The 60,948-nt window shown below is 36.9% G+C and overlaps 7 protein-coding genes, 1 long non-coding RNA gene and 2 pseudogenes across 11 annotated transcripts in view; 8 read left to right on the forward strand and 2 right to left on the reverse strand.

The window, feature by feature from the left end:
• Nucleotides 1–240, reverse strand: part of LOC137744111 (uncharacterized) — a 1,475-nt gene extending 1,235 nt beyond the window's left edge. Inside the window, exon 1 of the mRNA XM_068483979.2 lies at nucleotides 83–240. Coding sequence (XP_068340080.2) covers nucleotides 83–117 — 35 coding nt within the window. The 5' untranslated portion in view covers nucleotides 118–240. The remainder of the gene's footprint in view (nucleotides 1–82) is intronic.
• Nucleotides 241–6,978: 6,738 nt separating this feature from the next.
• On the forward strand, nucleotides 6,979–11,495 carry LOC137744821 (LIMR family protein At5g01460). Its single transcript, XM_068484626.2, has 14 exons — nucleotides 6,979–7,862; nucleotides 7,983–8,068; nucleotides 8,253–8,365; nucleotides 8,468–8,578; nucleotides 8,977–9,075; nucleotides 9,166–9,288; nucleotides 9,408–9,470; nucleotides 9,551–9,615; nucleotides 10,069–10,178; nucleotides 10,267–10,381; nucleotides 10,493–10,558; nucleotides 10,679–10,789; nucleotides 10,881–10,947; nucleotides 11,043–11,495. The coding sequence occupies exons 1-14, from the start codon at nucleotides 7,513–7,515 to the stop codon at nucleotides 11,088–11,090; spliced, it is 1,527 nt and encodes a 508-aa protein (XP_068340727.1). The 5' UTR covers nucleotides 6,979–7,512; the 3' UTR covers nucleotides 11,091–11,495.
• A 9,332-nt stretch (nucleotides 11,496–20,827) lies between these two features.
• On the reverse strand, nucleotides 20,828–22,762 carry LOC148692244 (uncharacterized). The gene is made up of 2 exons (XR_015954387.1): nucleotides 22,581–22,762; nucleotides 20,828–21,108 (listed from the first exon to the last, which is right to left on the reverse strand). It is a non-coding gene; the product is annotated as an uncharacterized LOC148692244 (long non-coding RNA).
• A 3,303-nt stretch (nucleotides 22,763–26,065) lies between these two features.
• On the forward strand, nucleotides 26,066–30,855 carry LOC137744698 (vacuolar cation/proton exchanger 3). Its single transcript, XM_068484466.2, has 12 exons — nucleotides 26,066–26,900; nucleotides 27,632–27,699; nucleotides 27,882–27,910; nucleotides 28,233–28,429; nucleotides 28,733–28,951; nucleotides 29,255–29,383; nucleotides 29,470–29,586; nucleotides 29,729–29,782; nucleotides 29,879–29,995; nucleotides 30,094–30,184; nucleotides 30,292–30,360; nucleotides 30,452–30,855. The coding sequence occupies exons 1-11, from the start codon at nucleotides 26,628–26,630 to the stop codon at nucleotides 30,351–30,353; spliced, it is 1,356 nt and encodes a 451-aa protein (XP_068340567.2). The 5' UTR covers nucleotides 26,066–26,627; the 3' UTR covers nucleotides 30,354–30,360; nucleotides 30,452–30,855.
• Nucleotides 30,856–33,957: 3,102 nt separating this feature from the next.
• Nucleotides 33,958–37,837, forward strand: LOC137745668 (putative envelope ADP,ATP carrier protein, chloroplastic). Of its 2 annotated transcripts, XM_068485664.2 has the most exons (10): nucleotides 33,958–34,543; nucleotides 34,932–34,988; nucleotides 35,286–35,348; nucleotides 35,462–35,518; nucleotides 35,610–35,693; nucleotides 35,932–36,000; nucleotides 36,081–36,193; nucleotides 36,291–36,460; nucleotides 37,137–37,215; nucleotides 37,336–37,837. In XM_068485664.2, the coding sequence occupies exons 1-10, from the start codon at nucleotides 34,193–34,195 to the stop codon at nucleotides 37,433–37,435; spliced, it is 1,143 nt and encodes a 380-aa protein (XP_068341765.2). In that variant the 5' UTR covers nucleotides 33,958–34,192; the 3' UTR covers nucleotides 37,436–37,837. The 2 variants fall into 2 exon arrangements, with proteins under 2 accessions (XP_068341765.2, XP_088538115.1); XM_088681989.1 differs by lacking the exon at nucleotides 37,137–37,215.
• A 4,811-nt stretch (nucleotides 37,838–42,648) lies between these two features.
• Nucleotides 42,649–45,506, forward strand: LOC137745980 (E3 ubiquitin-protein ligase AIRP2). 2 transcript variants are annotated; one of them, XM_068486017.2, is made up of 5 exons: nucleotides 42,649–42,993; nucleotides 43,915–44,065; nucleotides 44,168–44,234; nucleotides 44,348–44,582; nucleotides 44,969–45,506. In XM_068486017.2, exons 1-5 carry the CDS (start codon nucleotides 42,929–42,931, stop codon nucleotides 45,174–45,176), a joined length of 726 nt encoding a protein of 241 aa, XP_068342118.2. In that variant the 5' UTR covers nucleotides 42,649–42,928; the 3' UTR covers nucleotides 45,177–45,506. The 2 variants fall into 2 exon arrangements, with proteins under 2 accessions (XP_068342118.2, XP_088536869.1); XM_088680743.1 differs by lacking the exon at nucleotides 42,649–42,993 and adding an exon at nucleotides 43,546–43,664.
• Nucleotides 45,507–46,727: 1,221 nt separating this feature from the next.
• LOC137744747 (chlorophyll a-b binding protein CP29.1, chloroplastic) lies at nucleotides 46,728–48,383 on the forward strand. The gene is made up of 2 exons (XM_068484538.2): nucleotides 46,728–47,318; nucleotides 47,829–48,383. The coding sequence occupies exons 1-2, from the start codon at nucleotides 46,809–46,811 to the stop codon at nucleotides 48,186–48,188; spliced, it is 870 nt and encodes a 289-aa protein (XP_068340639.2). The 5' UTR covers nucleotides 46,728–46,808; the 3' UTR covers nucleotides 48,189–48,383.
• Nucleotides 48,384–49,640: 1,257 nt separating this feature from the next.
• LOC137744156 (uncharacterized) lies at nucleotides 49,641–51,650 on the forward strand (annotated as a pseudogene). Its single transcript, XR_015953997.1, has 5 exons — nucleotides 49,641–49,894; nucleotides 50,014–50,231; nucleotides 50,316–50,388; nucleotides 50,470–50,635; nucleotides 51,186–51,650. The product of XR_015953997.1 is annotated as an uncharacterized LOC137744156 (transcript).
• A 1,813-nt stretch (nucleotides 51,651–53,463) lies between these two features.
• LOC137746063 (protein yippee-like) lies at nucleotides 53,464–56,186 on the forward strand. Its single transcript, XM_068486120.2, has 6 exons — nucleotides 53,464–53,601; nucleotides 53,818–53,958; nucleotides 55,136–55,179; nucleotides 55,606–55,714; nucleotides 55,823–55,878; nucleotides 55,950–56,186. The coding sequence occupies exons 2-6, from the start codon at nucleotides 53,863–53,865 to the stop codon at nucleotides 56,014–56,016; spliced, it is 372 nt and encodes a 123-aa protein (XP_068342221.2). The 5' UTR covers nucleotides 53,464–53,601; nucleotides 53,818–53,862; the 3' UTR covers nucleotides 56,017–56,186.
• A 995-nt stretch (nucleotides 56,187–57,181) lies between these two features.
• LOC137744269 (uncharacterized) lies at nucleotides 57,182–59,880 on the forward strand (annotated as a pseudogene).
• The last annotated feature ends 1,068 nt before the right edge of the window (nucleotides 59,881–60,948 follow it).

Below are 60,948 nucleotides of genomic sequence, written 5' to 3' on the forward strand. Positions count from 1 at the left end.
TATAATTCCGGCATGCAAACATTTGCATAATCTTCGTCTCGTACTATAACTATATAACAAATTAGCTCAGTGAGAATAAAACCTGACAGATTGCTCGCCAGAGCTCTGAGTCTCCATTGTTCGAAATTTGTTGAGAAATGGAAATTTTCAGAAAAACCATTCATCTTGTAAAGAAAACAGTTTATGACAAGGATGTTATTGTCCATACAGTACGAAATTGTCATGTTGTAATAATTGAGTGCCAAAATCTGTGGCCCAAAGTTTATGAAATTTTATCCGAAGAGAAGAAAAAATGGGACAAGCAATTTATGAAAAAATTCTTAGGAAGAGACTTTGGTGTATGAACTTTGGGCTGGTTTGGTATTGCTGTGCTTTGAAAAAAAGCTGCTTCTGCTGTACTGTGATAATAAACAGCTGTGAAATAAAGCAGCAGAGTGTTTGGTAAACTTTTTTGTAAAAGTGTTTTTGAAAAAAAAAAAAACAGTATTATAGTGTTTGGTAAACTTTTATGTAAAACAGATGTGAAAAAAAAACTAGTTTTTCAAAGCTGGGTTTTGCAGCTTCTTGTTTTTGGCTTTTTTTCACCCAAAACTGTGAAAAAAAGCTGAAGCTGAATGTTTACCAAACACAAAAACAGCTCCCAACTTTTTTTGATACCAGCTTTTTTCAGAATCACCTCAGTACCAAACCAAGCCTTAATCATACGTTACAGCCGAACTCGTCTCAAATTATAAGAAGAAGCGACATATATGATGTCCTCAATGCAAAATATAGGCTGCATGCTATGTTGGAAATTTTATGTAATCATATAAAAATACTGGTTATTCTCTAGACAATATTGACGTGTGAAGAAAATCTTATTTTCATTGAGTTTTATCACAAATGTTTTTTGAAATTGACCCACCATATTAAGATTGGTTCTTGAAATTAAAAATCGATCAATGTAGTCCTTGAAATGAGTGTCGCAAATCAATATGGTTATTCCGTCATAATTTTGTCAAAATTTATGTTATCTCATGAATTATTTGTGATAAAACTGTTTCTTATTCGATCTAAAACGGTACTTCTAAAGGCCTCAAGCGTTATTGTATAGAATTATCAAAGTGAAATGATTTAAGCAACATTTTTTCACTTAATGTACACTCCTCTTTTCATCTAGTCATTGTAGTGAACAAAATCAAAGATGAATTGAAGACTATAACTAAGAAAAGTGTGTATAAAGTAGAAAATGGTGCGTTGAAATCACTGCCCTCATCGAAATACGAAAAACATATTTGGGAATTCAAGACCTGAGACCTTGTTCAAAATGCCAACATTTGGAAATGCATAACAGATTTATCAAAAGAATATAGAGCATTGTGAATTGGATTACCATTTCATCGCTTTCAACAAAACATGAAGTTTTCGAGAGAGACAGATCCGTCCGATTACGTATAAGCTGTATCCAGAGAGTTTCAATATAAAATTGAAAGAAATGCATATAATGGAGAGGTTGACACCAACAAGATCCTCTACGGATCCCTTTGGTGAGGATCTTAGATATATGTGAATCGTGTCCGCTTATCGTACATCGTGTAGTTAGTTTTTGTCAAGTACTGTTTATGTTTATTTTTAAATAAAAATATTTAAAATGATTTCTGATCGCACGATGTATGATGAATAAATACGATTTATGAATCTCCAGGATCCTCACAAACAGAATCTGACGAAGATTTGGACTCAGGTTGACACCTAAATCCAACAAGGAAAACTAAAATAATAAGGGGATGGTAGAAGCATATAAAAATCACATGTTCTTCGTATCCTGCCAATATAAATATAATAAGATTTAGTATACTAGTAATGGAGAAATAACTCATAATGTTGGATTATAAAACTATATTTCGGAGAGGGACAAAGTTTTTTATTTATTTCATAAAAGGGACAAAACTTATTCATGTAACGGTTGTTGTTACGGTTTTTTTAATTGTCTTTACATTTATAATTTAGCTTTATGTTTGAAGATGAATTTCTATCTTTTTATTTTTTTAGTGATGTTATACACACACCAATGTTTTATTATCTCTTCACCCACCTTATATTTACACCCGTCATAAAAAATAAAAAAAAACCCACATAAACTCTATCCCCACCCACCATTATTTCCAAAATAACCCTTGCTTTAAAAAATATTATAATCTAAAGACAATTATCATTAAACAAAATTGTTCCAAAACACCAAATACGATCCGGGTTCTAATTGTGGAGGTGGAGAGGTTTATGATATTTCATAAACTTTTTCCCTTTTTATTATTGGGAGTTTTAACGAAAAACTTGCGGTACTGTTCACTTTAACGAAAAATCACATTTTTACACTAAAAAGTCAATAATGATACTATTCACTTTACCCTTTATTTTGTCCTTATCGTTAAAACTCAAAGTTTTCAAGTCATTTTCTTTAGTTTTCCTTTTATTTTATAGTAAATCTCATAAGGCTCAGAACATAATTAGCTTGGTCCACAACAGGATTAACTGCATTTTATATGTTTTGGATCTATTTACTTGCTTTTGAAGAACATTTAAACGTTTACTTTCAAACTTACAGTGACAAAAAAAGCAGTTCGTTATATTAATTTATAGAAGTTCCAAACTCTCCCACCTGCGATGCTCAACATTTCTGTCTCAGTAGGAATTATTAGAACTGTAACTGAAATGCCAAATTTGTTTATGAACTGTAACAGCAATATACTCTTCTCGGCAAAAGATTGGTAAGCTTCCTAGTCGACAATTCCAACTGATTCTGAACAATGTTAGAGCCGTTGTTGCCCACGATCTTGTTCTACGACATGCTCGTCTCCTCTGCTAAATATCATAAACCTCTCCACCTCCACAATTAGAACCCCGATCGTACGTATTTGGTGTTTTGGAACAATTTTGTTTAATGATAATTGTTCTTTAAATTATAATTATTTTTTAAAAGCAAGGGTTATTTTGAAAATAATGGCGGGTGGGGATAGAGTTTATGTGGTTCTTTTTTTTTTGGAAGTGTTGCCTTTCTACTTCCACTCCGATATCTTATTTCTTCACCCACTCCAAATTAAATATTTTGTTTATAAATTTATCCTCTTGCAAAATGACTTTGAAGGACCTAAAAAAAAAAGGATTTTGACAAAGTAAGACCTAAAAAAATTCAATTTCAATATATATAAAAAAAAAAAGGAGGAAGAACACTATTAGAATCAAGCCCAGATCGTCCCCTACATCCCTTCCATTCTTTTTCCTCTTCTTCTTCCATATCCATCGGGACAACCACTGCTTTAGTATTGGTGATCCTCGCTCCACTTCTTTCATGTGAAGATAAAACTCACGGCTAAAACACTCACTACGAACCCACGAACCAGTTATTTGCAGGCCAGTCTTTTGCAGATCCGGGAAGAGGCGACCCGTGCCACTCCTACATATGCGCAACTCGACTGGAACGTGTCGCCTGTTCCATACACCGTGCACGCGACATCTTCTCTCGTCCAAATCTAACCCACGACAACCTTCTCCAACTGGGATACAAAATGAGATCTCAAGTTTTCCATTGGTATCACCAAAAAAATTTCCATTGATAAGGAGTACTAGGCCCAATTCATGATTTTTTCCACAAATCATGAGCAGATTAAACAAACAAAAAAATAAATAATTGTTATTTTATCTTTTATTTATTGTTAGGAATTTAAAATATTAAGATTATTTTAGGAATAAAGGTGGGTGTAGAGATAATATCTCATTGTTTTTACTTTTAATATTGGGTGACAAAATAAGTGGGGTGGGAAGATAAGAAAATGAGGTAAGCTTAATAGCACTCTTTTTCTTTTGTTATGATAGATGTAAATATAAGGTAGGTGGAGTGATAAGACATTGAGGTGGACTTAGTAACTCTCTATTTTGTTGTCTCTCTTTTTCTCTTCCTCCTCTTTTTTATTCGGTACTTCTCGTTTTTTTTTCCTCTTCTTTCTCCCTCTCTCTCTCTCTCTCTCTCTCTCTCTCTGCTCTTTCTCATCCATCTCTCTCTCCTACTTCTTCATAATTCTGTCTCCCCTCTTCTTCTTCGTATTGTTCCCTAGATTTTTTAGTATATTTTTTTCTTTTAAGAGAACGATTGAGAATTTTTGTTTTTTGTTTTTTTGGTTTTTTATTCTAGTATCTTCTGGAAGTATTTTATTTTGAGATTTTGATGATTTGGATGCATAGATTTTGAAACTAATCTTGCAAAAATGCTGGAATTTTGAAACTAATCTTGTAAAAATGCATGAATTTTGAAACTAATCTTACAAAATTGCTGAAATTTTGAGACTAATCTTACAGAATTGTTGAATTTTTGAAATTAATTTTTCAGAAGTACAAGAATTTTAAAACTGAACTTGGAGAAGCACATCAAATTTTGAAACTGATCTTGTAGAAATGCATGAATTGTGAAGCTAATCTTGCAGAAGTGCATGATTTCTGAAACTAATATTGTAGAAATTAGATTTTACAAATAAAAAATTATTATTTTTTCTTTCTTCCCTCCTCTTTTTTTTTTGGTACTTCTCTTCTATTTTTTCTCCCCCTCCTTCCTATCTCTCTTTCCCCCTCTCTCTCTCCTCTTTCTTGTCCATCTTTCTCTTTCCTCTTTCTCGTCCTTCTCTCTCTCTCCTACTTCTTCTTCATACTTCTCTCCTCTCTTCTTCTTCGTATTGTTCTCTAGATTTTTTTGTATTTTTTTCTTTTAAGGGAACAATTGAGATTTTTTTTTATTTTTGGTTTTTTATTACAATATCTTCTTTTTATTTTGAGATTTTGATGATTTGGATACATACATTCTGAAATTGATCAGAAATGCTGGAGTTTTGAAAGTAATCTTGCAGAAGAGCAAGAATTAAAAACCTGATCTTGGAGAAGTACAAAAAATTTTGAAACTAATATTGTAGAAATGCATGACTTGTGAAGTTGATCTTGCAGAAGTGCATGATTTCTAAAACTAATCTTTCATGAATTAGTTTTTATGAATAACAAATCCGTTTGAATTTTTTATAGATGGTGTAGTTTTGAAAAAGTCTATTAAGAGAATGGCTGGAATTTTAAAATTTTGGTTTGCTAATTTTTGGGCTAGGTTTGTTGGGGCTTGAGATTTTAGCTTTCCTTAAAATAATTCAAAATTAATAGAGATCTATAAAATGTACTTTCGAGTTTTGTCTCTGTAGATAAAACTCCCTACTATTTTTCACCTGGAAGGGGAATCCAACAACCCCACAAAAGGGGAAATTTATCAAGAATGTTAAATGAATTTGTCCACTGAATTTTAGTAATTATTTCACTTTAATCTCAAACTTTTTTCGTCCTCAAATTATGTCTTAAGACTAAGCCAGTTTTTGGGGCGATAAAAAATAATTTCAGATCAAATTGACCAATTTGGGTTTGGTTGGTTTTGTATGTTTCTTCGCATTAATGCTTACACTCCTAGGCACCGTATTTTTTTTTTGTTCTTATCTTTTTTTTGTTGTAACATTCATTAAGTACAAAAAAAGTTACACGACAATCCAAAGAAAAGTAAAATAACCTAAAATATAATTGGAGAATTCAAATGCACAAAAGCCAGCCCAATAAGCAAATAAACAAAAATTAAAACCTTAATCTCTATCTTCCAAACGCAGAGAGCTGTCACGAACGTCTTTCTAGTAGCCACCAAAGTAACAACACTAGATAAATGACTGAATGGTTAATTTGACAAAATACACAACCAGATTTCATCACTGAAAACGCATGACTAAGAAATAGTCACATGATCCAAATCCCTTTCACCAATTCCTGCAAATATATACAACAATAGTAACACATGGATAAAAGGTGAGGCTAAAGGGGTATGTAAACTACTCTTACTTTGGCCAAAGCCACAGAACACTTGGCCTCGAGGGGATTCCGGAAGGCCGGTCTATGGAGGGGAAGTGAGCAAGGGAGATGGATTTCGCATCCATTTTTTATTTGGAGCACGCAAATCAGAGCACATGATGGGGGTGGAGATGGATTATGAGGAAGTGATGTAGAAGGAAAATGTGGGGGGAGATGGAGGTTTGAGTTTGCAAAGGCACGCCTAGAAGAGAGGGAGGGTGGAAAAAGAGTGATGAACGTTGAGGAAGGGGCATGAATCCTAAATTTGAGACGAGCTCAGAGGAAATATTAAGACCAAGAAGAGAGGAGAGATCTTTTCTCATACAAATTATTTATATTCAAATTGGGCGAACATGGGAAGAAAAAAGTTGGTTCTGGTCTAGTAGGTGAGTTATCGAGAATTCAAGATGTACTACAAAATATGGTCAATTGCTATTGTATCAACTTTTGAGATGACAATCGTTGTTTGACATTAATAACCAAATTATCAAAAGTTAGAATCGTCTTGGGATGAAATAAATTAGAAGGACAAAATGAAAGCGTCGAAAGAATTTAAGGAGCAAATATGAAATTAACCCTAAACTAAAACAAAGTAAAGATGGTCCCTTCTTTTTTGTTTAAACACTCTCTTGCGTTTAGTGAAGACGTCACACATTTGAGAGTATTTTGCTCACCATCATAAGCGATGTTGTATCATTTATCTCCTTTAGATAAGTTTGAATTTGAGATTCGTGTAGTAGATAAATGCAAATCTCAAAATTCAAACTCATCTAACGGTGATAAATAAGGTGACGAACATTATTACTATTTGAGGATGGTGAGCAAAAAGTGCTGATGTTATCAAGATGCCCTGTAAAATATGGTCATACGCTATTCTATCAACTTTTGTAACGATAATCCTTGTTCGATATTACCAATTGTATTATCAAAGTTAGAATCAGCGACAAAGATCTATGAAACTCGAACGCATAAGTTCACATCCCTCAACGGCTATGCTTTTTGGTCATATGCTATTCTGTCAACTTTTACAATGAGATCAAATTCGGGATGAAATAAAGTAGAAGGAAAAAAAATGAAGGAGTTGAAGGAGTTTAGGGAGCAAATATGAATTAACCCTAAATTAAAACAAAATAAAGATGGTCCCACATTTTTTGTTTAAACACTCTCGCGTTAAGTGAAGACGTCACACGCTTTCCTCGCCGCGGAGCTTTCGAGCGATTATTTACATGTCTCGAACCGGCCTCTCGCCTCGAAGGGCGACAGCCTGTTTGTTTGTTGTTTGCCACGGACGCCCCTCCTCATTTTACAGTAAAACCCCCGAACGCCCTTCCTCGCCACCCTTCCCACACCGTAACTAACGACCTCTTCAAGGACAGAACCGTAATTCTGACTCCAACGTCAAAACGGACCTAACCTACTCTCCTTCCCCAACAAACCACCTCCCCGGAACCGACCCTCACCCTTTCCCCTCTCTGCTTCCTTTCGAACTAGCGACAGAGATCTGCGATCAATCGAACGCGCAATTTCAAATCCCTAACCCTAATTCCTGATTCCCCTTCTCGATCTCTCCGATTCGATTCGTTTCGGATCGAGAGCAGCTGAAACGACGCCGCCGCGATGGGCGATTTCAACCTCGCGCTCGTCATAGTCGCTATTATCCTCTGCATCATCGTCTTCGTCTTCAATGTCTACCTGCTCGTCAATTACCAGCACCCCGACGACAAGAACCAGGCCTACTTCCCCAAATTCGTCGTCGTTTTGGGGCTCTCCGTCGCCGCTATTTCAATACTCATGCTGCCGGCCGACGTGGCCAACCGCCAGGCGTGTCGCCACGCGATTTATAATGGCGCGTGCAATCTCACTCTTCCGATGAAGGATCTGTGGCTCGCAATCTATATCCTTGACGCCGTGCTCGTGTTCTTCATCATCCCCTTCGCTATGTTCTACTACGAAGGAGACCAGGACAAGTAGGTACTTCTAGGGTTTTTCGTCAAAGTTATCATTTTTCGTTAATGCGGGTTAGATGTTTGTGTGTGAATAGCTTGACATTGTTGATTTGTGAATCGGGTTTGTGTTTTTGTGTTCAGGAGTGTTGGAAAACGGATTGGAAGCGCGTTGTTGTGGGTTGCGGTGACCGCCGTTGTCTGCGCTCTCGTGCTCGGAATCTTATACGGTTAGTTCCCTTCACTTGTTGTTTTCATCTGAACGTTTTATCTTTGCATTGAAAGAATTGTTCTTTTTTCGACAACTGTGCTTTACGAATTTAAGCATTTGTTTGGTTACATTTTGATTTTTGTTGTACATGTTTTGTTAGAACACTCTGTGTATCATGTGTTTACTCTTTGATTGTTTATCAGGGCTAGTTGGGAAGGTGGACTTTACTGTTAGGCACCTCTCTTCTTCCACAACTTCCTTTCCCAGTTCATTTCAATTTTCTAGCAGTAATGAATGCATAAACGGCGCAAAGGCGGTATGAGCTTGTCACATGTGTTTGATTGGGCTATTATTGAATCAACTCTGTCCTCTTACTCATATTGGGTTTCTTTCTGTCCTGCTTCTCTTGTCCTTACAGTGCTCTGCATATCTTGCAAGTGATACGTCAGAGAAAACATGGACAATGCGTACTACCTTTCCAGAATATGTCGTTGCTCTTGCTACCATTGTTGGATCCGTGCTTTTTACTGTAAGTTCATTACCGGAAATCTTCACATATTTGTGTTGTTATTGAATATGCATGTGATAACTGGGGAGTCTTTACCCTTTATTAGATAAATGAATGTAAATGATGAGAAGAGATCAGCTTCTTTTGTTTTAATCTTGAGAACTATGTGTTGGATAACTTGGCTATGGTCCAGGGGAGCAACATGACCCACCCCAAACAGGAGTTGATTGCCTTTTCCTTTGCAAGATACTACATATGGATATAGTATATGCATATTATGTATGTCTCTGTGTGAAATATGTTAAATTTTTATGCGTGTGTGTATAGTCAACAAAGATATTATACAGACATCGTATTTTCCCATCCTTCTTTTATTTAGTATAAAATATAATTAATCTCCAATGTTCTATATCATCCAGATATTCGGTGGTATTGGCATTGCTTGTCTACCGCTGGGACTCATATTTTCTTTCATTCGGCGTCCAAAGGCTGTTATTACTCGGTCACAGTATATCAAGGTACCACTTTATTTTCTATCAAGTGTAAAGGTTAAGATGATGAAGATCATTGTGATTGCTTATGGGGTAGTTTCTCTTGTTATAATCTAGGAAGCTACTGAACTGGGCAAGAAAGCAAAAGAGTTGAAGAAAGCAGCTGATGCGCTTCATCAAGAAGAAAGAGGCGGCTCTAAGGGTAGAAAATGGCGTAAAAATGTAAAGGCAGTAGAGAAGGTATAATTAAATTTTGCAAGTGAATTCTTATTGCACAGTTAGGCATCAGCGGTTTTTTTTTCAGTTTTGTTTGATGACTTAACCATCTCATCAAAAGTTTTGCTTGCTTAACCTTGCAGGAGTTGCTTCAATTAGAAGAAGATGTAAAACTTTTAGAAGAGGTGTATCCTCAAGGAGAGAAAGTAAGGGGCATTCACATGTGACTTGTTGTACGTTCCATATATAAGCTCTCTTCTATTCTAATCTTCCTGCCTCATTTCAGGCTGAGACTACTTGGGCTATGACAGTTCTTGGGTACTTGGCAAAACTTGTGTTGGGAATCTTAGGGTGAGTGCTGATGTTGTCCATTTAATTATTGTAAACTCTATATGCTCAATGATTTAAATAGCTCTTGCTTCCTGAGAAGATTGAGATGGGATGGATATTTTAGTGCAGAAAGTCTCAGAAAAGGAAGAGGAAAGATTATGTTTGTGGAAGAGAAATTTAAGCATTTTGTTGTAACTTATAAGTATAATATATGCATTTCACTACGATTTATTTTTGTTGGTGCTCACTGTAGGCAGTGATGTACCCATATAGCTTGATTATGCGGTAACATTTATATAGCTTGGGCGATGAGGAATACTTTATTCTCTTTAAGGCTATGACGTGGTATCATTCATGATTTTTGTCATAGCATATACTACCATAGCTCTTGTTTTCTTGTGTGTCACGCTTTCTTTAATGACTCTGTGATGATTTATTCAGACTGAAACCTTGTGTTGTGCCTTTGTTTTTCAGATTGATTGTTTCAGTAGCTTGGATTGCTCATATCGTCATATATCTATTGATTAGCCCTCCTCTTTCTCCTTTCTTGAACGAAGTTTTCATCAAGCTGGATGATGTTTGGGGTACTTTCAGAATACATTTTTCTTGCTCTATGTTTTATAGTTTTTTTCTGAATGAATATGAGTTTGATCTGCTTATGTTCTTCATCAGGTCTTTTAGGCACTGTTGCGTTTGCATTCTTCTGCTTTTACCTTCTGCTTGCAGTCATTGCTGGGGCGATGATGCTTGGGCTGAAATTAGTTTTCATCACAATTCATCCGATGAAGTAATGATGTTTCTGTTTCTGGCCCTACTTATTCAATAATGTTTGTTTACACCTCCATTGTTTTATCACCAGAAGGCTTGGTTGCTCATAAATTTAATTTACTCATTTCAGGTGGGGTGCTACTCTAATGAATTCATTTTTATTTAATGTGGGACTTATACTACTTAGCTCCATCAGGTTTGTATCTTTGTGTTCCTCATTTACCTATTAGATGAAGACTGCATGTTCATGGTTCCGTAAGTTTTTGAAGATTTCTAGAATTACAATTGTAATTATTGTTGGTTTCCACTGTTTCAGTGTAATTCAGTTCTGCTCCACGGCGTTTGCATACTATGCTCAAGCAACCGCAGCACAAGAAATATTTGGTCACACCTTGGAATCTCTTCGTGGAATTAGATATCTGTACAAGTGAGTTGTTCTCTTTGATAGGATTCATTCTAATTAGACATGCATGTATGTTCTACTGATATGGTTATACACTTTGGTATTTGCATTACAGGTACAATGTGTTCCAAATTGCATTTATTGTCCTGGCAGGACTGACGTTTGTGTACTATGCTGCTTTTGTACGTTTTCTAACTGTATATTCTTTTTTTTCTTCGGTTTATTAGTCTTTTCCACGGGCTTCCAAGAGTAAAGTATTTTCGGTTTAAAATTTCAGGGATGGAGAAGAAAAAAACCTAGCGGCAGGTTCCAACTTTCCTCGTAATTTACGTTTTCTCTGGAACAGCATGCACTCACTTGTAGCTGTTGGAATTCCCGGTTCTATAATCTCTTTTCGGAGTGGCTTTAACGTTCGGATGCGTATGCCTAGGTTTGATCTACTGTTGAAAGGTTTTGGAGGATTAGGCGAATATCATCTGAGTTTGCGTTGCGTTAGTGCAGGGGGGGTGGCAAGTTCAGTGTTCCGCTGCTGCCACCCCCGTTTGCTTTTCCCCCTTTTGTATGTAATATTCCTTTATTTGACTTCTTGTGTTACAAATTGGTTTGGTCTTGTAATCGTGTTAATCCTTTGCACCCGTGGAAACTGGATCTCTGGAACCGCCCTTGATGTAACATAACCGTTGGGAACGGATGATTGTATGAGTAACCATTTTAGTTTCATATTTGTTCACATTACGAGTAGCAATTTCAGACACCACACTCAACATGAGTCAAAATGACTTACATTCACGGCTTTTAGTCGTTTTTGCAAATTCGTACGTAAATCTTCATTCAATCTATTTATTTTTTAAAAGTATTCAAGCTTTAAGACGGACATGTTCTCGGGCACTTATTTTCCAGATAAAGAAAATAAAGTACAATGTTTAATTTGTATGACAATTAGGACAATTAGACACATCAAATGTTCTGATTATCAAGAAATAGACCAGCCAGAGTTTTACACATAAATATTTTACAAAATATACATTTGTTGCTCAATAAATCGTTAATTTGCTTCCAAATGCCTTATAAAGTTTTCCGTAATGCTCACAGAAAATATTTCGAGAAAATAAAAAATTTGCATTTTTGACAAAAAAAAAAAAAAAGTGAGTTAACACTCAAGGTTTTCAGTCGGTTTTACAAATTCGTATATAAATCACCATTTAATTGCTTTATTTTCACATTCATCTCACTGTGAAGTTTTGAAAATTAAGGTGAGACTTTCATCGAGATTCTTGAGTGTAGAACCCCATTTGACAATGTTCTAGCCTCATTACTTATATTTGTTGCTTAATAAACTATAAAACTGCTTTCGAAGTCCTTAAAAAAGTCCAACTTAATGCGCAGGAAAAATATTTTGTGAAAATAAAAATTTGCATTTTTGTCAAAAAACATAAGTGTTAGGTGGGCTCGACGCATGCAAAACGAGGCGAACTCAACTCACACATAATAAGGCGAATCATGGCACGCAAAACAAGACAGGCTTCGCTCACATAAAATGGGGCAGGTTTCTGGCATGCAAAACGAGTCGAGCTTTGTGCACAAAAAACGAGGCGGGCTGTGCACGCCAAAACAATGCGAGCTCCGTGGACCCCAAAAGAAGCGGGCTTCTGGCACGTAAAAGGATACAGACACCTTATATGCAGAACGAGGCGAACTAGGCACACAAGACAAGGCGGGATTTGTGCACGTAGAACGAGGCGAACTTTTGGGTGCTCAAAAAACGAGTCGGGCTCCTCACATAGAAAAATATATTTTGAAGAACATGAATATGATTGTTGTTGAAGTGGTAAGAGAAATAAAAGAAAAATTAACAAAAATGTACAAACATGATTCAAATTCTTGAGGGGTGACTTTCTGGCTGCCACAAAATCATGCTTGACTTTCTGGCACTTGCAAGAATTTGAATTATTTTTGTACATTTTGGTTAATTTTTTTTATTTTATTTCTCTTACCACTACCACAAACTATCATATTCATGTTCTTCAAAATATATTTTTCCTAAATTTAAAGATATTTGAACCTTTTTTTTTTTTTTTGTTAATTTTTCTTTTATCTAAGTCTAAACTACATATTAATAGAACACTATTTGTCAACCAAAAGAGGTGAAAGACTATTTAACAAAACAAAATCTTGCTATTTTTTGTTTAAGCCCCACGTACAAATGATTTAAACATCTCTAGTTTAAAAAATAAAAAATAAAAAAATACACTATTTTAACGTCTCTATATTTTTCACTTATTTTTTTTACTTTTTGGCTTAAATATTTTACTAACCTCAATAAATCGTTAACTTGCTTCAAAATGCATTATAAAGTTTTCTTCATTGCTCACGGAAACATAAATCACTATTCAATCTATTTATTTTCACCTTTACCTCATTGTGAAGTTTGGAAAATTAAGGTGAGACTTTCCGTAGAGATTCTTGAGTGTAGAACCCCATTTGACAATGTTCTTGGCCTCACTACTGTAGTTTTCACCTATTTTTTTAGTTTTTGGCTCAAATATTCTACTAAACATACATTTGTTGCTCAACAAATTGTAAAACTGCTTCCGAATTCCTTAAAAATGTTTAGCTTAATGCTTAGGAAAAATATTTTATGAAAAAAAAAAAGTTTGCATTTTTGTCAAAAAACATAGGTGTTAGGTGGGCTCAACGCACGCAAAATGAAGCGAACCATGGCACACAAAACAAGGCGAACTCTGCTCACATAAAATAGGACGGGCTTTTGGCAAGCAAAACGAGGTGAGCTTGCGCATGGAAATGAGGCGGGATACGTTGCACAAATCAAGGCAAGCTTTGCGCACAAAAAACGAGGCAGGCTCTATGCATGCCAAAACGACGCAGGCTCCGTAGATCCAAAAAGGGGTGGGCTTCTAGCATGTAAAACAATACAGACACCTCACATACAGAACGAGGCAAACCCAAGCACACAAGACGAAGCGAACTCCGCTCACATAAAATAGGATGGGATTTTGGTAAGCAAAACGAGCAAGCTCGCACATAGAAATGAGGTGGGATACGTCGCACAAATTGAGGCAAACTTTATGCATGAAAAACGAGGTGGGCTCCGTGCATGCCAAAACGACGCGGGCTCCGTAGATCCAAAAAGGGGTGGGCTTCTGGCATGGAAAACGATGCAGACACCTCACATACAGAATGAGGCAAACCCAAGCACACAAGACAAGGCGGGCACTGCGTACGCAGAACGAGGCAAACTTTCGGATGCTTAGAAAATGAGTCGGGCTTCACCCATAGAAAAATATATTTTGAAGAACATGAATATGATAGTTTGTTGAAGTGGTAAGAGAAATAACATAAAAATTAATAAAAATGTACAAACATGATTCAAATTCTTGAGAGTGCGAGTCACATGTGACTTTCTGGCACCTGTAAGAATTTGAATTATTTTTGTACATTTTTGTTAATTTTTCTTTTATTTCTCTCACCATTACCGCAAGCTATTATAATTCATGTTGAAACACTTGTAATCAACGATTTAAAACCTAAATTTAAAGATATTTAAACTTTTTTTTTTGTTAATTTTTCTTTTATCTAAATCTAAACTACATATTAATAGAACCCTCTTTGTCAACCAAAAGAGGGTGAAAGAGTATTTAACGAAACAAAATCTTGCTATTTTTTGTTTAAGCCCCACGTACAGATGATTTTAACATCTCTAATTTAAAAAATTAAAAATATACACTATTTTAACGTCTCTATATTTTTCACTTATGTTTTTACTTTTCGGATTAAATATTCTACTAAATGTACACTTGTTACTCAGTAAATCGTAAATCGCTAGTTTCGTAGCGATTTTTCCTTTTTAATTTTTTTTATAGTCTTTTATTTATTTTTGCTAATGTTTCTCTTACCATAACAACAAATTATCATACTCATGTTCTTCAAAATATATTTTTCCGTGAAAAATCTATTATAATTCATATTTAAACATTGGAATCAACAATTTAAAACCTAAATTTCAAGATATTTGAATTTAATAGTGGTTACTCAAATAAAGTAACGTATGAAGAAAAACTCAATGGAAAAAGCAAAAAAGCAGAAAATAAAGAAATAAATTGGAATAGGGAATGAGCAGTACCATGCTACCAATCCTCGCCTAGTAGTACTTAAATAATTGTTCAATCTATTTATTTACACCTTCGCCTCACCATGAAGTTTTGAAAATTAAGGTAAGACTTTCCGTTGGGATTCTTGAGGGTAGAAACCCATTTGACAATGTTTGGAGCCTCACAAGTATATTTTAAATATTTCGCAAAAATATTTAGTTTTTGGCTTAAATATTCTACTAAATAGAAATTTATTGATCAATAAATCATAAATTCGCTTCTAAATGCCTTATAAAGTTTTCCGTAATGCTCACAAAAAATATTTCGCAAAAATAAAAAATTTGCATTTTTGACAAAAAAAAAAAAAAAAAAGGTTTTTAGTCGGTTTTGTAAATTCGTACATAAATTATTGTTCAATCTATTTATTTTCACCTTCGCCTCATCGTGAAGTTTTGAAAATTAAGGTAAGACATTCTGTTGATATGCTTGAGAGTGGAACCCCATTTTAACAATGACTTGGGCCTCACAATAATATTTTTCACCTATTTATTTAGTTTTATGATTAAAGTTTACACTAAATATACATTTATTGTTCAATAAACTGTAACACCATTTCGTATTTCCTTATAAAGTTTTCCTTAATGCTCATGGAAAATATATCGCGAAAATAAAACATTTGAAATTTTCACAAAAAACGTGGGTGACCCCCGGTTTTTATTTAGTTTTGCAAATGCGTACATAAATCATCATTCAATCTATTTATTTTCACATTCGCCTCACCGTGAGGTTTTGAAAATTAAGGTAAGATTTTCCAATTATATTTGTCACATCCCAACCCTCAGCTCCAACTATATTGTCCGCTTTGGCATTCCCTGCCCGAAGACAGAGCTACCGCACGGTTTTGTTTCTGTGGACCGGTACTCAGCCGTAGCCAGCGCCTGCTCTCCCCTCAGGGAGTCCACAAAAGGCCTAGTTGAAACTTAAGGTTGGCAATGGATATATAAGGCCCAAGGCACTCGCCCTCACGGGCGATGTGGGATCTTACAATCCACCCCCCTTAGGGAGCCCGACGTCCTCGTCGGCACACCACGACCGTGAGTCAGGCTCTGATACCAAATTGTCACATCCCAACCCTCAGCTCCAACTATATTGTCCGCTTTGGCATTCCCTGCCCGAAGACAGAGCTACCGCACGGTTTTGTTTCTGTGGACCGGTACTCAGCCGTAGCCAGCGCCTGCTCTCCCCTCAGGGAGTCCACAAAAGGCCTAGTTGAAACTTAAGGTTGGCAATGGATATATAAGGCCCAAGGCACTCGCCCTCACGGGCGATGTGGGATCTTACAATATTCTTGAGGGTGGAACCTCATTTTAACAACCCCATTTTAGCGGCTAATCCCCGAAACAATCATTAGCTTCATACCGATGGAAGAAGATGAGAATTCAAGACAGCGAGAGTTGCAGAGCGAGTGATGGAAGAAGACTAGATTCAATCTACCTAGAGCCGCTGGCTAGAGCCGTCTAGAGATGCCTAGGCGGCCGCCTAACTCCCACCGATTTTTGTAAACAAATTGCCCCAAATCGCATCAGACGTCTATCGTCTAGCGCCTAGGCTGCCGCCTAGAGTATTTTTAGAATACAAGAATTCATTAATATTCATGTGGAGTCTATATTGTGAATCTCCATCCTCAATTTATCGTATTTTATACTATCGGATTTATGAAATTATCATTGTACCCTTGAGTTGACTTTTGTTGACCGTCTCGTCGAAACGCGTAGTCTTAATTTAATTTATTTATTTGTTTCGTACTCATCGTCACGAATGCATAGGCACGAACGGATTCGAATTCGAAGGTATAACGAAGATTCTACGTTCGAACGTCGAACGTTTTTGGATATTTTGTGTTTCGTCTTATGCATTCTTAAATTGCGAACCAAGGGGACCTACTTGGGATTCTTGTCCTCTTAGCCTTACTTTATCCAGATACCCTCGCCTACTTTTCAGATTTTTCCTATTTCCCTTTTAACTATCCATGTGCCCTCTCTCTGCGATCTCCCTCTCATCTCTCTCTGAGTTCACTCTCACAACAACAACAACCCCAAGACTCAAGGCTTGGATGTTGGACCTCGAAACCCCAGGCCAAACTCGATACTTCAACCGTGACAGTCCCGAAGAACTCCGACTCCGACGACTTTCGTGACTTTTCTGACGTGGGTAAGTTCCTAGAAACCTTTGGGATGTGTTTTAAGGTTAGATCGAGGCTTGTTGTAAATTGTTTAAGCTTGTTAAACGCAGAAATAGCCCGGAGTGAGTTTTCCCCAGTTTTTCGGTGAACACTACCACTTTCTAGGCGTTTTTCGGCCAATCCACGACGAGTTAGCTATCATGTAAGGTACCATTCTCTTCATCTCGTTGAGAACTACAACTTTCATTTCTGTATCACTTGATTTGGTTGAAGATTGAAGAAGTTATGAACGTTTGAAGGTTTGCCCAGAAACCAGATCGACGCGACCCGATAACCCTAAAACCTGGATCCAAACCTAACTGCTACCCGGCCCAAACCTTTAGGCCATGCTACCAGCCCAACTCAGAGACCCAGCCCACTATCCCAAACCCAAGCCCAGAAACCAAGCCTAACCCAGATTTCAGTCAGCGCGTTGGCCTGCGTGTGGAGCACACGAGCCTCCACCGAAGGTGCTGTGCTCTGTCGCCGTCCACGGCAGCAACGATGACTTTTCCGACCAACTTTCCAGCGACCCAACTCGGCGGGTGACGACGCGTGGGGGTACCCAATGTTCCCCCTTTCGATGTCCTGAATCCGTTTATAATGTCCGTTTCCTGAAATTCAATCGTTTTAGTATAGTTTTATAAATTTTTCGTTCCCTTTATGTGCTTAGGTACGTTTGTTAATGGCATCCCCATCCTCCCTAGTTTGCACACCTCTTCGACTGCAGAATATCTGTGAGTGGACCCTTTCCAAAATGCATGATTTTACTATTAGAAATGTATACATGAAAATCATGATTTTATGATTACGTTTTCAAAAACGTTGATGAGTAAATTGGATTTATGATTATTGAAATATCATGCTTTATCAGATTTAATACTTTGGAAGATTTATGATTATATACTATGAATATGATTTAAGACATGATGTTTGAGCTATTGAGCTCTATTGAGATATATACATATATATTGGAAATATTAAGTTCATGTTTTTATTGTGCTTATTCAGTGGTTACTCATACTATGTGCCTATGAGCGAATGATATCTATATATGACTTCGGTCGGGTGCTGTAGGGGACTACGGGCGAATGATATTTATATATGACTTTGGTCAGGTGATGTAGGGGCCTATGGGCGAATAAAGATATATATATGGCTTCGATCGGGTGATGTAGGGGCCTACGGGCGAATGGAGGCCTTCGGGCGATTCTAATGCCACTACTAAGCACACTATATGGCATGCTAGGGTTTTCGGAAAACCTATTACCTATTATACTATTAAGTTTTCATAAACTTTGGGGACTAGTACATTGATGAATAACTGTTTTAGTATTACTTATATATCAACTTGGTCCACTCATGTTTTGTTTTGCACCCCCTCAGGACCTAGGAACGAGGCATTCCCATACCAGTGACTTTGTGTCCTGCTCTCCGCTTGGACATTCTTGTAGCATTTTTTGTTACACATTTCGCTTGTATTCTGAATTAGTAGTGTGCTCTGAATATGTCATGCATTATCACTATTATTTTGTTGGCAGTTGAACTTATTATATTATTTTGTTAAGGTTGTATTTGAATATTACATTGCGTAGTTATGCGCGAAATTTATGTGCATGTTTCACATGTTCTTGGCTCAATATATGCATTCATAAAATGGCTTGCGTCACCTCGGATGTTGGCCATCACGTGGCCATCCCATTGTCCTTCGAACATCAGGATCGGGGCGTATGACATCCCACATCGCCCAGGGGAGTGATCCTTTTATGTATATTCCCATCCCTACCTAGCACGAGGCCTTTTGGGAGCTCACTGGTTTCGGGTTCCGTAGGAACTCCGAAGTTAAGCGAGAAGGGGGCTAGAGCAATCCCATGATGGGTGACCCACTGGGAAGTTGCTCGTGAGTTCCCAAAAACAAAATCGTGAGGGAATGGTAAGCCCAAAGCGGACAATATCGTGCTACGGTGGTGGAGCGGTCTCGGGAAGTGATCTGCCCCGGGCCGGGATGTGACAATTTGGTATTAGAGCCTAACCCTGGTCATGGTGTGCCGACGAGGACGTCGGGCCCCTAAGGGGGGTGGATTGTGACATCCCACATCACCCAGGGGAGTGATCCTTATATGTATATTTTCATCCCTACCTAGCACGAGGCCTTTTAGGAGCTCACTGGCTTCGGGTTTCGTAGGAACTCCGAAGTTAAGTGAGAAGGGGGCTAGAGCAATCCCATGATGGGTGACCCACTGGGAAGTTGCTCGTGAGTTCCCAAAAACAAAACCGTGAGGGAATGGTAAGCCCAAAGCGGACAATATCGTGCTACGGTGGTGGAGCGGTCTCGGGAAGTGATCTGCCCCAGGCCGGGATGTGACAATTTGGTATTAGAGCCTAACCCTGGTCATGGTGTGCCGACGAGGACGTCGGGCCCCTAAGGGGGGTGGATTGTGACATCCCACATCACCCAGGGGAGTGATCCTTATATGTATATTCTCATCCCTACCTAGCACGAGGCCTTTTAGGAGCTCACTGGCTTCGGGTTTCGTAAGAACTCCGAAGTTAAGTGAGAAGGGGGCTAGAGCAATCCCATGATGAGTGACCCACTGGGAAGTTGCTCATGAGTTCCCAAAAACAAAATCGTGAGGGAATGGTAAGCCCAAAGCGGACAATATTGTGGTACGGTGGTGGAGCGGGCCCGGGAAGTGATCCGCCCCGGGCCGGGATGTGACAGGACGTGTCATATATGAATCTATTAAATTCATAGACTCCATGGGAGTTTATAATTCCATTAGAATTCATCAAATTGTCAATTGAATACATCCCCTTTTGTGATATTCTCGCCTTTTGTAAGGAGAGGTATTTGGTTGACTTTCATAATTTTCGGATTTGAATGTGAACGTCTTGTTGTTTATCGTTGTACACGAAAAAAAAAAAAAATCCTCTTTGTACAAACACCTAAAAATGTGTACAGATTATTGTTAGAAAAACATGAATATGAGAAGATTGATAACTATTCGACAAAATGTGTACAGATTATTGTAAAAAGATATTAGACTTAATAACATTAGTAAATTTTTTCGATTAAATTTGACATAGATACATTCTCAAATCAATGAAAAAAGAATGTACCCATATAAGTTTAAAAATGGATTAAATTTTTCTAATGGATTTTATATTAAAAAGTAGGGTACTTTCTATATAAAAAATTTGTACATTTTATATTAAAAAAAAGTACATTTTATATTTAAAAAAAAGTACATTTTACTTATAACAAATTGGTATATTTAAGAATGGGTACATTTAAGATTAAAAAAAATTGAAAATTATATGAATGGGTGCATTTAAGATTAAAAAATTGAGAATCTTTTTATAAAAAAGTAATGGGTACAAACTTATTCTAATTTAATATTTTTTATTTATTTTGGAAATGTTTGAATTGAAAATTATTTAGGAGCTTAATAGAGGTGTAAGTATTAAAACCCTAAATCAATTACTAATTTTTATTTTAAAAAATATGTAATAAACATGTAAATTCATTATCACATTAATACTAGGACTCCAATCAAAATTTGAAAACTAATAAGGTCTCAATCAATGAACATTAGTAATTAGGAATCGGATAATTTTTCCCTTTTCATATTGTTTCTTTTCTGTTCTTATTTGTTAAATTTATGTTTTTTTTTTTAAATTTATCTCTTTCCCATTTGAAATCACTTAATGAAATGAAATTTCCGACACATGTTAAAGTGTAATTTTACGCTTTCGATTCGAGTTTAGAAACAACATTTATAGTCATATGTATCTTTTGTCCAGTGAATAAACAAAAGTGTATATAACATTATGCGATTACACCTTTCGCTGCTCCAAAAGCCACCTCTGCCCTTGATAGAGATAGAGAGGAAAGTTCGTGGAAATTGCAGTTCCTACACCCCATGTACATGACATTACATTCCAAAACAACATTTCCGTCGTTATTAATCCGGAAGTGTGATATAAATCTTATGCATGTCCCAGCTGAGCTCCTGTACAAAACAAATCATGCAATTATAGAGAGAATGACGTGATAAAGATGTGTACGGACGTGCCCACAAAGATGGAGGAAACTTCGTGGAAAGCTCAGTCCTAGGGTTCCACAGACATGGATCGTGTGGAGGGCAAATATACTATTTTTGGATATTCTAACAAAGACATAATGAGAGCAAGACATGTTTTTGGACTGTGTGGAGTGATCGATGGTAAATAATATGTGATAAAGCTCCAATATGCGATGAGAGGCCCAAATATTTTCTAAGCTTTATTCTCTAGATTTTTTTTTTTTTCATTTTCTCTCCTAGGTTATAAAGAAAAAGAAAAAAAGTTTGAAGAAAAACGAAACCGAATTCGGTTTCTACTTTACAGATTGCAAAAACATAACCAAACCAAATAGTAATATTGGTTTGATTTTCGATTTAAAAAAAAAAAAAAAAATCGAACCGAATGAATCCATACTCACCCTTATTCTTAACGGAAAAGACCAAACTAGATTTTTCCACATTTATTACAATATATATTAATTTGGCCTCAAAATTTTTACCAAATTACTTGATCATGGAAGCACAAGACTATAAATAAAGAGAGGAGAAAAGATGATCGAAGAGGTAGACAAAATGCATGGATCGTGTGGAGGGCAAATATACTATTGGGAATTATTTGGATACTCTGGCAAAGACATAATGAGAGCAAGACATGTTTTTGGACTGTGTGGAGTGATCGATGATAAATGATATGTGATAAAGCTCCAGTATGTGATGAGAGGCCCAAATATTTTCAAAGCTTTATTCTGTAGATTTTTTTTTTTTTCATTTTCTCTCCTAGGTTATAAAGAAAAAGAAAAAAAGTTTGAAGAAAAACGAAACCGAATTCGGTTTCTACTTTACAGATTGCAAAAACATAACCAAACCAAATAGTAATCTTGGTTTGATTTTCGATTTAAAAAAAAAAAAAAAAAAATCGAACCAAAAGAATCCATACTCACCCTTATTCTTAACGGAAAAGACCAAACTAGATTTTTCCACATTTATTACAATATATATTAATTTGGCCTGGAAATTTTACCAAATTACTTGATCATGGAAGCACAAGACTATAAATAAAGAGTGGAGAAAAGATGATCGAAGAGGTAGACAAAATGCACAGAAAATAAAAAACAAAAAACTATTGTAATCGTTATACTTTCAAGATCATGTTTTAGTTTATTCTTCTTTGTTTCTTCCTCTCCCTCCCACTTCTCCTTCACCACTCCTTCACCACTCCTTTCACCCTTATACTTTCCTTAATCTCACCACAAAAATTAAAACAAAAAACTAAAAATAAAATGACTATGAGAAAGAGTAGAGATCAGCTTATGAATAAGAAAATACTAATTACATTTAAATTTGGTTGCTTAATAATCTCCATGAATTGAGTAACCTCCAAAGAAAATATTATAATTAAGAGTTGTGAAATCAACTGTTACCAGAAATTCAGAGCTTGGGCTTAAGAGTAGGGTCACGAGCATACGTACATAAGTACGTTTATGGACACATGATAACATGCAGTAAAATAAGCAAATTACATGGAGCAAGCAAGAAACCCTTCAACAATCCAACCCTTGATAGCGCAGTTTCAAACTTTGGACCGCCGGAATTTGTCAGTAAATATTGTGCACAATTGAGAATCTACTCGAGCCACAAATATATATAGGCGTACTTAGATATTTGTCCTTGAATAGTGTATATATATCTCACGAAATTTCTTTCTACCTTCCCTAATTTTGTCACTTTTTCTTGTTACTAACTAGTTGGGTACGACTCACATGTCGCACTATAAACGTACCCAAGTACGTGTAAGCAAGAGAGTAGCCTGATAGTTGATATGAAAATCTTTCTTTCCCCCTAATCAGTTTATTCTGATATAGACATTTCAACTGAACCCTTCACGTGTGTAATCGTAATGTAAGACAGGGTCTAGCGTAGAGCAACTAGGACGACCGCTCAGGGTCCCCGAAAACGAGGGGCATTAAAAAAATTATGTTAGTTCATGTATGTATAAGGTTTTGTTTTGTTTTGAATAACTAATAAACGTTCATCTTAGTTATCAAATTATCTTATAAGCCGGAGTGGTTTTGCGCGGTTTTTGTTTCCATGCCCACCCATCTTCAATTCAAGGGTGCAAGTTATTAAATGTGGCATTTTTCAGTAGTGGTTTTTTATTTTTATTTTTTTATTTTATTTTTTATTTTATTTTTAATGTTTGAATTTACTTGCAAAATCAGGTTCAAGTTTGTCTATATATAAATTAGGGTTTTTTTTTTTTTTTGGTGTCGTTCAGGGCCTCAAAAAACTCATACCGGCACTATATATATGTGACTTGACAAATGAAAACCATGCACGCTTCTATACACATTAAAATGTGAGCAATCAAACGTAAAATTAATTGGTAATATATGACGACGGTAAAAAACAAACAAAAACAAAATAGAACAAAAAAACAAAAAACGATCGTATGCTCATGTGCAACTCCATGTGAGCTTGTCATCCCAATCTAGCAAACAAGAACTGCATGAAGGGATAGCTCTTACTCAAGATTTTGTTCGAGTATGGAAAGCTAAGCATAACCGTCATCGATCCATCGAGGAGTTTCCAGGAAGGTTCGTATGCAGTATACGTAGGTTTCTGTACAAATACTTCTGAGAGTTCTCAGTTATTATCTGATCCATGTGGCATGCATTTGGTCCAGTTAATATAAAAATGAAAAATAATTAATACGCAGTTGTATTTGCACATATATGGTCATGGGGCGGATTACACTGGGGCCGAGGAACTCCAAGGATAACTTGAAATTCGAGAAATATACATATAAAGGTTTTTAAAGGACGTTCCGAATGTTGGTGTGATCTTTTTATATTTATTAAATATTTGATGTAATGTATGTTAAGTATACTTCAATACGTTGCGTAAACATCATTCAACATCACTCGATAAATTATTTTAGTATTCGATATTTATTGACATGTATGCTATAGAATGGCTGACAGCAAGTTCGCCAACTGTTTAAAGAATATCTCAGTGAATAAAATGACTTTTTTGTGCTCTTCCCGCTCTGTAACACTAAAACCTTCCAGAATTAAAATCTTAAATCGCCCACTGTATATGATCATGACATCACCATCGTCATTATTATTTCTCTTTGGTCTCTGTATAGAGAATAGACAGCGTACAATTCTCTCTGTGCTAAACGTTGGACTTTTTTGTTATTTTCTCATAATTTTATTTTATATACGTGGTTCAAAATCAACGTGAAATTATGTGATTAATTACTAAAAAACAAAACGTCAATGGTTTTCTGTCTCTACTGGCTTTTACCTGTACTTTCCAGAACTTTACATCAAGTACATAATCGGCAGTTAAAAGTCAGACGCGGTTTTTTATCTTGGTGATTGCTGTGAATGTACTACTTCAGATAAGAAAATTGAGGTTTTAAATAGAACTAATTGGTGACACGGGAATTCGATTTGAATAGATAACACAATTTGCAAGCACTTCAGAAATTTAGTCTTGCTCGACGAAATTATGACAAACGGAGCGCATCTCGTCGGGTAGAGGGATTTTACTTGACGAATTTTTCAATTGGTAGGACAAAATTGATCAACATTTAGAGTTTACTCAAAACTTTGAAGGTTGAAGAAAAAAAAAATTGTCACCATCTTAGAGATAGGAGATGAATATTACTCAAGAAAATAACTTATACATTCCGATTCACCATAAAATGATAATTTCCTCAAAATGGAAAATATTTCATTTTTACTTTTGAGCGTCACATAAAATTCCGTTACTTACGCCTTTTGTAGTGCTTGAATTTAGAGTGTTACTCATTCTAATACAATCTTCTGTACGAAACAACATATGTTATGAATTATCTATTGTATGTCTATAGCCCTAGCTTATTATGTTTGTAATTAATAACCGTAAAGTTATTAAACTGTCTATTTGCGAGCATATTTCTAAATCTAAGTTTTGATACGGATAAAAATGTATAATCTGGACAGTTTGCTTTAGTCCAGATTCCCTAATTCTGCTGTTTTAGCTTGCTTAAAACTCAACATATAAATAGTAATCGTGTCAATTTGGTTAAAATCAATAAATCATATATATCAAGTTGTGTCAAGTTAACTCAAATGTGCACATTATGAAAAATACCTAACTGGTAGTTTCCCATCATAAGCCTTTCTATCTATAGATTAAGCCATTACCAAGGAGCTAATTAGTATAGAACTCAGTTGACTGCTTCTATAGATAAGGCGAAGCGTCCTTGGCTCAGCATTATAGAACATAGGACTTCGGCGCTACTAGAACACTTTGCTAACTCGAAGCGCCACACTATGAGAATCTAGTTTCGGTAACCTACTCTAATGAAGCAACAATTTCGTGTTAGTTCGCAGAAAATAAATTAAGAAGTGTAGCATGCTGGACGAATATACGAATTAGTTTTGATCTCTTATTTTAGCAAATACGTGGCATAAAAAGTCTGCAAGCTACGAAAAACAAAAAGAGAGGATTTTTGCTCACCACCATAAACTATGTTGTATTGTATGCTTACCACCATATTTACCACCGTTAGACGAGTTTGAATTTCGAGATTCATGTAGTAGATAGACAAAAATCTCAAAATTAAAACTCATTTATCGATGATAAATAGGGTGGTGAGCATTACCACCACTTGAGGGGGTGGGTTCGGTTTTAATTTTCTTTGGGTTTTTTTTGGTTTGGTTTTGTTTGGTTCAGTTTTAGTACGGTTTCGGTTTTTTATTTTATTTTATAAAACTTGATTTTGATATATGAAATTTAGAAAAGAGGCTTGCATTGCTAGACAAATAATAAGAAAATGGGGAAAGTGGGAAAATAGGCAAGTAATTGTACATGTACAAGGTCATATAAACCAATCATATTCTATCAACAATCTCAATTGCAAAGAAAAATGATCACCGTATCCATTCAAAAAGCAAACAAATAGAGAAGCTCATCCAAGTTCTAAAGCATTCCAAAACTTTCCTCTATAACCAATAAAATATCTTCCCTAACTAAACCAAGTATGCTCCTTGAAATAGCCCTAGGCTTAGTTTCAAACTTAGCAACAAAGTTTTACAAAAGAAACATCATAGGCATACATTCATAAAGTGTAAATGGATTTTGGTTCGGTTCGGTTTGGTTTGGTTTCTAAACCTCCAAAACCAAAACCAAACCAATAAAGTTCGGTTTGATTTGGTGTTCAGTCTGATTTTTTTCGGTTTTCAGTTTTTGGCACTCAAACAAAAAACGAAACTTCCTGGAAGCCTACAATTATACTTGGCAGATATTAACCTCACACAAGAAACATCGCAACTCTATTTAACTGTATAACTCCTTACTCTACTTCATCTGACTAGATACTATCTAGCTAGCTACCTAGCCAGCCAGCCTGCTGCGTATACGTACATTCCTTGCCTTGTTTTTCTTCTACATTTTTGTGTGCATCACCATCAATCATGGCTTCAAACCAAGACCAGCCATGGCTGTTAGAAAATGGCACCCTCAAGGGTTTAACCAAGGAGACCGGCCGCACCAGCCGGACTGCGCACAACATGTCATCCACTTCACTTCGGAAGAAGTCCGACCGCACACTTGTCTCCAAAGTTCCGTGTGCCCTTCTCAGACAGTTTCTGGGGAATTTGCAAGAGGTTTTATTGGGGACTAAACTCTCTGTTTTGTTCCCAGCCATCCCTATTGCCATTGCTGCTCAGTGTTTTGGCTTTGCAAGAGTGAGTTCCACTTTAGGGGTTTCAATAAAACAGTGAAACACAACATTTTTATTTAATTAATTTCAAAACGTCATTTTTAAACTTGATTAAAATTAATTTCCCATGCATACAAATAGGAAGTATGTGGCTCGTTCTCTAGAAGGATTCATTCCTCCTTGGAGAGTTCCTTACAGTTTTAAAATGCGTCTAACTTGCCACTTAGTACTATAATCTAATATTATTTTTTTTCATTTAAAAGTGAGAGACCTTAAATTCGATTCTCACAAAAAATGACATTAGTACTAGCCCATTGTCAGGTTGAACTTGCTTTCCCCACCCATTAGTGTAGATAAACTTTGATTTTAAGTTTAGAAAATGATTCCTTATGAACCAAATAATTACGCATATATTGATTAAGCTAGTATAAATATAAAATAAAATGATATGATACATCATATATCATATATATCATTTGGTAAATAAAGTCAATGAGTTTAAACTTGGTGTATGAATCTAATTATGAGTTCATATCATTTACATACTATGATCATAAAAAATAAAAAAAAATGTTTTAGACCGTAACCATTCTGACTTCTTTATGTGGTTGTAACTCTTTTGATTTCTTTTCTATGACCGTAACCGTTCTGACTTCTGTCTATGATTGTAAATTTGTAACTGATCTTCTGATTTCTTTTCTATGACATTAACCGTTATGACTTCTTTTATCTAACCACTTAATTTATATGAAACAGCCTTGGGTGTTTGCATTGAGCTTAATTGGACTCATGCCACTAGCGGAACGAGTCAGCTTCTTGACAGAGTAAGTATATTAAAATTCTGTAATGATTTTGAATGGGAGAAACTAAATGAAGAGTGCTAACTTTGCTACTATTTTTCATTCATACTATTTTATGTTAGTAGTAGTGTAATTTTTATTTGTCATTGACGTAAACAAAGCAATAAACCAGACTAACATTTTGTTTTTGTTTCCCAAAAATGCAGACAAATTGCTTATTACACCGGTCCAACAGGTAATTCACCTCATTATCTTTAGTTGCCCTACCGTATTGTTAATTATTAAGTACAAAAGGGCAAGATACGCCACTCACTATAGTCTGTAGAGGTATTAGGTTTGAATTTCGTGAATGACGAATTCGATATCAAATTAGGTTGTCTGTTATGTAGCTTAATTAACTGAACTCCCCTTCTATATATTTGTACTAAAAAAAAGGGAGGAGATAAGAGGAACTATGTATCAATTTATCATAGTCCTAAAAAAAAGTTGTATGAAATTTTCATATGACGAAAATGATTGATTTATTTATTCTAATTTATTTATTTTTGGGTTTGCAGTGGGAGGGCTTCTAAATGCGACATGTGGCAATGCTACAGAGCTCATAATTGCAATATTTGCCCTAGCCCAACACAAAGTAGCAGTGGTGAAGTACTCTCTACTGGGTTCCATTCTCTCAAACCTTCTCTTAGTCCTCGGCACTTCTCTCTTTTGTGGTGGCATTGCCAACATCAAGAAAGAACAAAAATATGACAGGGTAAGCTGGCTCGACTTGAATTAAACTATTTCAATTAAATTGCATCACTGTCATGGCCGTTGTTTAGCGAAATTTATAAATGTTGGAAGTTGACGTATTAAATTGGATTACCGTCCACACTCTATAGAATTAACTTCGACCTACCTCCAATCCTATCGATCGAGTCCCAGCCACCAAACGGCCCTATAATATATAATACTTTTCTTGGACAAATAGATACCTCTGTCAATTTTAAACTTATCCTGGATAGTGTTTGGTTTCATTTCATGCTTATCTAAATATTTTGTTTGGTTGTTCATACAGAGGCAAGCTGATGTGAACTCCCTCATGCTGCTCCTGGCTCTGCTGTGCCACTTGCTGCCAATGCTGTTCACGTTTGCTGCTGCAGGGAGCTCTACTGTTATGGGAGTGGACCCCACACTCCATTTGTCCAGAGCCAGCAGCATTGTGATGCTCTCAGCTTACGCTGCATACATAGTCTTCCAGCTGTGGACACACCGTGAATTATTTGAAGCTCAGGAGGTAAATAAATAATTAATCAAGTTAACAAGTTTTATTGCACCTTTCATGATCTCACAATCTAGTGTTCGACTAAAGAAATTGTGGGAAAATGTTCTTTTGCCAATTTGAACCACCAAATATCTCAGAATCTTTTCTCAATATGTGGTTCAGATTCAGTCTCGCAGCATAAGTATGGCGAGAGAACACTGTTATGCATGTTATGCAAGAGTATTGAAACCGAAAAATTTCGGGACAATTTTGGCAGCATTGATTTGTGCTAATTACTAATTTAGCCATTTTGTTTATGGTGTTACTAATGACCAGGAATCGGACGATGATGATGTTGTTTCGGAAGAAACACCTGCGATAGGGTTATGGAGTGGAATTGTGTGGCTGGTTGCAATGACTGCAGTCATTGCCTTGTTGTCTGAGTATGTTGTGGGAACTATTGAGGTAGAAGTCAGACCACCTTGATTGTATTAGTAACCTTATGTTGTTTACTATGTTAATATAAAATTAATCACAACTTTTTTCAACAGGAAGCAGCAGATTCTTGGGGCTTGTCTGTCAGCTTCATCAGCATAATTTTGCTACCAATTGTTGGCAACGCAGCTGAACATGCAGGAGCAATCATATTTGCTTTCAAGAACAAGCTGGTGAGTGATCTTCAATGAATCACAATTATTAAGTTTCCCATTGCATTTCTAAACATATGATTAATCTTTCCAGCACGTTTTTGTTGCCACCATTAACTTGAAAATCTAGGTTCTCAAGTACTTTTTTTTCCGGTAAACGCAGGATATAACTCTCGGCGTTGCTTTGGGGTCTGCAACTCAAATAGCCATGTTCGTTGTACGTCTATATACACTAAGAATATGTAATGCTAGTTTTTTCTTTCAAATTTGATTGAAGTTTATAATTTCTAATGCCATTGAAATGAACTTTCAGGTTCCGTTGTGCGTGATCGTTGCTTGGATTATGGGAATAAACATGGATCTCAATTTCAGTGTCATTGAGACTGGCACTTTGGCTTTATCAATACTTGCTGTGGCCTTCACATTACAGGTAATTAATTGAGAATCTAAGATTGCTAAAATTTAACCTAATCAGCTTTCCTTTATTAGCAAGCAACCTTTTATCTCACTTTCTCCTTGATTTTATAGGATGGCACTTCCCACTACCTGAAGGGATTGGTTCTTCTGCTGTGCTACATTATCATTTCAGCCTGCTTTTTCGTAAACAAATCTCCGCTTCGTAAGTACTTAACAACCTAATTTGCTTGTTAATGTAACAATTAAAAAATTTCGTATCTAAAACATGAGTTTTTTTTTTTTTTTTTTTTTTTTTTTTTTACCTTTTAGATCAATCGAACATCGTGAACCTGGGGCTTCAAATGTCCACTGGAGCAGTTCTTGGAGCTTAATTAAAATGTAAGTTCATTACGGTAAAATTCAAATATTTAAATTCCAACTAGCAAGTTATAAAGTTAACTAATACAGGAATTCATTCGCTTTAAACCAGGTTTTAGCGTTTTGGGTTCATTATTTTCCGATTACAGCAAAAGATTGAGCCTTGATCAGCAAGTTTGGCTGGATGCAGCTTTGTTAAATTTCTTCAATTTTGGATTGTGTTATAGAGCCTGTCTGAAAGCAAACAGTTTTCGTTTTGCTTGGGGATCTAAATATGGCAACAGTATGAATTGGTAGTACTGGTGAAGCTTGATGATCGATGATCGGCTACAAAATATATATATATGTATGTCATATGTATATAGCTCCATGTCGATATGATCAGATTGTTTTTGTCATCTGGTCTTTCATTTCGTGTTCTGAATAGAGTTGTGGCATATGTCATAGAGGTTCAGTACTTTGCTTTGTAATCCAATAAAAGAATTAATGAATTCCAAATTGGGGTGGGTTTTGCAATTTATAAGTTCTCTTTTATTCTGAGACCATACTTGTTTTGAGCACTTTAATTTTTTTTAAGTACGTAACAATATCAAAGATACAACCCAACTTGTATATATGTTGCCAAAATGGATCAAAACAACGCATGCTTTAGATTTTGAAAGTGATTGAAATGAGAGGCCAAGATGACTGGCTTTTAGCAGACTAAATGGGAGTTCATTCAAAGATTTCCAAAAAAGTTAGAAGTTGGCTTATTAGAGTATCTCCAAGAGATGATGTAAAACAACCAAAATTTTATTTTAAAGAGCCAGTTTAAATAAATAAATAAATTTAAAAAAAAAAACACACACACACACACATTCGTAAGAGGCTCTATAAAGAGTCTCTATTATAACAAAATAAACCATCACTCTTTAATTTACAGAGAAATTATTCATCAAAATATTAAAAAAAATAAATAAAACCCAATGGTGGACCATTGCTAGAGAAACCAAATTTGCAAACCAGATGATGTGTAACCAATAGGAAATAAACATGTTAATCGACACTTAAATAATAATTCAATCATTAACATCTCACATCCATATCATTTGGTTTAAAAAATTGGCCTTCCTAGCATTATCCTTTAAAAAATGAACGGATTGAGTTTGATAAATATCAAAGTTTGTTAAAATAATATTAGAGATGAAAAATTAAACACAATAACTAAAATAATTTTTTAAGACTGTTGACTTCTTAGTGTGATAAAATTTAGAGCTTTCCTTGAAGATGCTCTTAAAATCTCATGGTGGTGTCCAATCCTCTAAAATACCCTACTAGCCAGTCTAACCCTAGTGGTTTTGACGAGAGATGATGACCAGGGTCAGCTCATTTTTTGAACTTCGTGCCTCAGAAATGTTGGGCCGGTCTAACCCCTTTTCTATTTCAAGTTATGGGTTCTTTCTTTCAGCCGAGAGTAGACCCCTTTTGCTCGTTTGATATGTCGTGGGTTAGAAACAAACGTGGAAACTTGAGTGCAACCGAGTGCGTACCATTTTATACATATTTTTCACCTCATGTGACGCATTTGTGAGGTGAGAAATAAGCATAATCAATCGGTTTTGCTTAAGTTTTGGTTACAAGTTGACTCGCAACCTTCAAGAAACTCCTTTCTCATTTTTTATTTATTTATATTTTTATTCGCTCATACTCTTTCATTTTAATGTCTCTCACTATTGTTTTGTGAGACAAAACTTGTAAGTTAGATGGACCATGGGTGGGTTGGGTAGACTGATCCGCTTTTGGCGTGCATTGATCAGCTCATCCCTTCTATTGATGATACGCTCCCAACAGTAGCGGAGCTACACTGGGGGTAATGTATGCTCACGATCCCAATAACCCAGTGCTCCTTGTATTTTGTTGTCTTGACCTCATAATCAATTTAAAGAAGATCAAATTTGGTGGCGTAGGTGGAGTGGTCCTAGATATTTTCTATACCATCCAATTGGAATTTGGCTTCATCAATTGGACTGGAGATACGAATTTTACTTCCTAATTCATGTGGGCTGGTCTTTGTTTGACCAGTTTGTGCACTATATATGTTCATCTTTCACTTGACAATTAGAATATTATATAATTCACTTAATTACGTCTCTCATTAATTGTTTCAGCAACTATCTTCTTATTAAGTCTTGAATATAATCACAATTTACATTATCATACCTAGTATCCATTATGGAGTTTTAGTTTTCTTTTCAATGGATTGAATAGATCTAATAATTGAGGATTTGTAACGTAGGATATACAATTTGAGCCTTCTGACATTCTTCCAAGACTCATGGCACCCGATCACATATATTTTGTAATTTATTTAATACAACGATATATTTATACTAAATGGTGGGAGAATGAATTGGTTGTGGACTCATTATTTACGAGATTCGAATCTAAGAACTCTTACTCACAAGTGAAGATGAATAGCGCTAAATAGTAGTATTAAGTGACACATGTATTTACACTTATAAGTAGGTTAATTCATTAAGTTCTTTTCCTTGTAAAAAGCTTATTTATGATTTATGATTACTCCATTATTACAAAATCCTGGCTTCACCACTGGCTCTCAACCTTAATTGATCGAGTCATGCCTCTAATGCTGTGACTTGGAAAATTTTAATTGTCCAATCTAACTATTTGTAATTTTGTTTCTATATTAATTTTTATACTCTTAACGTGAATATTACTTTGTCCGCCACGATACCTTTGTGTCCACCATAATACTATAATGTTGTTGTGCACCATTTTAAATTAAACAAGTTCAATAAAAGACAAGTTACCGATAGTGAAGTTAGTTATATAAAGAATTAATACAAAGCCACTAATCCTCATGCTACATAGTAAATTGATAAGTTCATAAAAATATAGAGTATTGAATAATTAAGCATTTTTTTTACGAGATGATATTCTAATGTATAAGATTAGTCATCGAATGTATAGATAAGTCATTGAATGTATACGAGTCACGTACACCGTCTTTAGTGACTTAATTCACAATGAAATTCTACTTTAAAGACCAGTTAAGCTAATGAGCGTAGTGCTATAGTATAAAGAATAGTGTACTTACTTAAAACCCTTGCTAATTTTTTATCATTAATCTTTTTCAATTCGTTCAATCCGATAACCAAAAATTAAAAGAGGAGTGTGAAAAGTAAAAATAACTGTATGTACAACAATACCCCAATAGAAATCAAACACCTTATGGCCCCCTCACCAAAGTTCGAGCCTCCCGACCTCCTTTCCCTTTCACCATAAAACCCCACATAACTCTTGACAAGAAAAAAAAGGCGCAAGCCACACAATATGCTAATCATTACTAACTATCAACTTTATGCATATATTATACATTATCGTTATTCATATGAATCGAATTTATGATCATTTATTAAAATATAAATAAATTAATAACTGTATTCCGGTAACATTAAAATAAGTCTCAACTTTTACATTTCAATCGAATCATACGTTATTACGTGAGAAATACGTCAGGTGATAAGAAAATAAGTCATTCTTGTATATAAAGCCCAATTATTGATAAAATTAAGCAAATGAAACATGGGGTCCAAACTCCATAATCTTTCCAGACCCAGAAGGGATGAGTAACGGTGGCTGTCAACATGCGTATGGCGATTGGTGAGCACGCGCATTTCTTACCAAATTAGCAAATAATACGCGCCTGTCTCTACAGATTTGAGAGTCGGAACAAAGTGCGCCTTCCCGTGCACTCTGGTCTCCTCTCTATCTCTCTCTCTCTCTCTCTGCAACTGCCTCCCTCGCCTTATCCCTTCACTCTTCCACCACCCTTCTTCAAAATTCCCACGCCATGGCCGGAGATTCCAGAGCCATTGTATCATGGCGGAGCATCCCGAGCCTCAACGCCTCCCGCTGCGCCCTCAGCGACGCCGCGGACCACCACGAACCGCTGTGGACGACCGCGCAGCTCAGCTTCAGCAGCGGCCGTGGAATTCGGTGCAATTTCGCATGCGTTTCGGTGGCGGAAAGGGGAGAACAAAGGAACGAGTTTTTGCCGACCTCGGCTCAGCTGTTGAAGCATCCTTTGGCTATTCTCGCATGCGTGCCCAAGGACGTTGCGCTATTTGCGGCCGGAGCCGTCGCTGGAGCCGCCGCTAAGAGCGTCACCGCTCCGCTCGACCGCATCAAGATTCTTATGCAGGTGCTCGTTAACTCTCTCTCTCTATCTGTCTTTGATTTTTGTCACATTTCTCGCAATTTTATAGCCCGATATGCTTTGGATACGGCTTCGTATGGAAGACATTGTGTTGCCTTTGCCTTTTGTGTTATGGTTTCGGTGAAAATACGAAGAAAATGTTCAAAATTTGTTGCTTCCGGGGAATTTAGAAGGCATTGGTTACAAAATCCAAAATTTTTATTTGCATTTGTGAATTTTGGAAGTAGCTGATTTGAGAAAATAGCATAGAAAAAAGAACATTAGGTTATGTATCTTCTAAACTTAAGAACAACATTACTCTGGAATTTTCAAAATTAATTAGTAATTCAATTGGAACTTTTCAGTACTCTAAAAGATGTTGACATATTTGCAGACTCATGGGGTGCGAGTTGGGCAGCAAAGCGGTAAGAAAGCGATCAGTTTTGTCGAGGTATGTTATGGTTCGTCTGGACCATCCTCTGGCTCTGCCCGGGTTTTTAACATCATAAATTATATACATTTGTCTTACAGTCTTGCATTTTCAGCTCTATCGCCTGCTTTTAGTTTCTCGTATTGTGGTTTTGTGGCTTACATAATTAACGTAGATTTATGATCTTTTCATACAGTAGCATAATTCATGGTTTTTCAAAATTTATTGTTCTTTATTATTTAATATATCTTTTAGAAGCATTTGACCTTATCCTGTATGATCACCTCTTCATGTTTAATCTTGGTGCATGCCCTGCAGGCCATAACAATGATAGGGAAGGAAGAAGGGCTTAAGGGGTACTGGAAGGGCAACCTTCCTCAGGTTTTCTGCTGATTAAATTTCCCATTTAGTTACAAAACATTACTTTCCCATGCTCTATAGAAGGGGGTTTGTTTGAGTTGCATTTAAGTATGAAAATTCCTTTAATTGTTTAGGTGATACGGATTATCCCTTATAGTGCTGTTCAGCTTTTTGCTTATGAGGCTTATAAGGTAATTTTGAAACCCTCTTCAAGAAAATCTTTGTGCAGCATTCCATGTATTCAGAAATAAAGCTCCTAAGTTTTTTTATTTGAATTTGAAGAAACTCTTTAGGGGCAAAGATGGTGAGCTCTCACTTCTGGGAAGACTTGCGGCGGGTGCTTGTGCAGGCATGACATCCACTTTTGTGAGTAATGCATTTATGGTCATTTGTGGTATTGTAACATTTCTAGTTGATGAGCCTCTTCCTGTTAATTGTAAACCTGTTTGTCAGTGTAGTACTCTATGGGAGATGTAAAACCTTGTATTTTACTTAACACTATGGATAGTCGTTAACATTGTTGGTTTTTTGTTTTTTATCTAGCTTATTTTCATTCTACCTGTTATGTAGAACAATTCACAAATCTACTATTTTCCATCTGTAGGTAACATACCCATTGGATGTCCTGAGGTTGCGCTTAGCAGTTGAACCAGGGTATCGAACTATGTCTGAGGTATGACTGACCTGATGGTGTTATTTTTAATAAGATGCCCTTATGTTCATGAAAGATGAATTTTGAAGTGTTGTTTCCAGATTGCCTTAAACATGCTAAAAGAGGAAGGAGTTGCATCCTTCTACTATGGTCTTGGACCTTCTCTTATTGGAATTGCTCCATATATTGCTGTGAACTTTTGCATTTTTGACTTGTTAGTTCACTCCTACCTCTTTCTTTATTACACCGAAGGAGAATACAAATGATTGTATTCTATGTTAGTCATAGACTCAAAGTTTTTCGGATGACAGGGTGAAGAAGTCTTTACCGGAGGATTTTCAAAAGAAAGCTGAAGCATCTCTATTAACAGGTTTGGTGTCAGCTTCCCTTGCCACACTCACTTGTTATCCCTTGGATACTGTCAGAAGACAGATGCAAATGAAGGGCACACCTTACAAGACGGTTTTGGATGCCATTCCAGGTAACATGAGACATGAGATAGTAACAAGTCTGAATGTAGTGGGGTCTTTTAGAATTATAACATGAGACATGTTGTTACAGTTGCAGATGTCTTTAGTTTTTCTCACTATTATGTATTGTATATTTACTTGCTTCGTCTATGATATTATGATTAAATGGGGCACATTCTTGGGGACCAGGAATTCAACTTTCCAATATTCTTGATTTGGTTCAAAGTGGTATAAAAATACTTATATGTTCAATATCTCTTCATGAGTTATGCTTACAATGGTGGGCAAAAGATAACGAATTTGGTAATACATGGATCATACTTTGCATTGGAGTATTAGTTCTGAGAATATTCGTTGCGTGATAGTGTAGGATTTAAATGTTTCTATGAACTGAAGAACGTGGACCGTGTGTGCATGATATAGTTTTATCTTTGTGAGAATAGTTTTACCTTAAAAAGTAACAAAAAAGTTTCATTCGGTGATAATTCTGGCCCTTACATGGTAGAATGCGTCTTTTCCTGCATGCATAGTGAATTGGAAAATTAGCTGTTGGTCAAGCCTTTGAGTTTAGGATTTAGGGTTTCTTTTGATTTGTGTGTGAGCTGGACTCGACTTAGGGTTGTGACTGAGTTATATCTTTGGGTTTATAGTCAAAGTCATTTATCTGAGTTGATGTTGCTTGGGCAGGTATTGTGGAGCGTGATGGACTTGTAGGTTTATATAGGGGTTTCTTGCCTAATGCTTTGAAAACTTTACCGAACAGCAGGTTCCATGAACATCCCTGTCTATTCATTCCCTATCACATTATGTTAAAATATAAGCCGAATGATCTCATTCCTAAGTGCAATTTTGGTTAGCTAATGAAATCTCCCTCTGTCAACTGCAGCATTAGGCTCACAACTTACGACATGGTCAAGCGTCTCATTGCAACCAGTGAAAAGGAGTTTCAGAGAATTGTGGAGGAAAATCGCAGTAAACACCATTAAAAGGCTGTTGGGTGAACAGTCCAACATTTTGTGCGACTTTATTGTCTTTGGTTCAGAGAACTACACGAGTACTATGAGGACTGACCTTCACCGAATTTTCTTCCCGGCATTATGCGGGACTTGTATTAGTGAGGACTGAGCTGCCCAGTCAATGCTTTGTCCCGAAGGTTCTATATATTTTTGTAGAACATTCATTAGTTCTAGCTAGGTTTCCTATTAGTTCTAGGTAGAAAACCCTTGGATTTTGTAGTAATTCATCGACCCGGCCTTTCTTTGTTGTAACGTAATCCTTCCAGGTAATGGAAGCTGTTGTGATTATAATTTCCATGTAGTAACATTCTTTTCTTGAGTCAGTCCCGTAGGAATCGAACATGTGATGTTATAACACGTGAATTAGCAACACGTGTCTGTGCACTTACTACATCAATTCTTTTAACTGCTGTAAAATGTGGCCGTGCAAAGCATTATTGGGAGAAAAAATCCATAGTAAAATGTATCTATTTGATAAGAGAGATTTTCCTACACCCCTCATATGGAGGATTGAGATGAAGTGAGGAGTGAAGGCTTCGATGTTGCGGTGTTCCAAATCAATCATATCTTATGACATCAAGCGGGGAGTTAAAACATTTGGTGATGCGTGACAAGTTTGAAATGTCACAGCGGGATAATGAAGTTTTAGGCAACTCCTCCCTAGAAAAATGAAAGAAGAAACTACAAGTTTGGTTATTAAATTTAATCTGTATCATCAACATGATTCCATGAAACTTGATAATACATTGTGAATTCAAAGTTAAAACTAATTAAGTGCTAGTGATTAACTTGCACTACATATTTTAACTGCTTAATTAGCCAGTTAATTAACTCTGGCCTCTCTCTTTCTTCCAGAAAACAAAAGAAAACAGATCAATCGCCGTCACGGTCCGTGAGCCTACTGGCCGGGCCATCATGGAGCCGCACCAATATTCCGACCACCAGACGGGGCAGACCCTCCATTCTTGCCAGACTTGTCGATTAACTTGTCCCTGTGCAAGTGTGCATTAGAAAACAATGAGAGAGACGGAGAGAGAGAGAGAGAGAGAGAGAGACTGAGAGTGATGTACTTACTTGACATACAAGGCACAGGCTAATGTCATGGCAGTGTCCCGCACACCTAGCAGAACCATCTTTCCGGTGATGCACCAGCCGCTCGGCGTGCTCATTGAGGAGAAAGGAAACAATGGAGGGGGGAGCGAGAGAGAGAGAGATTGAATGATGAGTATGTGAGTAGTGTGTGCTTGAGATTTGAGTGATAGGGTTGTAAATAAATAGTGACTGTTTTACTTTCTACTGAAGCTTATTACTTGGGGGTGAAGTCAACAGAGTTTCTTTCTCATCAAGAAATACAAGAAAAAAGGAGTGTGGGCAACAAACAAACCAGGAATTTTGTAGCTGTTTTTGAATTATACTCGTATATATATATATATATATATATATATATATATATATATATATATATATATATATAGATGTGTGTGTGTGTGTGTGTGTGTGTGTGTGTAATGGATAAATTAGGTCCAGTCGGGTAATTATCGCATTAGGTGATAATTGACTAAAAAAATTTAATTTTCTAGCAAATTATTTGTTTCATATCATAATCAAATGGATAATGCCAGGAAAATTAAAATTTTAAACCAAATTTTTGAACCAAATAATATGTTCCTAACAGAAAAGGTACACGTTAACCAACACTTAATAATAATTCAACCATAAAATTAGTTCATGTTTTCTTTTACAATACAACTATTAGGGTTGGAAGCCATATTTGTAAAAAAAATGAACCACAATGTAAAGAAGGGTTTTTAAATGGGAACACCCAGTGAGCCTGGCTCGAGGCCCATTATGTTCCGTAAGAGCGTCATGACCACCACCTTTGTCTTCGTACACCCGCCTCATGGTTGGGCCAACAATATTGAAGGAACAACAAGTACACCGTCACAGTGATAACATCATAGTAGGATTTTCTTCCGTTTAAAATTTTCTACTTTCTAATTTTTCATATTCACGTCAATACGATGTTGACGGGATAAAATTTAAAAAAAGAGCCAAGTTAATTGGTTGATCCTAGAAGCGAATGGTAGCTTCTCACTCTAGACGATTGTGCTTTAGATGCAATCTCTGTTGCCTTGTCATTTTCATCCAACCAATCATTAAGTATCCAATCCTTTATTGATTACACTAGCCTTCATGCACACGCTCACGCGCGTGCAGAAGATATTTTTTGAATCACGGCATCGTTTATTTAAAAAATAATAATAATCATTTGACAATTAATTTAATCATAGTGAAAGACCTTTGACAAATTGTTTAATCACATTGTTATCCGCATGCGAAAAACTTTTTTTATTTTTTTTCTCCCTTCCCACTTATATTTATATTATATTTTATGATGATCAAATTACCAAATTACCCCTGAGTTATTTGATATATTATATTGGGCTGCTTTTGGATTTTTTTGGTTGAGGGGTCATTTGTCCAAATTTTTTTGTCGAATGGCGTGACCCCAAATTTTTGTCGGCATGCGTGGGGCGTTGGCTTTCACTCTCCCCATTTATATTTATATTATATTTTATGATGACCAAATTACCAACTCACCCTTGCATGATTTGATATATTATTTTGGGTAGGTTTTGAATTTTTTTGTCTAAGGGGCAATTTGGTCCAATTATTTTTGTCAAAGTGGGTGGCACCAATTTTTTTGTCACATGTGTGACCCCAAAGTCACTGTTCATCGCACCGCTCGCTTTATATATTATAGATTTCCTTGCATTGTCAATTTGTTTTCTTGAAAACTCGGCGAAAATTTATTGATATGAGAAATAAAAAGTTAGAACTAGTGGTGGAGAAATTTTTTAGTGTGATCAGAACACGAGGTAGTATACCACATATTATTATGTAAATAGTGGAATATGTGTGTTAAAAAATTAATAACTTAAAAAGTAACATTTTCCACCACTTATATAAAAACGTATCATTCGTGTTCCGATCATAATAAAAAATTTCGCTAATCAATGGAGACAAAAATTTTACTCCTCATATTACAAGAAACGAGGACAAAACAAAAACTTGCCTAGTGAAACTTGAAGAAAATGAATACAAGAAAAGAAGAAATTGCTGCAATCAAGCAACAATGTACAAACCATATCCCAAAAGATTACCTCGGAACGAAAAAAAATGCAAAAGTCCGACTCATTTATATATGATGCCTCTGCAAAATCAGGTACCAAGTATTACCACATAAAACTATTATTTTTTGCACCAACTCTTTTAGATGATGCCTCTCGAAAATCATTTACCAGCTCTTCTATATGGTGCCTCAAAAATGCAAATTACTAATTATTTTTCAGAACTGGTATTAGCACTTCAAAATCTCATTCTATACTCTTTATAAGTGTTTTTTTTTTCTTTCTAATTATAGAAAGTTTGAAATGTCAAATGAGATTTTTGAAGTGTTAATAGCAATTCTCTTATTTTTAACACAAGTTTTTTTGAGAATATTTTTTTTCACCACCATATTTATCATGATTAAATGAGTTTAAATTCTGAGATATGTATAATGAATAGACATAAATCTCAAAAATGCGCCCATTTTATTGTCATCAACTTTTGCTATGATCATTTTATACCATTTGTCTTTGTAAGTTGACGAACATTACCAATTATAAAGCATTTTCCACCCAATTCAAGTCGGTCCCCAATTCCAATCCACTTATCTTGTGCAAAGAAGCATATATAATTCGAGGTAGCATGACAACAAATGCCTTAATCGTGATTCATTATTTTTATGTTTTCTGCTAAGTAAATTTATTACACAAAGGTGGTGGACACTAATTAATTTCTAAACTAATGGATGTACAGGATTATGGACAACAACTGTGCAAGAAGCCACCTTTTTCATGGCGTCTGTAGATATGTATCTCTCAATCTTTCCCCAGCTGGGAACCATTATTCCTAATGTATGCATACATTATTTTAACTATAGTTAATGTGTTAACTGTAGTGTTTGAAATTTATTCAATACGATCCATATTTTCATTGAAATATCGAAAAATTACAGTTACTCTTAAATTTCGGCTAAAACGAAAGATTTCGTCGATATTTTAGACACATCTATTAAATAATAGAGAAATTTTATATTTTGTCTAAACAAGTATTTTTAACATTGAGCAAATTTCATCATGTCTATCGAAGGTAATCAATATCGATATCGATATTTCCATAAATTTGCACATCGATATTTCTACCGGTACCAATATTTTAAACATTGGTTAACTGTAAATATACCAATATTTTAAACATTGGTTGACCGATACCCATACTTGATGGTGAAATTTACATGTATATCTGAACACTTATCACATGGATTTTTTTTTTAAGGTAATAAGAAATTATTTTGTTTTTGTTGGTACCACTTGTTGGATCTGGATCCTCTCCGAGGTAAATTCTCAGGATCCTGCTGAACGAGAAACACGGATCGTTAGATTTCGATCAAACGGCTACAAACAGAAAAATCTCTTTTAAGTTATAATAATTATAACCGTTGGATCGAAATCCAACTATCTGTGTTTATCGCTCAACAGAATCCCGAAGATTTGCCTCGGAAAGGATCCAGTTCCCTACTTGTTGACCAATTAAACCCCAAATATCTAATCAACGAGGCACCAAATTGTGGGAGTCCCTATATTTCAGGGACTAATAGGCCAATAACATAACACTCCCGACTCCATGATAAACAATAAAGCTGAAAGCAAACGGCTGGGAATGTGGTGGTCCCTACCATTCCACCAATCACGACACGTCGCGCTTTCAACAACCACCGAGCACGGGACCCACTCACTAACGGTTGAACCAGATCGTGATGCATGGAGGCCACGCGTCAAGACGACCGCTGCCGTCACCCACCCACAGCCCGGATTTAGCTTCGTCCCTGTCCTCACCTGCCCACCGCCCCGGCGACGTCGCTGTCGCTGAATAACAACCGGCAAACGGCAAGTCGGTAGGCTAAACGGCCACTCGCAGGGTGATGATGGAAACATACCGGGGAACGGTCTGTCATGAATCTTGAGGCGGGAAGGAAAGGGGCAAATGTGTCATTTCATAAATAATAATTTTTTGTTTTTTTTTTTTCGTTCCATACTCTGCTTCTTCTCTCTATTAATACTGTTTACGTGTGCTCTAAGCGAAAATCAAGTAAGCCCCAACCCTTCTCTCTCTCTCTAAAACCCTTCTCACTGTGCACGATTCTCTCTCTCTCTAACGCTTTAGCAGTTGCGAATTCACAACCCCAAAAACCAATTTTATAAATTTTGATCAGATTTTTCTGGTTCTAGAGAGAGAAAGGGTCGTATATTTCTGCTGTTTTTAGAGAGAGAGGATTTGAGGTGGGTGGAGTGATGAACGTTTAGAGTTTTTTATGGGAGGGATGAGAAAAGAGTAAAAACGATCAGGAAAAGAAAAATGCGAAAGTCCTTCAAGGATTCTCTCAAGGCGCTCCAAGCTGATATCCAGTTCGCCAACACTCTGTAAGAACTCAAATTCTTTCTCTCAAATTTCATACGTTTCTGTTAATTTTTGTAAATTTTCAGATTCTGGGTCGTTCCCAATTTCCATTTTTTCTTTTGGGTTTATGGGATTTTGATGGAAAAAGATCGTATTATGATGTTTCAGAATTTGGGTTATCTGTTTCACTTGATATTTGTTCATCCTTCTGGATTTCTTTATGTAGTTTGCATTACAGAATTTACTGACATTTGGTAAAAGTTGAACAACTCACCACTGATTATTACTGTTACTGTATGAGGGTCTGAGCTTTCTGATAATATATATTTTTTCGTGTCCTTGTAATTTAGGGATTCATCGATATGGATTGAAAGTTTCCTGTTTTATAAACAATCGGTTCTGCTCCAAACCCACAATTCACAATTAATTTAAATTGTGGATGGTAGGCTGGTTGCTATAGATTCTTAATTTCTTAGCATACTTGTGGAATTTCGGTTTCTGATGTTAGGCCGCTTGACGTATCGAAACTGCTTCTTGATTTGGTGGTTGTTCAAACTCTATATACTAATTGGTGTAGCCGTGTAGGAGGGGGATGTGAGCTGCTTCTTTCAGCTTTTACTCTGATTTGTGTGGTGGGAATTGTGGAGCTGCAATTATTGGTGTTTTCAACTGTACCAAAATTTTCCTTTTTCAAGTTGGGTAACTTATTTCTGTAGAACTTCAAAATCTGCAGTTAATTTTGATAGAGGATAATACCCTCATCCTGTTCTCATCCTAGCCAATCTGGGAACTTTTTGTTGGCCCACTGCATATTCAAATGTTTTAGATTCCGAATTTTTTTTGTTTTGATGTCATTTGCTTTGGAATTTTCTGAGGGAAATAGAGGGCAAGTTGTATCTTGTAGGTTTTATCCGTTTGAAATTTAATGTTTCTTGTGCATACAGGGCTTCTGGTTATCCGAGGGAAAATGATGGGGCCTGCTTCCAAATGAGATTATCCTACAGCCCGGCTGCGCAATTCTTTTGGTTTCTCATTCAGTGGACCGATTGTCACCTTGCTGGATCCATGGGATTGCTTAGAATTCTAATATACAAGGTGAATTGTAGTGACCCCTCCATCTAACTTTTAATCTGGTGTATTGGTAATAAAGAATTGTAGCTTCTTGTCATTGTTGTGATGGTGTCAATTTTGTCGCAGGTGTACGAGGATGGGAAGACCACCATGTCTATTCATGAAAGAAAAGCTAGTCTAAAAGAGTTCTACGGTAAGTAAATTGAAAGCAATTTGTATTCTTTTCTTAGAATTCTTGAACAGAAGTGTTTATAAAACAAAGATGTACAACTCTTTAGCAATCCCGTTTTGACTGTTTCAAATCAGGCGTGATATTTCCTTCGTTATTGCAACTTCAGAGGGGATTGACTGAGGTAGAAGATAGGAAACAAAAAGAAATCCTTTCCACCAAGTACAAGAGAAAAGACGAGGCAGTCAAAGGAAAGCTCTCTGAAATTGATATAGAGCGAGAAGAAGAATGTGGTATTTGCATGGAGATGAACAGCAAGGTTGTATTGCCCAACTGCAGTCATTCTATGTGCATGAAGTGCTATCGAAACTGGTAACCAGCTGTTACTTTCTCCTTCTTTATCCCCTTTTGCTTGTTGATCTTGATTTCTCATCTTTCTTACTGAAAGTTTTCTGTTTGTGTTCAATTTTTTGTGCACAAGTGGTTGATGATTCAAGTAATCTTCACTTGCACATAGATAGGCTGAAACGCGATAATTTGGATCCATATATTTCAAGTTTAGCAATCAAAATACATCGTATTAAGAATGTATTGAAAGTGATATTGTATAGTTCTCTTAAGTGATAAAATAGCACCACGGTCAAATGGTCGCTGGCATATATAATCTGGATCTAAGATGTCTGTTTTTTCCTTGGCTACATCAGTTAATGTGTCTGTTTTTTCCTTGGCTAAGAAGATTTCCCTTTTGATTTATCTAGGCGTACGCGGTCTCAATCATGCCCCTTCTGCCGAGACAGTCTGAAACGAGTCAACTCATGTGATCTTTGGATCTACACCAGCAACAATGAGATTGTTGACCTGTCTGCAATCTCTAGGGAGAATTCGAAGAGACTTTTCATGTACATTGATAAGCTTCCTCTCATTGCGCCAAATCCAGCGTATGTTTCTTATGATCTTCGTCGATAAGGGGTTTATACTCGCATGTTCTTTCGGCCCTTGTTTTCAGTAAGGGCAATTAACAGGGGCTGGAATATCACCTGGGAAATTCTCATTACAATTCTTTCCGTATCTCCAATTTATTTATATTGGAAAGTGTAAATAGAGTTGCATTACTTTGACAATTTTCTCTTTAATTTGTAATTAATTACGATACTAACATGTCATTTGTGTTAGGTTAGAGGTTCTTGTATCTTTGTAAGCAAGCATGAAAGTTGTTTTCTGTTTCGAAATCTAGAAGCCCAATTGGGAACAAACTGATCAAATTGCGTAAGCATTTGTAGTTTAATTATTCTTGAACTCCTCTCTTCGTTAGTTTGTAAATGGGTTTAAGAAGATACGCACCGTCATCCGCCATGCCAGATCTTGGTGCATAAGCAACCTACTTCCGATTTTTCTTTCAAAGGGAACCTGTTTGGAGGAGGACGCGGTGCCACAGCACGCACGACAGTCGACTCCGGTGACAGATGACGATCAAGATCTTCTGGCAGCATCCAGACTGCCGTAGACGCCATGCCGATAGTGACTTGCACATGATTCATTACAATTTCCTGTTACTTATGCAAAAGCTTTCTTAAAAGGACAATGACGCATCTAATCCTAAACATTCGAACATAGCATTACTATTCATGTATTAACATCCAAAAGGGGTGGGTATAATTGGCTTCGCCATGAAGGCATGAAGTAAGAGAGAAACTTCAGTACGGTTATAAAATGGGACAAGCATGGATTTGGATAAGATTATAATATATTGGTCTTGTTGCTTTTGTAAAAAGTATTCTCCTGATGATATGGTCGTGACCCGTGGGGTGTCCAAGATTTTTCTCATGAAGTACGTATTCCTTAAGATTTCCATTCTCATTCAGATCCTGCAATACATTCAATATGAGATGACTTTTTAGCTAAAATGGTCCATGAAATTGACGTAACTCTGCACTTTAGTCTTTGACAATAAAAATCAATAGCAGTGGTTTCTGAGTTTGTCCACCATAACACCGCATTCGAATCTTATGAGGTTATGCTACACTAAAGATTTGGAACCCCGCATTCCAATCTTATGAGGTTATGCTACACTAAAGATTTGGGTCATTTTTTTAACCTCAATCCTTGATTAGTTAGTTATCAGCCTCGGCTCTTGTAAATCGGAGTTTGGATAAATTACATTTTACACATACTCGGCTCTTGTCATTACAGTTAAAATACAATTCAAACGTTGGCTTACAAAAACATATATGAAACAGAAGAAACTCACCGAGGAAGTGGCAACCACAAGAAAAACGAACTAGATTTTAGGGTACTTGTGAACTCAACCACAAGAAATGCCACAATCATCTCAAAAAGAAAACAGTCAATTTGATGTCCAAATTTCCCAAACCCCACCATCAGATAAGGCAAAGATAAGGCCGATACCCTCACATCCGTCAGATGGATACTCTTCTCAATCCAAGGGCCAGTAATCCGCCACACCGGATCATCCATTCCAACCCGATACAATACTTCACTTCCATATCTCCACATAAAAATCCCAAACAAATTCACTTAAACACACATTGCAATAATCTCCATCCTACCTCCACCCCCGGCGCACGTTAGCACATAGCCATGGCAACAACCACAGCTGCTGCCGCCGCTACATCCTCCTTCATCGGGACACGCCTCCCGTCCGAGGCGTACTCGAACTCGGGTCGGGTTCAGGCCCGGTTCGGATTCGGCTCCAAGAAAACCCCGCCCAAGAAATCAACAAAACCCACTTTCTCGACTGACCGCCCGCTTTGGTACCCAGGCGCAAAGGCTCCGGAGTGGCTGGACGGGACCCTGGTGGGCGACTATGGGTTCGACCCGTTCGGTTTGGGCAAACCCGCGGAGTATTTGCAGTACGACTACGACGGGTTGGACCAAAATTTGGCCAAGAACTTGGCGGGTGACATCATCGGGACTCGAACCGAAACCGCGGACGTCCAGTCGACGCCGTTTCAGCCTTACACGGAGGTGTTTGGGTTGCAGAGGTTTAGGGAGTGCGAGCTGATTCATGGAAGGTGGGCCATGCTCGCCACGCTCGGTGCTCTCACTGTTGAGTCCCTCACCGGGATCACATGGCAAGACGCCGGAAAGGTACGTAGCTTACATTTTGCATGTTTTTATTTGGCGGCAAATCAAAGTGCATATACATACTCATTATTACTTGTAATATATTTTTCTTAATTTTCGACCGTTAGATCGAATGAATTAAATAAGATAAACGGTCAAAAGTTAATAAGAACGAATGAAAGATAAAAATAGGTATGTGAATAGTTTGGTGTATTTGCCATTTATTACAGTCTAATGATATTTCTCTTCATTTATAAGTGAAAGATCTTAGTATCGATTATTACCAAAAAACAAATTTGAACCATCTTATTATTAGTTCATTGTCAAACTTAACTTACTCTCCCTTCTAAAGTAGAAAATCATTTGTTCAATCGTTGCCAAAAGATAAATTTGAATCATCTTATTATTAGTTTATTGTCAAGCTTAACTTACTCTCCCTTCTAAGTAGAATATCATTTGTTAAAAAAAATGAAAAAAAAAAAAAAAGTTAGGTGTATTTTTGTCTTTTCACCTCACAGTTAACGCTAATTACAGGTGGAGCTCATCGAAGGTTCATCCTACTTGGGTCAGCCACTCCCGTTCTCACTAACCACATTGATCTGGATCGAAGTTCTAGTGATCGGCTACATCGAGTTCCAGAGGAACGCCGAGCTCGACCCGGAAAAGAGGTTGTACCCGGGTGGCAAGTTCTTCGACCCGTTGGGCCTTGCCGCCGACCCAGAAAAGAAGGCCACCCTTCAACTGGCTGAAATCAAGCACGCGCGCCTCGCCATGGTTGGGTTCCTTGGGTTTGCCGTGCAGGCCGCCGTAACCGGAAAGGGCCCGCTTAACAACTGGGCTACCCATTTGAGTGACCCGCTCCACACTACCATCATCGACGCCTTCTCTTCTTAGACCGCCCATTCTCTACGTGCATATCATGTTTGGTTTTTTAATTAGTGGACAATGATTAATTATGTACCGTTAATTACATAGATGAATCATGATTTGTGATGCTTAAGCTTGTAAAGATTGTAATGTGGTCAAAGGATTAGTGTAAGCAACGGCATGTGAGCTTTTCCTACTTGCTAAAGGACTGCATGTTTGATATTTTATGGTACTTGCTTTGGACGGCAAACAATTTATCTCGAGTTAAGAATTTGCTTAACTTAAGTAGCGAGTGAGAATAGTGTAAGGAGTTTTTGATACTTAATGTAGACAAATAAATTAGTATTGAACTCGTCATCCATGAGAGTTTAAACTTAATCTCTTACTTGCAAGAAAAAATAATGTCACTAAATGTAATATTAAGTGAATATTAAGGCATTTAACTTATTGCAAATGAAACCACACTTTAGGACTTGATCGAAAATAAAACATAATTGTATGGCCCATAGTTAAGAAAATTTTCATTTAACCAATTGATCGATTATAAGATGTTTTTATGGGTAAATAAAATCAAATTACACTATCTAAGTGAAAAATTATGGATTTAATTGAAGAAAAAAAAATACATAGTGTTTGTACCATATTTGACCAATCTCGAAACTACCAAGCACCGATCAACTTCATACCTTCAATGACCCACTAAAGGATTTATGCTTATGCCGAAGTATAAGAGTTTCCCTCTACCCAAGATATCAATCACAATACGACACGTGTCAACTTTAAAATAAAGGACGAAAGATAGAGACTCTCCTTAATTATAAAAGAATGTCCTCTCACTAAGTAACCGAAACAACCGAACGAATGTCGCAAACTCAACACCTTACATTGTTCTAAAGTCTCAATGACTTTGTGCATCAACACATAGCATATTCAGGTTAAACCCATTAGTTGTAATAGTGTGTCTACCCCTTTCACTCAAGTTCGAGATTACATCTCCCACTCCCAAAATGATAACACAACTTAATAATTTTGCAAAGAATGATAATCTCATTCCATATAAATTAGAATAATTAACTTACCATTTTGTAAAATAAATAAATCAAAACTACAATAGATCAACTAGTAGAAGTCATTTTTTTTTTCATGGGAAAATGATTTTGTGCAAGTGACTTATAGCTCGAATGTCATAGAGCATTGATCACTACACCCTGGTCTAAATTCGAACTCCCCCTTCCTCCCCTCAACGCACCAATATCACTTGTGTAAAAAGATAACCAGTGAAATAAAAATTGAGAGTTTCAACTCTATGATTGGATTGGGCTTCGATTCCTTACTAAAAGGATCCAGAGATAATTTTAGAGATTCGTAAATCGTATCCGTTCATCGTATATCGTGCGATCAGTTTTTATCAAGTACTATTTGTATTTAATTTTAAATAAAAATATTTAAAATAATTTATAACCTCAATAAACGAAAAAAAATTCACGATTCCTAAATCCTACAAAGAGAATTCGGCGTGAATCCGGATTTTTTAATTTTTGTCACCCAGTTCAAATTCCTTGAGGTAAAAGCATCTGATATTTAGATCAAAAGCCGAAACATGTTCCAGACTGCTTCTCCCCCAAATCACAAGTCCGCGACGGCGGTACACGACCTACCTCCTCCCGCCTTATCTCCATTAACGAAGACTACCACCGGCGAAGGAGGCTTCTCTCGTCCATTAAGCTCACCAGGTGTTTGATTGTTTGCCTCTGAGAGACTGGTTACTGTTTTTGCTTGTATAAATCTTCTTACTTTATCGACATTGCACATTTGATTTTATGTTTGGTAAAATTGATGATAAGCGTTACAGATTGTTGCATTTTGGGCATGAAATGTGAGTATTTACGGAAGAAAAACTGGACATGGGAACTCGGAGTGGTTTGTGGAATTTTGCCAACAAGTTTTTCACATGTGGGATTATAGGTGTATATGTTTCGGATCGATTTGCGAGTGTTGCTCCGGTGCGGGGTTCCTCTATGTCGCCTACGTTAAACCCGGGAACGAGTTCTTTGATGGGCTTGCCAACTGGTTGGTATATTGAAAGACAGCTCATTAAGTTGTGTTGTGCAATATAATGGTTTGTTTTGTGGTCTGATTGTGATTTGGTTGCAGATGACTATGTCTTGGTCGACAAACGGTGTCTTCAAAACTACAAGTTCTCACATGGTGACGTGGTAGTTTTCCGGTAATTTCTGCCCCAAACACTACTCGAGTACTTTTTGTGCCTAGTGAATTATAACAAGCAGCTTGAGGGAACATTCTGCAGCTCCCCAAGTAACCACTAGGAGAGTCACATAAAGAGAATAACTGCCTTACCTGGTGAGTGGATTGGAACGCGTCACTCCTATGATGTGGTGAAAATTCCAGAAGGACATTGTTGGGTTGCGGGGGACAATTCATCTTCTAGCCTGGATTCGAGATAATTTGGACCAGTAAGTATACCTAACTGCTAAGTTTGTGCACCAGAAAAATAAGTAGTTTAACGATAGTATAATCTTTCATTGTGGCCTTAATTATATTGATTTGGTGCCCAAATATGAAACCATAAGCTGACTAGGTATTTGAATTTACTTTTGTATTTTGTATGGCAAATCACTCCTCTTGTTTATATATATTCTGAAAATTTTGAATGTGGAGTAGGATGGAAATTGTTTTTGTATTCTGTTAGCTTGTGGCTTGTAAATGAGACAATACGTTTTTCAGGACACGATAAAATTGAAATGCTATATAGATAATTAGTTTGGCATTTTGGAAAAAGTTTGCAACTCATGGCTCTGGTAGATGATTTTGTTGTTGTTGTTGGAAAACATGGATAGAATCCAATGCTTGACGTATTCTAAGACTTTGTTTCGGATGTTGCTTTCAGTTCAGTTGTCCGCATCAGAATTGATATTGTGCAAAATAATTTGAAAATGTGGCTACTTTTGGCTTCCTTCTAAACCTATGTTACTTTGGCTAACTTAAACAAGCTGTTGTTGGCAGATTCCTCTTGGTTTAGTTCAAGGAAGGGTTACCCACATTTTGTGGCCTCCTCAGAGAATGGGTGCTGTTGAGAGAATAACACCGCACGACACAATTTCATCTTCATAGTTGGACATTACTCGTGCATCCCCTTTTTTGAACGGAAGAATGTATACTTTTCCTTCTGGACCCTTTATATTTTGACCACACGTCACGGAGGCATGCTTTCATTGGAGTTTTATTAATCAAGGAAGATCAAATGATGCCCGTTTCAACTTCCGGCCCTCCTCGAGGTTTAGCCATCAGCTCATCAAGTTTCTTTGTCTTAGCTCTTGTTTGGTTCTCTACCTAGTTACTGTCTCGTGCTAAACCTTGTCCACTGGTCGTCAAGTTGACAAGAATATGTGTTTTGTGAAACCATCTATAGGGGATCACATCCAATTTTTGATTCAATAAAGACTTCATTTATTGATGAGTTATTTTTCAGTCAAGTGGCTTGATTTTATTTAGAGGTTTGGTGAAGTTTTGCTTTCTACACTGACCTAGAGGAGCCCTTTCCTTCCTTTGAGGCGGTCCCATTTACAGGTTTTTCACGTGCTCGGAATACGGGATGATATATCACATGTCATTATATAAGTGGTGGGACTCTTGAAAAATAAAACCTTCATACACTTATGTAATGATATGTAGTGTTTCACCCCATGTTCCAGACACACTAAAAAATTTCTCATTTCCTTCCATGGAGTTGCGCTCGGTTGCGTGGTGAAACTAAACTCTAATAAAAATTTTAAGGGTAGAAATTGCCCCTAAAAATCGGATTGGAAGGGAAAGGTAAGCAAAAGCTCTTAAAACGCCTTTAAGATACACTAAATGATGTGGGACAATTGGGTTCTAAAAACAATCATGGATCGTCTCTCTTATCACAACGTGAATAGTCAGATGATAATACAGTAAAACACATAATTGCATAAAACAGGTGTCGCTCCCAGTCGGATTGGGTTGGCTTTTTTGCTTTGGTCTAGTCACTATGAGTGAAACGTTTCTTTTGTGAATGAGATTGGTGAATGGCTTCTTTCCGTCCTCCAACCAAATCTGAATCTCATTCGGTTTCAGGGCACGGCCCCCACAAATAATGCGTCCTTACTTTCTACCGTGGCTTTTTCCCATTAGCGACCAGTTTTTTCAACCAAACAATGGGCCACGAGATTCTTCCTTTTCTTTCTTTTTCCCAAAAATAGTAGAGGGAATTTTTTTCTTCTTCTGAAAGCTACTGTGCAAAACTTTTTTATTTGTAAAATATTATAACGAAACGCATGTGGACGTAGTCACATCAGCGTGGAGATTGCACTCTCAATAGTTGAGTTTGAATAATGTCAAAGACGAATTTGAACCATATTATTGCTAGCTCATTGTGAGGTTAAGTCCATCATTTCTCCTTACTATAAATTATATCGTTTTTTTTTTCAAAAAAAAAAAAAAAAAAAGTTGAGTATGAATCTCTCTTCCCTCCTCTTTTTACAGTTTAGAATCAAATATCACGCGTGTAAAAATAATATTAAAATACAATTTCTTGTAATTTGGGGAGTCATTGGTTCATACAATTAAAGAAAGGCTTAATGGAATAAACGGTTTTTGAGGTGATAATTGATAATGTATTCGGAAGATAGTCTTTAGTTTGGAAAATTTAGGAATTAAACTCATGTAGTAAAGTCAGTTGGGGCATCAATCCTAATGGACTTCACCATGAGTGTTTGATTCCTAATTTTTTTCTCCACAGGCCTAACTTTGGAATACTATATCACCACAAAAATCATTTATCCGTTTAGGCCTTAGAGAAATTTAAAAAAAAAAAAAAAATCTTCTTAAAGAATTTAACGTTTAAGTTGTCATGTTGGGAATTAAGAACATCATTCGATAGTGATGCAAATATTATTAATTAACAGTCTCTAGATGTAGTACATCAATTTCAAAGAAGGATACTAACGTTTCCATTCATTTTGCTTACCCTAATGAGGAATCAAAGACTACCATTACTACATTTAATAGCTTCCGCGATGAAAATAAATACATCGCGCAAAGCTTACAAAAATAAAATTTGCACGACAAAAACATACAACGTACCACTACACACAGAGATTTTTTTGGTATTAATCTTTTCTTTAAAATCTACATTTTTTCCCTTAAATGTTATCAGATTCATTATAATTTTATACTAAAAATATTACATTTTTATAATTTAAAGACAAAATATTTCACTTCAAAAAGATAAAAGAGAAGGAAAAAGGAAATAGAGGGTGTTATGGTACCTTTGGTCCGATTGTATATTAGTACTCGGAAAAGCACTTTCTCTGCACTTCTTCTCAATTCTCCATGAAAGCTCTTATTTCTGTTCAGCTCCCTCTGTAACTACCGGGAAAGATCACACTATCTCCCAATTGTACGTCGCCGTTCTGTTCTTATTCTTCATATCACACAGTTATAGGAAATGCACTCGTGCATTGTGTATCATTTCAATTTTTTTCGTAATTTTTTTCTTGGAATTTTCAGGTTTTAATCACGTTGATTTTTCTCAAGTTTTCGTCAAGATAATTTCTGGGTTTCTTTTGGAATGCTTGAATTTCTAACATGGCGGTCGATCTTTGTGTTTTTGTAGGGAAAAGAAAATCAAGAATTAAGAAAGTTTAATTGTATGTGAGAAATGGGAAGGCTGTTTGTGATCACTCTTGAGGAAGACATGTATAGCTGCAAGCACTGCAGAACCCATCTCGCTCTTGTCGACGACGTAATCTCTAAGGTCCGAAATCGCCTTCCCCGTAATTCTGTTTGTTATGAATTTTGACTGTTTATTTGCATAATGCACGCTACCTGGACATTCAAGAACTCTGTGATATGTAAATGTGTGGCGATTTTTCGATGAGAGATTTATCGGTGGTAGACGTAAGAATTTAGTTTGTGTGGGCTTGTCAAGCTAAATTCCAATAAGTGATAGGGGGTCTAATCATTAGATATTGAGGAGTTGTGATACGTAAATTGTTGGTTTAGGTTTTGTTTAAAGAGTTTTGTTTGTGATATTGAGGAGTTGTGATACCTTTATACCGTAGCGCAATGTGATGGTTCATGTTCAAACTGGTTGAGATTGGAAACTCAAACATTGGGTTGTTTCTGGGTTCCTTCTTTTATTCATGGTGCAGGCTTTCGTTTCCTAATTCTGTTTATGGCTCATCACAATCAGCTTTGGCTTCATGTGAAATGGCTTGCGCGTTTGATGAACGGATATGCAAAATGCTCAAGATTTTGAACCTTTATCTGTAACCCTCTATGATGATATTCCGGGTTTAATTATGCAATTCTAGGAACACAGATTGTGGCTTTACTTGCTGGAGAAGAATTAGGTCTTCAATTCCTGCTAAGATTAGGTCCAAGATATCTATTTTACACTTTCCTGGTTTAATTGTTAAATTTTGGCTGGAAGATTAGACACGAACTTGCGTCTCTGTTCTCTACTCTAATTCGAGGCCAAAATGTTGTCCTGGTTGTTTGTGTTACTGTCACATCCCGGCCCGGGGCCCCACCACATTCCGGGTCCGCTTTGGGCCCTGATATTGTCCGCTTTAGGCCCCGCCCACGCCCTCACGATTTTGTTTCTAGGAACTCAGACGAGAACTTTCCAGTGGGTCACCCATCCTAGGATTGCTCTCGCGCGAACTTGCTTAACTTCAGAGTTCCTACGGAACCCGAAGCCAGTGAGCTCCCAAAAAGTCTCATGCTAGGAAGAGATGAGAATATATATATATATATATATATATAAGGCTTACAGGATCCTCACCCTTGGGCGATGTGGGATCTTACAGTTACTGTTGGTTTGAACGTTGATCATATGGAAACTAAAGCAATGCAGTATGGTGTATGTTTGATATCAGGATTGATTAGTGACATTCTAACCCCTTGATTTGCTTTTGTTTTTGTTCCAGTCTTTTCACTCCAGGTATGGGAAGGCTTATCTTTTCGATAAAGTGTAAGTGTAATACTATTTTACGGTTGAAAATTTGAATAGATTCAGTCATAGCTAGGGATGCTTGTATATCAGTTTTAGGGTTATGAGCATTTGAGTTTATATTGGTCTCACTTGCCACAAAAAACTTGGCCATGTATTGTTTCTTGTCCCCCGATATGATATAGGCCAGAGGATTCATTCCGGTTGATGAATTTTGAAAGCTTAACTTTGAGGATGGCAAAACAAAGAGAATTAATGAAATCAGTGACAGCATAGCAAATCTATTTTGGAGTATTGTTCTCCCAAATTTCACTAATTAATGCATTTGTCTCAAACGCATTTTCGTTCACTTGAATCCTATGAAGAAGGCTTATTCATAACTCCCATCAAATGCAACTTACACATATGAATGCTGAATTAACCTTTCGCTTTCCCAATGTATGGCAGCGTGAATGTCACACTTGGAGAGAAAGAAGAGCGGATCATGATAACAGGATTGTATACCGTTGCTGACATATTTTGTGTTTCATGTGGATCAAATGTGGGATTGAAATATGTAAGGATATCTTTTCTTCAAAACGATGCTTTATTTGTTTTCGGTATTTGCAGTACTTGCATCAAAGTGACAGCTGAACGAGAGTTTTATTTTGGTTATCGATTTCAGGAGGCGGCGCATGAGAAATCCCAGAAGTACAAGGAAGGAAAGTGCATCCTTGAGAGGTAAAACCAAATTGACGTCCGTGGTTGCTGCATTAAAAGCATTTAGAGTGATTTTCTGTGTTCTTGAGCAGATTCCAGATTCTCGGTCCTGATGGAAGCGACTACTCAATTGCTCTCGAAGCTCAGATTGGCGGATGATGAGGCTTGATTTCCCATCCATTCAGGAAACTGCACTATTAGTTTCAATGTAAATTCTTTGCAATCTATTTTCTTTGTTGAGTAGGCTTTTGCTAATTGATTTAGAACATGGTCATTATTGAAGACCAATACATTTGCTAATCAAGTTCTTCAAAAAAAGTACTAGCGTACATTTGGTTTGCTATCGCTCTTTTAGGTTCATTGGAAATATACAGACATGTTATACGGTCACATGATAAGTGAGACACTTGTACGGGGATATGTTCCAGATGATAGGGCAAAATCTCGTCTTTTTGGCATCATGGATTGAGGTTTTGATGAGACCTTTGAACTTACAAAGGTCTGGTTCCTTGATTCTTGACTTCCGCAGTGCCTATGAAGGTATGCTTAGAAAAACTAAACTATACTCTCAGCGGTAGCAAATTTAAAATAATGAAAAGAGTATTGTACCAAAAGTAGTTTAGAGCACTTGCGTTTGCATTCTCGAGGTTATGCGGTTGATTTTCTCCTCCCAATATTTGTTTTAATGGAAGAAACAAATAGGTTTAAAAGTAGATACTTTTAACCACTTCAATTACAAACCTTTTTAAAAATGAATTTAAAGACGTTGGATAAGAACGACCACTCACATTATTTAGTAAAAAAAGTAGATGAGTCGAGAAGCGGTGCAAATGTGACTTAAATAAGTAGGTCAAGTCAGTTTGATGTTTTCACATCAAGTTTATATCTTTTTCTATAGAATATAATAATGTTTCAGTATTTTTAAGTCATATAACTTAATCGCCAGAATTAGATGGTATAAAACTCACCATCTACGAAAATCAAACGTAACATTTCACTTGTGTATGAATAAATGATTATGTGGTATTTTTTTGTTAAGCGCCATTTTCTGATTTGCCTATCAAACAATTAATATCCTTAATATGTATTTGGGGATTTGAATTTTATCTCAAAGGGGTAAAACCGTAAAATGGCCAAAGCTCGCGCCACAGCCTCTGTTGTCATCCCCTTCCTCACTTCATCACTCCCGCCACCAAGCCGAAGCCTTTGATCTCCATTAGGGTTTCTGCTATTTCTTTTTCAGCAGCAAAAACCCCAAAACAAAGAAGTCTCTCAATTCCTCACCACTCCCTGCACTACGTCGCCTTCCTTTCTTAAACCCTAAAATCCTTTCCTCACAACACCAATTTCCAAAACCCCATTCAGAATCGCCGCCATTTTCCAGGAATTCCGATCCAAGCACAGATTTAACGAGAAAATCACATCAGAATCTGATTTTCCTGAGAAACCCACATCAGAAATCGAATTTCACGAAAACCCAGTTGCATCAGACCCCAATCATGGCGAGTTCGCCGCCCCGATTTCAGAAGACTCGGAATTAACACAAACCAGTGTGATCAGTACTCTTCTTAGCCACAAAAGCAAGCCAAACTCGGCAGTAAATTACTTCAAATGGGCTGAGAAGGAGCGATGTTTTGTCAGAGGTGTCGATGCCGTTTGTGTGTTGCTTCACATTTTGATGGGCACTCCGAAGACTCATGGGCGTGCTAAGATGTTGCTTAACCAGTACGTTTCCGGCGATTCGGGCCCGGCTCCAGGAGTCTTTGTCGATCACTTGGTGGACTGCGCCAAAAGGTTTGATTTTGAACTAGAATCTCAGGTTTTTGGCTATTTATTGAACAGTTATGTTAGAGCCAATCGAATCGAATGTGCCATTGATTGCTTTACTAGAACGCTAGAGCTTGAGATGTATCCTTGCGTTACATATGTGAATATTCTTTTAACAGAATTGGTTAGGAGAAATATGATTGGGGAAGCACAAGAGGTGTATGGTAAAAGGCTTTGAGAGGAATTGGAGGTGATCGTGTCACTCTACGCGTGGTGATGCATGGTTGTTTGAAGCAGGGGAAGCCAGATGACGCGGAGGAGTACTTTAGATAGGCGAGGGCAAGAACTTGATGCAGCATCCTATAGTGTTGCTATTGAGGCTTTTTGTAAGAAACCCAATTCGTCTTTGGCTTTGGAGTTGTTGAATGAAATGAGAGAATGGGCTGGGTTCCTTCTGTTGTCACGTTTAGTAGTGTCATCACGGCTTGTGTGAAGCAGAGGAATATGGTTGAAGCCATAAGGATTAAGGATGGTATGGTAAGTTGTGGGTACCCAGTTAATTTGGTTGTTGCTACAAGCTTGATGAAGGGTTATTGTGTGCAAGGGAATTTGGAGAGTGCCTTGGATTTGTTCAGTATGATTATAGAGGATGGACTTACTCCAAACAGGGTTACGTATGCAATTCTTGTAGAATACTGCTGTAAGAATGGGAACATGGAAAAGGCTTATGAGTTTTACAGGCAAATGAAAGACATGGATATTTTGCCTGATGTCTACATTGTAAATTATTTGATACGAGGATTTTTGAAATATCGGTCGTTTGAAAATGTGTCTAACTTGTTTGATGAGGCCGTTGAGTGTGGTGTTGCTAATGTTTTCTCATATAATAATATATTATCATGGCTTTATGGGAACGGTAAAGTAAGTGAAGCTTGTTGTTTATGGGATAAAATGATGTGTAAAGGTGTGGTACCAAATGTAGTATCCTACAATAGCAAGATACATGGCTATTGCAGAATAGGGAATATGGAGCATGCACGCTGTGTATTTGTGGAGATGCTTAAAAGGGGTTTGAAACCAAATGATGTGACTTATTCTATCTTGATAAACGGCTACTTCAAGAACGGTGATGTAGAGCATGCCTTTGATGTCTTTGATGATATGGTGGCTGCCAAGATTTCTCCCACAGGCTTCACAGTTGGCGTTGTCATTGATGGCTTGTGCAAAGCTGGTCGTACATCCGAGGCAAGTGACATGCTAAAGAAAATTGTTGGGAGGGGTTTTATTCCGGGATGTATTAGTTACAATAGCATTATCAATGGGTATATCAAGGAGGGTGACATTAATTCTGCACTGGCTGTACACAGAGAAATGTGTGAAGGTGGAGTCTCTCCTAATGTTGTCACGTACACCAGCATTATTAATGGGTTTTGCAAAGGCAATCAAATTGATATGGCTTTGAAAATGTGGAATGAGATGAAAAACAAGGGCATTGAACTGGATGTTACTGCATATTGTGCTCTAATTGATGGGTTTTGTAAAAGACGAGACATGGGAACTGCGGGTGAACTTTTCTTAGAACTCCTTCAAGTTGGTTTATCTCCAAATGTAGCTGTTTACAGTAGGCATGATATCTGGCTTCCGGAGTTTAAATAACATGGAAGCGGCTCTTGACTGGCACAACAGGATGATTAGAGAAGCTATTCCTTGTGATTTGAAAGCATACACTACATTAATTGATGGATTGCTAAGAGAGGGAGAGTTACAATCTGCGACAGATGTCTACTCAGAGATGCTTCAGAAGGGAATTGTACCTGATAAAAGAACATATACAGTTCTGATAAATGCCCTTCGTAACAAAGGACAGCTAGAGAATGCACGCAAGAACTTGGAAGACATGAATATTAGGGAATGACTCCTAGTGTTCATATTTATAATACTTTGATTGCTGGGTACTTTTAAGGAGGGGCATTTGCAAGAGGCTTTTAGGTTGCATGATGAGATGCTTGACAAAGGCCTTGTACCAGATGACGATACGTATGATACTCTTGTTAATGGGAAGTTCCAAGGAACAAATGGTCTTGTTGAAACTTCATGTCGAGATATGTGCCAGATTTGACTATTTTGTTTATGACATGCATTTCTGCATTCCTGCATTCCGTACCCAAGAACTGGGTGGGGAACTCAGCTTCATGCTTCAGATGTTGGGTGAGATCTGAAGCATTGGTGCATGCAGTATGGTTTCGACAAGTAGGAGACGACGGCTTTTCCTGATGCAGTTCCCAAAGGTGTTGCAGCGCTGGTATGGATTTATTGAAGCAGCTGCGGCGTGTCTTGTCATGGAAGGAGCCTTGTCGGTTTCCATTCATCTGCTGGTATCTTTGGAGTGAAACGAACAATGTTCTACATGATCAGACTCCTCGCGACCTTGCCCTTCTTCTCCACCATGTGATGGCTATTGGGGTTTTTTCATGAACGCCATTCTCCATCTCCCCATATATCCATATCCAATTTGTAGTGGAGACTCCTCGTGTTTCAGGGCTATTAAAGTTGATACAGATGCAATGCCTCTTCAGGTTGAGAGTTGTTGGAGCACTGGTTAGTCCATGACAAATTGAGTTGCTAGACACCTTCCCTAAAGAACCAACTGACAGCGTTACAGTTCTTCCGACAAAGTTCCAACCTTCTGAAACTCCTAGGAGTATTCGACTGTCGAAGGTAATATCATGGAAGAGTTGAAACGGATGACTTTGTTTAGTCCGAGCAAGTCTAATTAAACGGACCATTTTGTTTTTCTGGTTAGAACAGAGCCTGTGCGGCTAATCAACTGTGTTCGAGATTCACCTTCCTATGTACTGTTGCTTCTAGTTAAAAAGTTGCCTATCAGAAAATTGCATTGTTCCTGTGCTCATTATTCATTCATGAATCTAATTCTGTGAGAGTTATTCTCCAGCGATATTGCGAGAGGAGGGAATCAAACGAATAACCTCGAGGTCAAAGCTAAATGCTCTTAAGCACTTGAATTACGTCAACTTTCAGTGACATAGTTGCCTGTCATAAAAATGGACACAAATATTGCATGATGATTCGAACCCTCTATTTTCTAGGTCGTTGTACCAATTCCGAAATTCTTTAGTCATCTAACTATTATTCAATGATTAGATGAATCATGTTCTTCAATCAAACAATTAAACATTGAAATTTTAACAAAATTAATTGAATGGTTAAAAGTTGATTGATTTGATAAGTATTTTGCAAAGTCGATCTTTAAAGGACGATCTAAAATGTTTATTGTTCAAGTCATTTTCAATCATTACAAAACAG

The sequence above is a fragment of the Pyrus communis genome, chromosome 12 (assembly GCF_041283825.1).
Source record: "Pyrus communis isolate YQ-2024b chromosome 12, ASM4128382v1, whole genome shotgun sequence".
Classification (NCBI taxonomy): Eukaryota; Viridiplantae; Streptophyta; class Magnoliopsida; order Rosales; family Rosaceae; genus Pyrus; species Pyrus communis.

Excerpts from the sequence above, each read along its gene's own strand:
- LOC137744821 (XM_068484626.2), top strand. The coding sequence starts at position 7,513 with ATGGGCGATTTCAACCTCGCGCTCGTCATAGTCGCTATTATCCTCTGC. Across the intron at positions 10,559-10,678 it reads ATACTACTTAGCTCCATCAG|TGTAATTCAGTTCTGCTCCA; the intron begins GTTTGTATCTTT and ends CCACTGTTTCAG. Across the intron at positions 10,948-11,042 it reads TTGTGTACTATGCTGCTTTT|GGATGGAGAAGAAAAAAACC; the intron begins GTACGTTTTCTA and ends TTAAAATTTCAG.
- LOC137744698 (XM_068484466.2), top strand. The coding sequence starts at position 26,628 with ATGGCTTCAAACCAAGACCAGCCATGGCTGTTAGAAAATGGCACCCTC. Across the intron at positions 27,700-27,881 it reads CGAGTCAGCTTCTTGACAGA|ACAAATTGCTTATTACACCG; the intron begins GTAAGTATATTA and ends CCAAAAATGCAG. Across the intron at positions 29,783-29,878 it reads CTCAAATAGCCATGTTCGTT|GTTCCGTTGTGCGTGATCGT; the intron begins GTACGTCTATAT and ends ATGAACTTTCAG.
- LOC137745668 (XM_088681989.1), top strand. The coding sequence starts at position 34,193 with ATGGCCGGAGATTCCAGAGCCATTGTATCATGGCGGAGCATCCCGAGC. Across the intron at positions 34,989-35,285 it reads AAGCGATCAGTTTTGTCGAG|GCCATAACAATGATAGGGAA; the intron begins GTATGTTATGGT and ends CATGCCCTGCAG. Across the intron at positions 35,349-35,461 it reads GGAAGGGCAACCTTCCTCAG|GTGATACGGATTATCCCTTA; the intron begins GTTTTCTGCTGA and ends TTAATTGTTTAG.
- LOC137745980 (XM_068486017.2), top strand. The coding sequence starts at position 42,929 with ATGCGAAAGTCCTTCAAGGATTCTCTCAAGGCGCTCCAAGCTGATATC. Across the intron at positions 44,066-44,167 it reads TTAGAATTCTAATATACAAG|GTGTACGAGGATGGGAAGAC; the intron begins GTGAATTGTAGT and ends ATTTTGTCGCAG. Across the intron at positions 44,235-44,347 it reads TAGTCTAAAAGAGTTCTACG|GCGTGATATTTCCTTCGTTA; the intron begins GTAAGTAAATTG and ends GTTTCAAATCAG.
- LOC137744747 (XM_068484538.2), top strand. The coding sequence starts at position 46,809 with ATGGCAACAACCACAGCTGCTGCCGCCGCTACATCCTCCTTCATCGGG. Across the intron at positions 47,319-47,828 it reads CATGGCAAGACGCCGGAAAG|GTGGAGCTCATCGAAGGTTC; the intron begins GTACGTAGCTTA and ends CGCTAATTACAG.
- LOC137746063 (XM_068486120.2), top strand. The coding sequence starts at position 53,863 with ATGGGAAGGCTGTTTGTGATCACTCTTGAGGAAGACATGTATAGCTGC. Across the intron at positions 53,959-55,135 it reads TCGACGACGTAATCTCTAAG|TCTTTTCACTCCAGGTATGG; the intron begins GTCCGAAATCGC and ends TTTTTGTTCCAG. Across the intron at positions 55,180-55,605 it reads GCTTATCTTTTCGATAAAGT|CGTGAATGTCACACTTGGAG; the intron begins GTAAGTGTAATA and ends AATGTATGGCAG.